The following is a 72,089-nucleotide window of genomic DNA, read 5'->3' on the forward strand; positions in this document are numbered from 1 at the left end:
TTGACAAATATTGTCTCACCATGAAAATAAATCATGTTTATTTTGGTCTTTGTAATATTTACATTTGGGTTTACGATTGTTGGGTCTATAGTATTAGGCCCTTTGGTTTAATATTGTTCCATTGGGTTCATAGTCCCTTGGGGTTTTAGTATTAATCCCTTGGTTTTATTGTCCATTGGGGTTTTAGTATTAATCCCTTGGGTTTATTGTTCATTTGGGTTTATAATATCAATCCCTTGGGTTTATTATTCCCTTTGGTTTATAATATCAATCATTGTAAACCATTGTCAATCATAGCCAAACATGGTCAATCATTGTCGAATGTCGCATTGTGACAAGAATTGTCTCACCATCAAAATAAACCATGTTTATTTTAGTGTTTGTAGTATTTATATTTGGGTTTATAATATTAGTCCTAATAAAACATGTTTAATTTAGTGTTTGTAATATTTATATTTGGGTTTACAAATATTGGGTTTATAATATTAGTCCCTTTGGCTTAATATTGCTCCCTTGGGTTCATATTCCCTTAGGGTTTTAGTATTATGCCATTGGGTTTATTATTCATTTGGCTTTATAATTAGTGTTTGTAGTATTGATATTTGCCTTTACTCAATGTGAAGTTTATAATATTAGTCCCATGGGTTTAATATTATTCACTTGGCTTCATACTCCTGTGGGTTTTAGTATTTATCCCTTTGGTTTATTATTCGCTTAGGTTTATAATATTGATCATGGTCAACCATTGTCAATCATAGGCAACCATGGCCAACCATGGTTGAATGTGACATTGTGACAAGGATTCTCTCACCATGAAAATAAACCATGTTTATTTTTGTCCTTATAATATTTATATTAGGGTTTACCAATGTTGGGTTTATAATATTAGTCCCTTGGATTTAACATTATTTTCCTTTGTTCATAATCCCTTGGGGTTTTGATGGCAGGGTTACCCCCGCTTACACCCACAGTATGCATGTAAAATGCATGGACACCTTTTTTTCCCAGGAATTTAACTCTCTAATGAGTCAAATCTTCAACCATGAATGGTTAAAGCCCTCTTCATAAGTTCCTTTATATCGGAACTCAATCACCCCACTTAAACCTCCTATTGGGACTTTAAACCTCCTCATAACCTTCATTATCTCTTTACCCGCATATATATAACCTTTCCTTTCTTTAGGCTTGGTTAATATATATTTATCGCATAAAATCTTCTATCGATACTATTTTCCTTATAAAACCTTTTATAAAGGAAATGCCACAAAACATGCATTTTTGTTTTATACGACCTCTGCACGACTTTCGAGGTTCCACCTTTATCACAATCAGGTATCGACTCCTCTGTGATTCATAATAATACACACCTCCTCCACACTCGATATGTGATTAACTGTCGAACTTCAAAAAAGCGCCCATATAACCCTGTCTGAGTATTTTACACTATCGGGAGCATTAATCTTTTGGTTTTCCTTTAAAAACCCTCTGGGACAACAAAATATCAAAAATACACAAAAATACAGGAAATTCAAAGGAAATCTCTGCCAGAACACAAAGCTGGATCTTAAATATCATGAACCCGAATCTATGAATCGTCGAGTCTGCAACCTTGTTACTTTTCCGCAGCGATCCCACCACCAAAACCTCTGATCCCCGATCAACAATCACTCCGATCGCTACCAAGGTATTGATATATCGCATATCGGCCATCGGCAATCGACACTTCCTTCAGCCAGACCCCTTCCACTTGAATGCGTCGATCCCCGATTACCTTACGGACCCAATAAGGTAATCGGTTACGTTTGATAAGGTTTTGGGTCTGGCTACCAAATCTCATATCACTCTTTCTTTTGGGCAAGGTTCATTCCTCTCTCTGGATGATTGCGATGCAACATTCGATAATAATATTGATTATATTATTATTATAATAATATTTATATTTGTATATTATTATAATAATATAATAATAATATAATATTATAATCAAATATTATTAATAACTATATAAATATTAACAACGAGATTATTTCTATATATTATTATATAAATATTATAATAATAATATAAACTCCTAATAATATTATAATAATATTGATTATACTATTATTATAATAATTATTATATTTGTATATTATAATAATAATAATAATAATAATAATAATAATAATAATAATAATAATAATACAGGTGCCCAGAAACAGAGGAATATGCCAGAACCACCTATGCATGCATTTGTGTGGAAATGGACTTCAGCGCCGAATTCCCAGTGGAAATAAACCTAACAAGTAAAGACTATGTGTGGAACCAGAAACTCGATTATGAAAGTGTCCTCTTCCGATGTTGATCCTACTTTAAGACATGTCATCTAGCGAAAAATTGCCCAAAAGCCTCCCAAAAAAATTCTACTAGAAAAAACCACCACAAATGTACTTGGTGGGAAGGAGCACAAAAAGAACACTACATTGTCATCAAAGAAGAATACTCTAGAGAAAACTTTGAATCACAATAAATTGGGCAAGAAAGAAACAACTCTCGAGACAAGCAGGGAGAAAGCCCTACCCAACAACAAAAAAGTGAACTCGACAACCCCTCAAGCATCAACAGTTATGAGGATTCAAATACCGCACAAAATAAATCTTCATTTAATAGCAAAGCATATCTCATAGACCAAACTTCTTCTCCGAATATCTTCAAAAGGACGAACATAATAGATCGCAAAGCTAAGACACCAATGTCCCAAGAACCAGAAGAGATGAAGGAGATGCAAGATAAAGGAAGTTGGAAAACCGTAGAGAAAAAAAAGAAAGCTACATCACCAATTAACTATATAAATATTAACAACCACATTATTTCTATATATTAGTATATAAATATTATACTAATATTATAATAATAATAAAAACTCTTAATAATACTATAATAAGATTGATTATATTATTATTATAATAATAATTATATTGATATATTATTTTTATAATATAATATTATTATAATATTATAATCAAATATTATAATAATAATAATAATAATAATAATAATTTTTATTATTTTTTATAATTTTATATTATTATTTTTTATAATTTTATATTATTAGATTATTTAAATAATATAATGATAATCTAATATTATTATGAGCTATTTTTATTATTAATTAATATGTATTAGGAGTTTATATAATTATTATAATATTAATATAATGTTTCTACAGTGATATATATAAATAATTTGGTTGTTAATATTTATATAATCAATCTTATGTCGACGCGTTTCGAACCAACCAGTGTGGTTCATCGTCAGGACAAGATGAAGAACTAATCTGGCTTAGCTTGATTAAATAGAGTGTGCAGAGACTCCAACGGCTATATTGCAACGGCTAATTTTGACCTGATGACCAAAGTCAAACTAATAATTTTATTGTTAATAGAGACATATTATTATTAGTTAATTGAATAATACAATAAATTTATTGTTTTAAATATAATGGTCATTAAATCTACATATTTATTAAAAACCTATATTTTTTATTATTCGTAAATTATTTAATTACAAATAAATAGTATTAAATTACTATCTGTGTATTTATTTAATAATAATTGTTTATATCTAGGGACCCAATGGTAAACTAGATATAATGGTCATTAATAAATTATGGTAAATTAATAATGGTAAACTAAATATAATGGTCATTAATCAATTATATCTTCATAAAACCTATATTTATTATTATTCAAATTATTTAAATACGATTAAATATTATTAAATTGTTCTTAGGATTTAGTTATCATAGGTAAAAGTTTAAATCCAAAAAATCATTTTAATTTAATATTTAAATGTAAAGGCCCATTCGAAATTAAAATAATAAGTTCTAATAATCTATATTTTCTTAATAATTTATAGTTCTAATATTATTAAAAACAATAAATAGTATTCTAGTTAAACCATTAATATTCCTAGAATATAGTTACATTAGGTAAAATAAAAGTACAAGTTTATTAAAAGTATATCCATTATCTCATGTTATCATATATTTTTATTAATTTCTTGTTTACCATTTAACCTAAGGGTCATTTGGTAAAACTAGATCACCTTTTATCATTAATTTAATAATTATATTCATTAATTATTTTTATTAACTATGTTATTAGTTAATTATCTTATTACTTATAAGGTTTAAAAAAGGGGGGGTCTTTATTAATTCGATATAAGGAAATCAGATAAAGGTAAAAATCAAATCTAATTCTGAAATACCCCCTGGAATAAGGTTAATACAATAAGCCGGAAATTATATTAATACCCCATGCACTCCATAATAATAAGATAAACCCGCCAAAACCAGAACTTGAGGAGAGGGAAGACAGAAACCCTAAGACTTAACAAAAGGGAAGGAGGAGGCTAGGAAGACAAGGCTGGGACCCAGCAACTGCTAATCTTCCAGCCATCATCCCTATTAAGATTGTTCGGCCTTTTCTCAATCTCCAGGGCCTCTCTAAATTTGCGATGGTGAAACTGCGCAACTTTGGCAATGACTTGAGCATCTTCTATACAAACATGATGCATAGTCTTACCCGCATGCTCAGCCAAGGCTGAGGACTTGGTCCTACCATGTCTTAAGTCAGCCGAATGCTCGCTAATCCGTTGATTGATAGAGCGACCAGTCTCACCAATGTAAGGGGTCCCACAGGAACAGGGAATGACATAGACGCCCTTCATGTCCTTAGGGTCAATAGGGTCTTTTACAGACCTGAGGGAGCTACGGATCAACTTCCTGTGGAAGACTGGACTCGGAGCCAAGATAAGAAAATGAAGAATGTTTCAGCTATCTGGAAGGCCACGGTGGAAGCTTTTTCTGTGATTGAACAAGGACTAGCTTGGAAAGTGGGAGATGGAAGACAGATCAGAATCGGCAGGGATCCCTGGGTAGGCTGCAATGAAGCTTTTGCCTTGTCACCTGGGTTTCTCAGACATCTTGACAGCAAAGGAATTACAACTCTAAATCAGGTGGAGAAAGTAGGCCAATCTACCTTATGGGGACAGGCTTGGCAGAATGATGAAGACCTAGGAATAAATGTCAGATGGAAGAACGAATGGGTTGCTTACATCAAAGAACTGCATCGCTCAAATGTCAGGCTTAAAGACGAACCAGATCGTTTGATTTGGGCTCAAGGCAAAACAGGGGTTTATTCCCCAAAAGATGGATATACTTTCTTAATGGAAAAGAAAGGCTGGGGAATACCAGACTGGTGGGCAAAAAACATATGGAAACTAAAATGCCCTGCCAAGGCCAGGCTTTTCCTATGGTGCATTCTAAAAAGGAAGGTCCCAACCTGGGACAACTTACAAGCCAGATTCTTAGTTGGGCCTGGGAGATGCCCCTTATGCAAGTCTGAAGAGGAATCTATCAGTCATCTTTTTACAGCCTGTGCAGTCTCAAAAAAAATTTGGGAGGAGGTAACCATTTTGCTCAAGGTGAAGGCTCAGTGGGGTCATGATCCTCTGGAAGAAGCTTGGAGGAAATGGTGGCAAAACTACCCGGAGGGAAACATGAGAAACTTGCCTCTTATATTCTTTTGGGGTGTATGGCTAGCTAGGAACAAAAGTTTGTTTCAAGACAAGGACACTCCCACATCCGCCATTGCTATCAACTGTGCTGCTATATACTCTGCCATTCCGATCCCTGAAGCCAAAAATCCAAATAAAAATCAAAAGCCTGTTAATATACTGGAGGGCATTCCTTGGGCATTTTTTGATGGGGCATCCCAGAATAATAAGGCTGGAGCGGGCCTGTGCATACACTTGAATCCTGATCATACTTTAAAAGCATCTGTAGGGCTAGGACCTGGTACAAATAACTACGCTGAGCTGTCTGCCTTGCGCCTTCTCCTATGCTGGTTACTTCAAAGAAATATCTTCACAATTCAAATCTTCGGAGACTCATTGAATGTCATAAAATGGGTTAATGGAAATGCATCTTGTCAAAACCAGATTCTGAAGACTCTTGTTGAAGAAATTATGTTTTTAAAGACATCTTTTAATAGTTTTACCATTTGCCACATCTACAGGGATAAAAATGAGGAAGCAGACCAGCTTTCTAAGGCTGGTATACAACAAGATTTGGGCAGCTGGACAGTAGAAGAAATCAGACAGGGGCATTCATCCTTTACTCATCAGCCCCCTTATGCTCCGCCTCAGTGATCAAAGCACATCTATTATTTTTGTCAGCAGTTCCACGGTCACTTTGATTTTTTGTTCACAGTTTTTTTTCATCATATCACTGCTTTTATCTTTTTCATGAGCTGTATAAACAGTAAACAAAAACTTTTATTATGCAGCTTTTCGTTTGTATCTCAGACATATTATAAATCCTGTATGGGGTTGTTTTCCTTCTCTGAAGGAGACCCCAGTGTATGCATGTTTCAGCTTGGTTATAAGCCTCCAGCCGGGAGGAAGACTTTACATGTTTTTTTATCAGCAGTATCAGTTCAAATGAAGAACAAAACAGCAACTAAATGAGCCATCAGATCGGCTCAAGATCTCAACAGAATGTAAACTTTTTATAGTTTCTCAATAAAAAGTTTTGGTTTTTTTCTTTGGAAAAAAAAATAATATTACCTTAGGATTATAATCCCTTGGGGTTTTAGTACTAATCCATTGGGTTTATAATATCAATTGCTTGGGTTTGTTATTCCCAAGTCAAACATGGTTTATTATAATGTCGACCATGTCCCAACATGGAATTGTGATAGGAATTGTCGCAATATGTAAATCAATGATGGTTGATCATGTTTATTTTAATGTTTATAATATTAGTCCCTTGGATTTAATATTATTCCCTTGGGTTCATAATCCCTTGGGGTATTAGTATTAATCCCTTCATTTTATTATTCCTTTGGGCTTCTCATATTAATCCCTTGGGTTTATTATTCCCTTAGGTTTATAATATCAATCATAGTAAACCATTCTCAATCATAGCCAACCATGCTTGAATGTCACATTGTGACAAGGATTGTCTCACCATGAAAATAAATAATAATCCCTTGGGTTTACTATTCCTTTGGGTTTATTATTTCCTTGGGTTTATATTATTACTCCCTTTTGTTTAGTAGTATACCCTTTGGTTCATAATCCCTTGGGGTTTCACGATTAATCCCTTGGGTTTATAATATCAATCACTTGGGTTTATTATTCCTGAGTCAAACATGGTTTATTATGATATCAACCATGGTCCAACATGGAATTGTCATAAGGATTGTCTCAACATGAAAATCAATGATGGTCCATCATGTTTATTTCAATGTTTATAATATTTGTCATAGGGTTTATATTCGTTGGGTTTATAATATTGATCCCTTGGGTTTAATATTATCCCCTTGGGTTCAGAAATCCCCTGGGGTTTTAGTACTAATCCCTTCATTTTATTATTCCTTTTGGTTTCTCATATCAATCCCTTGGGTTTATTATTCCATTAGTTTTATAATATTGATCATGGTAAACCATTGTCAATCATAAGCAACCATGGTCAACCATGCTTGAATGTCACATTGTCACAAGGATTTTCTAACCATGAAAATAAATGATGTTTATTTTAGTGTTTTTAATATTTATATTTGGGTTTACGAATGTTGGGTTTATAATATTAGTCCCTTGGGTTTAATATTATTCCCATCGGTTCATAATCTCTTGATTTTTTAGTGTTAATCCCTTGGGTTTATTATATCAATCCCTTGGGTTCATTATTCCCTTGGGTTTATATTATTAGTCCCTTTTGTTTAATAATATTTCTTTAGGTTCATAATCCCTTGGGGTTTTAGTATTAATCCCTTGGGTTTATAATATCAATCGCTTGGGTTTATTATTCACGATTCAAACATGGTTTATTATAATGTCGACCATGGCCCAACATGGAATTGTGATAGGAATTGTCTCAATATGCAAATCAATGATGGTCGATCATGTTCATTTCAATGTTTATAATATTAGTCCCTTTTATTTAATATTATTCCCTTGGGGTCTTAGTATTAATCCCTTCGTTTTATTATTCCTTTGGGTTTCTCATATTAATCCCTTGGGTTTATTATTCCCTTAGGTTTATAATATCGATCATGGTAAACCATTGGGAATCATAGCCAACCATGCTTAAATGTCACATTGTGACAAGGATTGTCTCACCATCAAAATAAATAATAATCCCTTGGGTTTGTATTATTAGTCCCTTTTGTTTAATAGTATTCCCTTTGGTTCATAATCCCTTGGGGTTTTACTATTAATCCCTTGGGTTTATAATATCAATCGCTTGGGTTTATTATTCCTGAGTCAAAAATGGTTTATTGTGATGTCGACCATGGTCCAACATGAAATTGTCATAAGGATTGTCTCAGTATGAAAATCAATGATGGTCCATCATGTTTATTTCAATGTTTATAATATTTGTCTTAGGGTTTATATACGTTGGGTTTATAATATTGGTCCCTTGGGTTTAATATTATTCCCTTGGGTTCATAACCCTTTGGGGTTTTTGTACTAATCCCTTCGTTTTATTATTCCTTTCAGTTTCTCATAGTAATCCCTTGGGTTTATTAGTCCCTTACGTTTACAATATCAATCATGGTAAAACATTGTCAATCATAGCCAACCATGGTCAACCATGCTTGAATGTCGCATTATCACAAGGATTTTCTAACCATGAAAATAAATGATGTTTATTTTAGTATTTGTAATATTTATATTTGTGTTTATGAATGTTGGGTTTATAATATTAGTCCCTTGGGTTTAATATTATTCCCTTGGGTTCATAATCCCTTGAGGTTTTAGTGTTAATCCCTTGGGTTTATTATTCCTTTGGGTTTATTATATCAATCCCTTCGGTTCATTATTCCCTTGGGTTTATATTATTAGTCCCTTTTGTTTAATAATATTTCTTTAGGTTCATAATCCCTTGGGGTTTTAGAGTATTAATCCCCTGGGTTTATAATATCAATCGCTTGGGTTTATTATTCACAAGTCAAACATGGTTTATTATAATGTCGACCATGGCCCAACACGGAATTGTGATAGGAATTGTCTCAATATGCAAATCAATGATGGTCGATCATGTTTATTTTAATGTTTATAATATTAGTCCCTTTTATTTAATATTATTCCCTTGGGGTCTTAGTATTAATCCCTTCGTTTTATTATTCCTTTGGGTTTCTCATATCAATCCCTTGGGTTTATTATTCCCTTAGGTTTATAATATCGATCATGGTAAACCATTGTGAATCATAGCCAACCATGCTTAAATGTCACATTGTGACAAGGATTATCTCACCATCAAAATAAATAATAATCCCTTGGGTTTGTATTATTAGTCCCTTTTGTTTAATAGTATTCCCTTTGGTTCATAATCCCTTGGGGTTTTACTATTAATCCCTTGGGTTTATAATATCAATCGCTTGGGTTTATTATTCCTCAATCAAACATGGTTTATTGTGATGTCGACCATGGTCCAACATGGAATTGTCATAAGGATTGTCTCAATATGAAAATCAATGATGGTCCATCATGTTTATTTCAATGTTTATAATATTTGTCTTAGGGTTTATATACGTTGGGTTTATAATGTTGGTCCCTTGGGTTTAATATTATTCCCTTGGGTTCATAACCCTTTGGGGTTTTTGTACTAATCCATTCGTTTTATTATTCCTTTCAGTTTCTCATATTAATCCCTTGGGTTTATTAGTCCCTTACGTTTATAATATCAATCATGGTAAAACATTGTCAATCATAGCCAACCATGGTCAACCATGCTTGAATGTCACATTGTCACAAGGATTTTCTAACCATGAAAATAAATGATGTTTATTTTAGTATTTGTAATATTGATATTTGGGTTTACGAATGTTGGGTTTATAATATTAGTCCCTTGGGTTTAATATTATTCCCTTGGGTTCATAATCCCTTGAGGTTTTAGTGTTAATCCCTTGGGTTTATTATTCCTTTAGGTTTATTGTATCAATCCCTTGGGTTCATTATTCCTTTAGGTTTATATTATTAGTCCCTTTGGTTTAATAATATTTCCTTAGGTTCATAATCCCTTGGGATTTTAGTATTAATCCCTTAGGTTTATAATATCAATCACTTGGGTTTATTATTCCTGAGTCAAACATGGTTTATTATAATGTCGACCATGCCCCAACATGGAATTGTGATAGTGTTGGGTCCCTATAATACTAGTGATTACCCCATTACTATTGTAGTTATACCCCTTATTTATATTGTTGTGCCCCTATTACCCCCATATTGTTATTTCTGTGCCCCATAGAATCCCTCTATTGTTATTTTTGTGGCTTTATATTATTATTGTTAGGTCGGCTGGATTATATTGTGACTCCTTAGACTCCTATATATAGAAAGGAGGTTTTGTCATTTGTATCATCCAAGAATTGTTCATTTATGTAATGTAAAGGAGGTTGCCCCCTCGAAGAGGCTGAATTCTAAGGCGTTGATCTATCTTTTCTATCTTTTCTTGAGCTGGTTTCATAACATTTGGTATCAGAGCTTTGGATTCTAGGGTTTCGCTGCTCCAAACAGGTCATCGTGGCATTTTCGCTATAACTTTTTTTTGTGACGTTTCAGAAGTCGCAAAAAAAACCCATTTGAGAATAATTGACGCTGAACCTTGGGTCCGAATTTCAGAGCTTTTCGCGTGATATTTTCGGAGATATGATCTGAGGAAGTTGGTCTTTTTGCAGACTCCTGAATTACATTCAAAACAGGTGACCTGGGGAAAATCGTCATAACTTTCTCTCTGAGGATCGGATTGAAATTTCGTAAAAAGGTACAGAAAGAGGACGGACTTTAGTTTCTTGTGGGTGTTTTTTAGATCCAAAGGTCGAAACAGTGACTCGCGGCACGTCGTACAAGTTAGCTCTACTGAACTAGTCTATAATCAAGTCACTGTGGGAGATTTCGCATAACTCTTCCTTGGAGAATCCAATTTGGGTCAGACTTGTGGCATTGGAAAGAGGACACAGAGAGCTACTACAGGTCACAATTTCAGAACTAGATGACTGGAAAGTACAGAGATACATCAGAGGCAATATCGAGCTCCTACAAAGTGAAAAAAGGTGTGTAGATTTTTTTAAATTTTTGCTTAAGCTTGGTTTGAAAATATATTTTGAAGGAATTCAAAGGGAATATGAGAGCATTATTATCGGTAACTAATGCCCCGAGGAAAGAAAATGCAAACACCTAGTAAGGAACCTGAAAGCTCTAGCATGACTCATGAAGAAGAGGAAGAAATGCTACATGATATATCAAAATTACAAGAACAAGTGCAACAAATGTCACGCTCACAAAAGTTAACAGATGCTAAGATAAATGGCGTGGAAGCTAAGATGAATGGCATGGAAGCTAAGATGGACAATTTGAAGATAGATTTGAACACAAATTTGAAGACAGGCATGATAGATTTGAAGACAGATTTGACTAATTTTCTACAAGAAATACTTACTAATGGTGAAAAGGTAGTAAAGGAAACTCATGATGAGAACAAAAGAAATGTTAATCATGATTCCATAGACTCTAATGTTGGATCGAAGAATCACCATATTCCAAAAATCGATATGAGGAAGTTTGATGGCAAGGATCCCGCCACATGGATATTACAGATGGAGCAATTCTTCGATCTCAATAATGTGCAAAACACACAAAAGGTACGTATGGCAACTTTATATTTGGAACCAAATCAGTTTGTATGGTATCAATGGCTTTGTTCTCGTAAAAAATTTATCACTTGGGCAATTTTTACGGAAGAATTGATAGCACATTATGAGGATACAAAAAGCAACACTTTTTTTAGCCAATTGATAAGTCTCAAACAAAAGGGTTCAATAATGGAGCACATTGAGGAGTTCCAAAAATTGAACATAAGGGTAAAAGATATTCCAGAGGAGCATAGGATTGATGTGTTCATAGGGTCTTTAAAGGATAATATCCAACATGATGTGCGCCTTTGGGAACCTGATTCATTAGAGAAGGCATTCAGGTTAGCAAGAAAAATGGAAAGCAAAATTATGGCAACTAGGAAGCATACCATTCACAACTATAAAGACGGAAGTGTTGTTGCCCATAGTCTTCCACAACCTACAAGGTTGACACCACAACAATTGGAAGAAAAAAGAGCAAAAGGGCTTTGTTACAATTGTGATAGCAAATACACAAAAGGTCATAAGTGTGCTGAGAAGAAATTATTCTACATAGATTGTGAAGAGGAAGAAGAAAAGGAGCAAGAAAGGTCAAAAGAAGAGGATATATTCCAGGAACAAAGCCTAGATGAAGAACAAATAAATCCGACCATATCTTGTAATGCATTGGCGGGAATTACCACTCCTCAAACCATCAAGATAGAAGGACAAATCAAGAAGAAAAAGGTAATAGTGTTGATTGATTCAGGAAGCACCCACAATTTTATTCATTGTAGGGTAGCAAAAGAATTGAATTGCTTCCTATATCCAGCACCAGAGTGTCAAGTGATGATTGCAAATGGAGGAACAATAAATTGTTCTGGAAAGTGCCATAATATCAAGCTATCCATGGGAGAATATGTATTGACTAGCCCAATGCTTTCCATTCCAATGGGAGGTGCTGATGTTGTACTAGGAGTCCAATGGCTACAATCCTTGGGTACAATAGCTTTTAATTTTCAAGAACTTTTCATGAAATTTTCTGTGGAAGGAAAGGAAGTTGAATTAAGGGGTATTGCAGGGAAACCAGAAAGATAATCAGCTCTAATGGCATGACAAAGCTTCTAAAAAAGGAGCAAAGAGGTGTAATTGCACAATTATGTTCGCTAGATGTTTCCACATTGGAATCATCTATTTCTCCAGATCTCCAAAAAGTCCTGGACAATCATTCCAAGGTATTTGAGACTCCCAAAGGTCTCCCACCTATGCGTGATCATGATCATGCTATTCATCTGATTCCAGGAAGTGTTCCTCCAAACATCAGGCCGTACAGATATCCCTATGTCCAAAAAAGTGAAATTGAACGTATGGTTGCAGAAATGCTAGAGGCTGGTATAATTCAACCGAGTCAAAGTTCTTTCTCAGCTCCAGTAGTATTGGTGCACAAGAAGGATGGATCATGGCGCATGTGTCCAGATTATAGGGAGCTCAACAAGCTCACTATTAAAGATAAGTTTCCCATTCCTGTCATTGATGAATTACTGGATGAATTGCATGGATCAATTTACTTCACCAAGTTGGATCTTCGTTCGGGATATCATCAAATCAGAATGAAGATTGAAGACATTCCGAAAACGGCATTTAGAACTCATGAGGGTCATTATGAATTTTTGGTCATGCCTTTTGGCCTTACCAATGCACCTTCAACATTTCAAGGTTTGATGAATTCAATTTTCAAACCATTCCTTAGAAAATTTGTGTTAGTATTTTTTGATGATATACTAATCTACAGCAAGTCTTGGAAGGATCATGTTGAACATGTTGACAAGGTGCTACAACTATTGGAGGAGAAACAATTATATGCAAAAAGATCCAAATGTTTCTTTGGAGTCCAGGAGGTGGAATATTTGGGTCATATTGTATCTCATGAAGGAGTTAAGGTAGACCCTAGCAAAATTAAAGCCATTAAGGAATGGAAAATCCCCACATCCATAAAGCATCTGCGAGGATTTCTTGGGTTGACAGGGTATTATCGCAAGTTTGTTAAGAATTATGGGAGAATAGCAGCACCTCTAACAACATTATTGAAGAAAGATTCATTTTCATGGACTCCGGAAGCAACAAAGGCCTTTGAACATCTTAAAGAGGCAATGTGCCAAGCACCGGTCTTAGCTACACCGGACTTCACAAAAACCTTTATTGTGGAATGTGATGCTTCAGGAAATGGAATTGGTGTTGTTCTAATGCAAGATGAAAGACCCATTGCTTTTGAAAGTCGTCCAATCAAGGGAAAGTTTTTAAGCAAAGCTATTTATGAGAAGGAAATGTTGGCAATACTCCATGCACTTAAGAAATGGCGACCCTACCTAATGGGAAGACACTTCAAGGTAAAAACGGATCATGATAGCCTTAAATACTTTTTAGAACAAAGATTATCCTCTGAAGAGCAACAAAAGTGGGTCACAAAGATGTTGGGTTATGACTTTGAAATCATCTACAAAAAAGGGAAGCAAAATGTGGTGGCAGATGCACTCTCAAGAAAGGATGAGGATGTGGAAGCATTGTTGTGTGCCATTTCTATTATCCAACCAGATTGGATAAACGAAGCAAAGGAGGAATGGAAGAATGACGAAGAAGTGTGGGCACTTATTCGAAAGCTACAACAAGATTCCAGTACTTCTGATACATTTAGCTGGCAAAATGATTCGTTATGGTACAAAGATCGCTTATACCTCTGTAAGAATTCCCAGCTAAAACAAAAGATTCTTATGGAATTGCACACTTCTCCCTTAGGAGGGCACTCAGGATTTTTAAAAACTTACCACAGGGTTAAGAAGGAATTTTTTTGGGATGGCCTTAAATCAGATATTCAAAAGTTTGTGGCGGAATGTTTGGTTTGCCAACAAAATAAAGTTGAAACAATTAAGACACCGGGTCTATTACAACCTTTATCCATTCCAAGCCAACGTTGGGAGGAGGTTTCAATGGATTTTATCACAGGTTTACCCAAGTCTGAGGGAAAGAGTGTCATCATGGTGGTAGTTGACAGACTTACCAAGTATGCACACTTTTGTGCATTATCACATCCATTTAAAGCCAGTACAGTTTCTACTGCATTTATGGAAACAGTTCAAAAGCTACATGGAAACCCAAAGATTATTGTAAGTGACAGAGATCCCATTTTCACTGGAAATTTTTGGACAGAATTATTTTCTTGTCTTGGTACTCAGTTAGCTCATAGCTCATCTTATCATCCTCAATCTGATGGGCAAACTGAGATAGTAAACAAATGTTTGGAAGGATATCTTCGTTGCTTTGTATCTGATAAACAGACACAATGGGTCAAATGGTTGCCTCTGGCTGAATGGTGGTATAACACTTCCTTCCATACAGCAACAAAAATGACCCCATTTATGGCACTTTATGGGTATCAACCACCATCCATCACATCATATTTAAGAGAAAATTCTAAGGTTCAAGCAGTGGAACATCACATCGAACATCAACAACAAGTCCTCCAACTCTTAAAGGATAACCTCGTGTTGGCACAAAATAGAATGAAACAACAGGCAGATCAACATCGCAGTGAAAGAAGTTTTGATGTAGGTGATTGGGTATTCCTACGGCTACAACCATATAAGCAAATGTCCCTAAAGCAAGCTAAGAAGGATAATAAATTATCACCAAAGTATTATGGTCCGTACAAGGTGTTGGAAAAGATTGGTACTATGGCATACAAATTGGAGCTTCCTGCAGCTTCTCGATTGCACCCAGTTTTCCATGTTTCATGTTTAAAGAAGGTTATAGGCGACAAGCTCCCAGTTCAAACAATATTGCCAGAACTTGACGAGGAAGGAAAAATTATATTGGAACCGGAAGCAGTCACAGAAACAAGAACTCGACAGCTACGAAATCGATCAATTTCAGAGTATCTTATCAAGTGGAAGAACTTATCCGCTGAAGATTCCACATGGGAGGATGAGAATTTTATGCAGAAGTATCCAAAACTACTCAAGCGTTGAGGACAACACTTTTTTGAAGGAGAGGGGCATGTTGGGTCCCTATAATACTAGTGATTACCCCATTACTATTGTAGTTATACCCCTTATTTATATTGTTGTGCCCCTATTACCCCCATATTATTATTTCTGTGCCCCATAGAATCCCTCTATTGTTATTTTTGTGGCTTTATATTATTATTGTTAGGTCGGCTGGATTATATTGTGACTCCTTAGACTCCTATATATAGAAAGGAGGTTTTGTCATTTGTATCATCCAAGAATTGTTCATTTATGTAATGTAAAGGAGGTTGCCCCCTCGAAGAGGCTGAATTCTAAGGCGTTGATCTATCTTTTCTATCTTTTCTTGAGCTGGTTTCATAACAGATAGGAATTGTCTCAATATGTAAATCAATGGTGGTCGACTATGCTTGTTTTAATGTTTATAATAATAGTCCCTTGGATTTAATATTATTCCCCTGGGCTCGTAATCCCTTGGGGCCTCAGTATTAATCCCTTCATTTTATTATTCCTTTGGGTTTCTCATATTAATCCCTTGGGTTTATTATTCCTTTGGGTTTATTATACCAATCCCTTGGGTTTATTATTCCCTTGGGTTTATTATTCCTTTGGGTTTATTATCTCAATCCCTTGGGTTTATTATTCCCTTGGCTGTATATTATTAGTCCCTTCTGTTTAATAGTATTCCCTTTGGTTCATAATCCCTTGGGGTTTTAGTATTAATCCCTAAGGTTTATAATATCAATCACTTGGGTTTATTATTTTCGAGTCAAACATGGTTTATTATGATGTCGACCATGGTCCAACATGGAATTGTCATAAGGATTGTCTCAATGTGAAAATTAATGATAGTCCATCATGTTTATTTCAATGTTTATAATATTTGTCTTAGGGTTTATATATGTTGGGTTTATAATATTGGTCCCTAGGGTTTAATATTATTCCCTTGGGTTCATAAGCCCTTGGGGTTTTAGTACTAATCCCTTCATTTTATTATTCCTTTCGGTTTCTCATATTAATCCCTTGGGTTTATTATTCCCTTAGGTTTATAATATCGATCGTGGTAAACATTTGTCAATCATAGCCAACCATGGTCAACCATGCTTGAATGTCACCTTGTAACAATTATTTTCTAACCATGAAAATAAATGATGTTTATTTTAGTGTTTGTAATATTTATAGTTGGGTTTACGTACGTTGGGTTTATAATATTAGTCCCTTGGGTTTAATATTATTCCCTTGGGTTCAAAATCCCTTGGGGTTTTAGTATTAATCCCTTGGGTTTATTATTCATTTGGGTTTATAATATCAATCCCTTGAGTTTATTATTACCTCATGTTTATAATATCAATCATGGTCAACCATGGTTGAATGTCACATTGTCACGAGGATTGTCTCATCATGAATAAATCATGTTTATTTTAGTCTTTGTAATATTTATATTTGGGTTTACAAATGTCGGGTTTATAATATTAGTCGCTTGGGCTTAATATTATTCCCTTGGGTTCATAATCCCTTGGGGTTTTAGTATTAATCCCTTGGGCTTAATATTATTCCCTTGGGTTCATAATCCCTTGGGATTTTAGAATTAGTCCCTTGGTTTTATTATTCATTTGGGTTTATAATGTAAATAAGTTGTGTTTACTATTCCCTTAGGTTTATAATATCAATCATGGTCAACCATCGTCAATCAGAGCCAGCCATGGTCAACCATTTTTGAATGTTTCATTATGACAAGGATTGTCTCACCATCAAAATAAACCATGTTTATTTTAGTGTTCGTAGTATTTATTTTTGGGTTTATCAGTATTGGGTTTATAATATTAATCCCATGGGTTTAATATTATTCCCTTCGGTTGATAATCCCTTGGGGTTTTAATATTAATCCCTTAGTTTTATTATTCCTTTGGGTTTATAATATCAATCCCTTGGGCTTATTATTCCCTTAGGTTTATAATATCAATCTTGGTCAACCATGGTTGATTCTCGCATTTTGGCAAGGATTGTCTCACCATCGAAATAAATCATGTTTATTTTGATGTTTGTAGTATTTATATTTGGGTTTACCAAATTTGGGTTATAATATTAGTCCCATGGTTGAATGTCACATTTTGACAAAGATTGTCTGACCATGAAATTAAACCATGCTTATTTTAGTATTTGTAATATTTATATTTGGGTTTACCATATTAGTCCCATGGTTGAATGTCCCATTTGGACAAATATTGTCTCACCATGAAAATAAATCATGATTGTTTTGGTCTTTGTAATATTTACCTTTGGGTTTATGACTGTTGGGTCTATAGTATTAGGCCCTTCGATTTAATATTATTCCATTGGGTTCATAATCCTTTGGGGTTTTAGTACTAATCCCTTGGTTTTATTGTTCATTGGGGTTTTAATATTAATCCCTTGGGTTTATTGTTCATTTGGGTTTATAATATCAATCCCTTGGGTTTATTATTCCCTTTGGTTTATAATATCAATCATTGTAAACCATTGTCAATCATAGCCAAACATGGTCAATCATGGTTGAATGTCGCATTATGATAAGAATTGTCCCACCATCAAAATAAACCATGTTTATTTTAGTGTCTGTAGTATTTATATTTGGGTTTATAATATTAGTCCCAATAAAACATGTTTAATTTAGTTTTTGTAATATTTATAATTGGGTTTACGAATATTGGGTTTATAATATTAATCCCATGGGTTCATATTCCCTTGGGGTTTTAGTATTACTCCCTTCGGTTTATTATTCATTTGAGTTTATAATTAGTGTTTATAGTATTGATATTTGCCTTTACTTGATGTGAAGTTTATAATATTAGTCCCATGGGTTTAATATTATTCAATTGGCTTCATACTCCCTTGGGTTTTAGTATTTATCCATTGGTTTTATTATTCATTTGGGTTTATAATATCAATCCCTTGGGATTATTATTCCCTTTGGTTGATAATATAAATCATGGTAAACCATTGTCAATCATAGCCAAACATCGTCAACCATGGTTGAATGTCGCATTGTGATAAGAATTGTCTCAGCGTCAAAATAAACCATGTTTATTTTAGTATTTGTAGTATTTATATTTGGGTTTACCAATGTTGGTTTTATAATATTAGTCCCTTGGTTGAATGTCGTATTTTGACAAAGATTGACTCACCATGAAAATAAACCATGTTTATTTTAGTGTTTGTAGTGTTTATATTTGGGTTTAACAATGTTGGGTTTATAATATTAGTCCCATGGGTTTAATATTATTCTCTTGGGTTCATAATCCCTTAGGGTTTTCATATTAATACCTTAGTTTTATTATTCCTTGGGGTTTATAATATCAATGTCTTGGTTTTATTATTCGCTTAGGTTTATAATATCGATCATGGTCAACCATTGTCAATCATAGGAAACCATGGCCAACCATGGTTGAATGTGACATTTTGACAAGGATTCTCTCACCATGAAAATAAACCATGTTTATTTTTGTCTTTATAATATTTATATTAGGGTTTACTAATGTTGGGTTTATAATATTAGTCCCTTGGGTTTAACATTATTTTCCTCGGTTCATAATCCCCTGGGGTTTTGATGGCAGGATTACCCCCGCTTACACCCACAGTATGCATGTAAAATGCATGGACACATTTTTTTCCTAGGAATTGAACTCTCTAATGATTCAAAACTTCAACCATGAATGGTTAAGGCCCTATTCATTAGTTCCTTTATATCAGAACTCAATCTCCCCACTTAAACCTCCTATCAGGACTTTAAACCTCCTCATAACCTTCATTATCTCTTTACCCGCATATATATAACCTTTCATTTCTTTAGGCTTGGTTAATATATATTTATTGCATAAAATCTTCTATTGAACAATGTAAACTTTGAAACGGGAACTATAAACTCAAAACGAGAACTTTGCCCAAAAAACCCAGAAAAAACATGAAAAACAGTGCTAAAAACGAAAAGTGTGTATACTAGAATGATGGTTTTTTTTTTAGGGTCAATTTCCAACATTTTAAAAAAATGCCAGTAAAACCGAATTTTTATGTGCAAAAGTTGTGCCAAAAACACCCTCAAAACGAAAAGTGTTGATGCTGGAATAACACCTTTTTTTTTGGGTAAATTTTCAACATTTTGAAATAATGGTGTAAAAGATTTTGTTATAACTCCAAAAGACATTAAAATTTCAAAAAAATAATGAAAACATAAAATTAAAAATAAAAGCAATGAAAAAACACACAAAAAAAAGTTTAAAAAAATACCAAAACGTAAATAAAAATATATATTAAAAACAAAACATAAAATTAAAAAAAAAATCAATCATAAAAATGTAAAAAAAAACAAAATTAACCTATAAAATATAAGAATTAAAAAATTTAAAGAAATAAATAATAAGAAAAACATATTTTCAAAAAAATAACATTTTTTTTTTTAATGTGGTAAACCATATTAAAAAAAAAAAAAAAAAGGAAAAAAAATACTATAAAAGTAAATAAAAATAGGAAATTTTAAAAAAACATTAAGAAAAACTAAAAAAACTAAATTAAATTAAAAACAAACTAGATTAAAAAAAATAGAAAAATAACAAAAAAAAACGAAAAAAAAATAATTTAAAACTACAAAAATTAAGATTAAAAACATTTTCAAAAAACCCTAAAAAACAAAAATATGTTGAAATTAAAAATAAAATAAAAACATGGAAAACAATTAAAATTTAAAAAAAAAATACATATTTTCAAATTTAAAAATAAACTCAAAAAACATTTAAAAAAAAGCAAACAAACAATATATTTTGATTTAAAAAAAAAAAAAAACAAAAAAAAAACCATTTCAAATTTTATATTAAAAAATTTTAAATTTAGATTTGACAATGATTTAAAATTTGGATTTAAAAATAAAGAATAAAAACAAAAAAACATTAAAATTAGAAAAAGCTAAATATATTTTTGATATTTTTTAAAATAACACACACACACACACACACACACACACACACACACATATATATATATATATATATATAATTAAAAAAAAATTATAATATATATATATATATATATATATATATATATATATATCAAAATTTATTTTTTATTTAAAAAAAAAAACAATTTTATCGGCCACCACCCCCACGAGTAGTCAAGCGGTGGCTATTTGATTCCGAGAATCAAATAGCCACCCCCACAGGTGGTTGGGTGGTGGCTATCCGATTCCAAGAATTGGATAACCACTACTCAGCCACTTGTGGGGGTGGCCGGGTGGTGGTTATCTGATTCTCAGAATTGGATAGCCACCGCTCAACTGCCCATGGGGGTGGCCAGGAAATGGCTATTCGATTCTTCGAATCAAATAGCCATCGCATAGCCGCTCGTGGGGGCGGCCACGAAGTGGCTTTCGATTCTTGGAATCAAATAGTCATTGCCCGGCCGCTCGTGGGGTGGTGGCCGATAAAATTGTTTTCTAAAATAAAAATAAAAAAATATTGTTAAATATGTTTATTGCATCTAAAAAAAATATTTAAAAAAAAAACAATTTTATCAGCCACCACCTGCACGAGCGGCCGAGCGGTGGCTATTTGATTCCAAGAATCGAATAGCCACTTCCCGGCCACCCCCACGGGCAGTTGGGCGGTGGCTATCCGATTCTCAGAATCGGATAGCCACCACTCAGCCGCCTGTGGGGGTGGCCGGGTGGTGGTTATCTGATTCTCAGAATCGGATAGCCACCACTCAGTCACACGGGTAGCCGGGCGATGGCTATCTCATTCTCAGAGTCAGATAACCACCACTCGGCCACCCCCACAGGTGGCTGAGTGGGGGTGGCCGGGAAGTGGCTATTCGATTCTCAACCGCCTGTGCAGGTGGCTGGGAAGTGGCTATTCGATTCTCGGAATCAAATAGCCACCACCAGCCGCTCACGGGAGCGGTGGCCAATAAAATTTTTTTTTTTAAATAAAAAATAAATTTTGTTAAATATGTTTATTGTATTTAAAAAAATAAAATTTATTTTTTATTTAAAAAAACAATTTTATCAGCCACCGCCCCCACGAGCGGCCGGGTGGTGGCTATTTGATTCCGAGAATCGAATAGCCACTTCCCGGCCACCCCCACGGGCGGTTGGGCCTCGGAATCAGATAGCCACCACTCAGCCGCTTGTGGGGGTGGGCAGGAAGCAGCTATTCGATTCTCGGAATCAAATAGCCACCGCCCAGCCGCTTGTGGGGTCAGTGGCCGATAAAATTGTTTTTTTAAAATAAAAAATAATTTTTTTTTTTTAAATACACTAAACATATTTAACAAAAATTATTTTTTATTTAAAAAAAACAATTTTATCGGCCACCACCCCCATGAGCAGTCGGGCGGTAACTATTTGATTCCGAGAATCGAATAGCCACCCCCACGGGCGGTTGGGTAGTGGCTATCCGATCGGATAGCCACCGCCCAGCCGCCTGTTGGGGTGGCCGGGAAGTGGCTATTCGATTCTCGGAATCAAATAGCCACCGCCCGGCTGCTCGTGGAGGCGGTGACCGATAAAATTGTTTTTTTAAATAAAAAATAAATGTTGTTGGCCGCTCGTGGGGGTGGTGGCCGATAAAATTGTTTTTTGTTAATAAAAAAGTAAATTTTGTTTTAACAAAATTTAATTTTTATTAAAAAAAACAATTTTATTGGCCACCGCCCGCATGAGCGGTCGAGAGGTGTCTATTTGATTCCGAGAATCAAATGGCCACTTCCTGGCCACCCCCATGGGTGGTTGGGCGGTGGCTATCCGATTCTCGGAATCAGATAGCCACCACTCAGCCGCTTGTGGGGGTGGTTAGATGGTGGTTATTTGATTCTCAGAATCGGATAGCCACTGCTCGGCTACCTCTGGGGGCGGCCGAGTGGCGGCTATCCAATTCTGAGAATCAAATATCCACCTCAAGGGCGGTCAGGGGGTGGTTATCCAATTCCAAGAATCGGATAGCCACTGCCTGACCGCCAATGGGGGTGGTTATCCAATTCTCGGAATCAAATAGCCATCACCTGACTGCCCATGGGGGTGTCTATCCGATTCTTAGAATCGAATAGCCATTGCTCGAATGCCCGTGGGGGTGTGTCACGCCCCCAAGCCGGCGGTAGTCTTTCAACCGCTCTTAGCGAGGTGCGACACCACCGAACACTTTCTTTTCACCAATACTTATGTTCGTGGACTACGCCTTAACATTCCATACTTAGTTTTATTTTTGTTTCCAAGTATTATTATGTGTTCCTTTATACCAATGAATACCCATACACATTCATTGTCAACACCATTAACAAGAGAAATGCACAATAGTATAAAGGGAGGGGCAACTCCCTGTAATATGAGTCTTCCCGAATATTAATATATGTATAATTTTCCACTTGTACAAAGTATAGACTAAGTCTTTGGGAAAGCCCAAATTATACTTAGCCAAATTTCCAACTTCAGCAAACTCGGTTGCCCAGCTCGTCGGCACCTCCGCACGGTTGCCGCACAACTCTCCAACCCTTCGTTCACCTCATCTCACGTCTTCGCCGGTTCGCTCTTCATTTTGTCACAAACGCCCAAACCGTTTACACCTGCCCACACGCAGGCCCACTTGCCAACTCTTGACAAATGCCCAAATCGTGCGAACAACACGTAATACCACCTGCCCAACTCTACGACCTTCGGTTCGAACCTTCATCTCACGGTTGTATCGTTTGCCCAACTTGGGCGCGCCTTCGAGTCACCACACACGGGCGCCCTTACCCGAGACACACTTCCGTTCACAACCGAACACACCAACAAGTCTTTGTGCACACTTGCACGCTGGGCGGGCACTCACCCGGGTCACCAAGACACCCGCGCCAAGTCGTCGCACAATGCGGGCGCCACACACCCATGCACGCCCTTTACTCAACCACCAGGCGACCCTACCCACGCCTTCACCCACAACCGAGTTAAACACATCTTCTTCGTGTAGCCCTGCCCAAGGATGGGCGCATCTCAACCTGCGCCTTCTTCTCCTTATAACTGCGCACTATAGACCTGCGCCTACTCCGTTACATGAGTGAAGAGCGAATGAGTTGATGATGAATGAGCTCCACGCTCATCGCATATATACCAAGTGCAGGGTGTAGTCTGGCTGCCCAGCGGACTTGCCCAACACCCCAAACGCCATCCCAAACTTGCCAAAACACCCTGTCGGCTTCATGCGATGTAGTTCGGCCTCCATATGAGTTTAATCGTGCCACCACGCCATATAAACAACTCGCCCCTTCTTTCATATGCGCATACGTATATCGCACACTTCAACGAAGAGCTTGCACATCGCACTGCAATCGCACTTCCTCCGTTTGTTCACTCCAACCGCGCGCACGCTGTCCACCCGTGGTCGCACTTCATCCAGCGGGTGTGCCAAGGACCGCAGGTCCTTACAAGGTGGCTATCCAATTCTCGAATCGAATAGCCATCACTCGATTGCCCATGGGGGTGGCTATCCGATTCTCAGAATCGGATAGCCACCACCCAGCCACCCGTGGTGGTGGCTAGGCGGTGCTATCTGATTCTTAAAATCAAATGGCCACTGCTTGGCTGCCCGTGGGGGTGGCTGGGTGGTGGTTATCCGATTCTGAGAATCGGATAGCCACTGCCCAACTGCCCATGGTGGTGGCTATCCGATTATGAGACTGCCCATGGTGGTGGCTATCCGATTCTCATAATCAGATAGCCACCGCCTGGCCGCGTGGCCCTCCGTGGCGGAGCTGCGTGTAGATATATTTTTTAAAGTTTTAATCGTAAATATATGTTTTTTAAAGTTTTAAATGTTTTTTATTTTTTAAAAATTGAAAATATATGTTTTTTTTTTTTTTTTTAAATGATTTTTTAAAATCATATATATATATATATATATTAAAAATTTAAAATGTTTTTAGTTTTTTTTTCTTTTTGTAAATATATATATATATATTAATTGTGTTTTGTTTTTTTTGTTTTTTAATTTGAGTATATTTTGTTTTTTTAGGTTTTTTTTTTAATGTTTTAATCTTGATTTTAATAGTTTTTTAGATTTTTCTATTTTTAATTTTGTATATTATTATAGGAATATAATAATAATAATATAATATTATAATCAAATATTATTAATAACTATATAAATATTAACAACGAGATTATTTCTATATATTATTATATAAATATTATAATAATAATATAAACTCCTAATAATATTATAATAATATTGATTATATTATTATTATAATAACTATTATATTTGTATATTATTGTAATAATATAATAATAATACTACTACTAGTATAATAATAATACTACTACTATAATAATATTTATATTTGGGTTTACGAATGTCGGGTTTAGAATATTAGTCCCTTTGGTTTGATATTATTCCCTTGGGTTCATAATCCCTTGGGTTTTTAGTATTAATCCTTTGGGTTTATTATTCATTTGGGTTTATAATATCAATCCCTTGGGTTTATTATTACCTCATATTTATAATATCAATCATGGTCAACCATGGTTGAATGTCACATTGTCACAAGGATTGTCTCACCATGAATAAATCATGTTTATTTTAGTCTTTGTAATATTTATATTTGGGTTTACAAATGTTGGGTTTATAATATTAGTCCCTTGGGCTTAATATTATTCCCTTGGGTTCATAATCCCTTGGGGTTTTAGTATTAATCCCTTGGTTTTATTATTCATTTGGGTTTATAATGTAAATAAGTTGGGTTTACTATTCCCTTAGGTTTATAATATCAATCATGGTCAACCATTATCAATCATAGCCAACCATGGTCAACCATATATGAATGCTGCATTATGACAAGGATTGTCTCAACATCAAAATAAACCATGCTTATTTATTGTTCGTAGTATTTATATATGGGTTTATCAATATTGGGTTTGTAATATTAGACCCATGGGTTTAATATTATTCCCTTCAGTTCATAATCCCTTGGGGTTTTAATATTAATCCCTCAGTTTTATTATTCCTTTAGGTTTATAATATCAATCCCTTGGGTTTATGATTCCCTTAGGTTTATAATATCAATCATGGTCAACCATGGTTGATTCTTGCATTCTGACAAGGACTGTCTCACAGCCAAAATAAATCATGTTTATTTTGATGTTTGTAGTATTTATATTTGTGTTTACCAAATTTGGGTTTATAATATTAGTCCCATGGTTGAATGTCAGATTTTGACAAAGATTGTCTAACCATGAAAATAAACCATGTTTATTTTAGTGTTTGTAATATTTGTATTTGGGTTTACCATCTTAGTCTCGTGGTTGAATGTCTCATTTTGACAAATATTGTCTCACCATGAAAATAAATCATGTTTATTTTGGTCTTTGTAATATTTACATTTGGGTTTACGATTGTTGGGTCTATAGTATTAGGCCCTTTGGTTTAATATTATTCCATTGGGTTCATAGTCCCTTGGGGTTTTAGTATTAATCCCTTGGTTTTATTGTCCATTGGGGTTTTAGTATTAATACCTTGGGTTTATTATTCATTTGGGTTTATAATATCAATCCCTTGGGTTTATTATTCCCTTTGGTTTATAATATCAATCATTGTAAACCATTGTCAATCATAGCCAAACATGGTCAATCATTGTTGAATGTCGCATTGTGACAAGAATTGTCTCGCCATCAAAATAAACCATGTTTATTTTAGTGTTTGTAGTATTTATATTTGGGTTTATAATATTAGTCCTAATAAAACATGTTTAATTTAGTGTTTGTAATATTTATATTTGGGTTTACAAATATTGGGTTTATAATATTAGTCCCTTTGGCTTAATATTGCTCCCTTGGGTTCATATTCCCTTAGGGTTTTAGTATTATGCCATTGGGTTTATTATTCATTTGGCTTTATAATTAGTGTTTGTAGTATTGATATTTGCCTTTACTCAATGTGAAGTTTATAATATTAGTCCCATGGGTTTAATATTATTCACTTGGCTTCATACTCCTGTGGGTTTTAGTATTTATCCCTTGGGTTTATTATTCATTTGGGTTTATAATATCAATCCCTTGGGTTTATTATTCACTTTGGTTGATAATATAAATCATGGTAAACCATTGTCAATCATAACCAAACATCGTCAACCATGGTTGAATGTCAGATTCTGACAAGAATTGTGTCAGCGTCAAAATACACCATGTTTAGTTTTAGTATTTGTAGTATTTATATTTGGGTTTACCAATGTTGGTTTTATAATATTAGTCCCTTCGTTGAATGTCGTATTTTGACAAAGATTGACTCACCATGAAAATAAACCATGTTTATTTTAGTGTTTGTAGTGTTTATATTTGGGTTTAACAATGTTGGGTTTATAATATTAGTCCCATGGGTTTAATATTATTCCCTTGGGTTCATAATCGCTTGGGGTTTTTATATTAATACCTTAGTTGTATTATTCCTTGGGGTTTATAATATCAATGCCTTGGGTTTATTATTCGCTTAGGTTTATAATATTGATCATGGTCAACCATTGTCAATCATAGGCAACCATGGCCAACCATGGTTGAATGTGACATTGTGACAAGGATTCTCTCACCATGAAAATAAACCATGTTTAATTTTGTCCTTATAATATTTATATTAGGGTTTACCAATGTTGGGTTTATAATATTAGTCCCTTGGATTTAACATTATTTTCCTTTGTTCATAATCCCTTGGGGTTTTGATGGCATGGTTACCCCCGCTTACACCCACAGAATGCATGTAAAATGCATGGGTCCACCTTTTTTTCCCAGGAATTTAACTCTCTAATGAGTCAAATCTTCAACCATGAATGGTTAAAGCCCTCTTCACAAGTTCCTTTATATCGGAACTCAATCACCCCACTTAAACCTCCTATCGGGACTTTAAACCTCCTCATAACCTTCATTATCTCTTTACCCGCATATATATAACCTTTCCTTTCTTTAGGCTTGGTTAATATATATTTATCGCATAAAATCTTCTATCGATACTATTTTCCTTATAAAACCTTTATAAAGGAAATGCCGCAAAACATGCATTTTTGTTTTATACGACCTCTGCATGACTTTCGAGGTTCCACCTTTATCACAATCAGGTATCGACTCCTCTGTGATTCATAATAATACACACCTCCTCCACACCCGATATGTGATTAACTGTCGAACTTCAAAAAAGCGCCCATATAACCCTGTCTGAGTATTTTACACTATCGGGAGCATTAATCTTTTGGTTTTCCTTTAAAAACCCTCTGGGACAACAAAATATCAAAAATACACAAAAATACAGGAAATTCAAAGGAAATCTCTGCCAGAACACAAAGCTGGATCTTAAATATCATGAACCCGAATCTATGAATCGTCGAGTCTGCAACCTTGTTACTTTTCCGCAACGATCCCACCACCAAAACCTCTGATCCCCGATCAGCAATCACTCTGATCGCTATCAAGGTATTGATATATCGCATATCGGCCATCGGCAATCGACACTTCCTTCAGCCAGACCCCTTCCACTTAAATGCGCCGATCCCCGATTTCCTTACGGACCCAATAAGGTAATCGGTTACGTTTGATAAGGTTTCGGGTCTGGCTACCAAATTTCATATCACTCTTCTTTTGGGCAAGGTTCATTCCTCTCTCTGGATGATTGCGATGCAACATTCGATAATAATATTGATTATATTATTATTATAATAATAATTATATTTGTATATTATTATAATAATAATATAATATTATAATCAAATATTATTAATAACTATATAAATATTAACAACGAGATTATTTCTATATATTATTATATAAATATTATAATAATAATATAAACTCCTAATAATATTATAATAATATTGATTATATTATTATTATTATAATAATTATTATATTTGTATATTATAATAATAATAATAATAATAATAATAATAATACAGGTGCCCAGAAACAGAGGCATATGCCAGAACCACCTATGCATGCATTTGTGTGGAAATGGACTTCAGCGCCGAATTCCCAGTGGAAATAAACCTAACAAGTAAAGACTATGTGTGGAACCAGAAACTCGATTATGAAAGTGTCCTCTTCCGATGTTGATTCTACTTTAAGACATGCCATCTAGCGAAAAATTGTCCAAAAGCCTCCCAAAAAAATTCTACTAGAAAAAACCACCACAAATGTACTTGGTGGGAAGGAGCACAAAAAGAACACTACATTGTCATCAAAGAAGAATACTCTAGAGAAAACTTTGAATCACAATAAATCGGGCAAGAAAGAAACAACTCTCAAGACAAGCAGGGAGAAAGCCCTGCCCAACAACAAAAAAGTGAACTCGACAACCCCTCAAGCATCAACAGTTATGAGGATTCAAATACCGCACAAAATAAATCTTCATTTAATAGCAAAGCATATCTCATAGACCAAACTTCTTCTCTGAATATCTTCAAAAGGACGAACATAATAGATCGCAAAGCTAAGACACCAATGTCCCAAGAACCAGAAGAGATGAAGGAGATGCAAGATAAAGGAAGTTGGAAAACCGTAGAGAAAAAAAAGAAAGCTACAACACCAATTAACTATATAAATATTAACAACCACATTATTTCTATATATTAGTATATAAATATTATACTAATATTATAATAATAATAAAAACTCTTAATAATACTATAATAAGATTGATTATATTATTATTATAATAATAATTATATTGATATATTATTTTTATAATATAATATTATTATAATATTATAATCAAATATTATTATTATTATTATTATTATTATTATTAATAATAATAATAATAATTATTGTTATTATTTTTTATAATTTTATATTATTATTTTTTATAATTTTATATTATTAGATTATTTAAATAATATAATGATAATCTAATATTATTATGAGCTATTTTTATTATTAATTAATATGTATTAGGAGTTTATATAATTATTATAATATTAATATAATGTTTCTACAGTGATATATATGAATAATTTGGTTGTTAATATTTATATAGTTATTAATAATCCTAAATACCCATAATAAATATTAATGTAGTTGATATAAGCCTATAGGTCTATATTAACCATATTGGAAAATGTGGTTGTATATATGTTCCATATACACTTATCGGTGTGTTTATCAATCACATTGGTAAATGTGATTGTGATAGTTTTAACTAGTTTTGAAATTGTATTCATCAGTTTTTACCTAACATTAAAAATAAATATTACAATCATCAAATTTTCTATTAAATCTTTCTAAAATAATTTTATTTTCAATTATTTCCTTATAAATTTTGTTAGTAGCTAGTAAATTGATAATGAATATATGCATCTATAACTTCTTCTTTTTTATGAAGATTCATTTTACCTCAGTTGCGTTTTAAATCTTTTAAAATTTCAGAGTTCTAAAAATGATTCAGATCTTTCCCATGTGACAGGAAACAATTCAATGTGAACTGATTATTTTGTGAAAAACGCACCTATGCCTCCAGCTCCAAACTCCTTGGATGACCATAAAAGAAGCGTTTCTGCTTATGGAAATAAGTTAATCCGAGAGATCCATCCCTCGTAACGTTTTATATTATGCAATCTCAATTATCTACAAATTGATAATTTATAAAATCACACTATTGTTATATTATCCAATGTCAATTATGTGCAAATTCATCATTTATGAAATAACATTATTCATTACCTTGTTATGATAATTTAATTATCGAGTACTATAAAATATTTTCTCTATTACATTCAGAAATTAAATGCTTCAGCAGGGATGCTTGTATCTATATTTTAAAGCCTTATTAGTCCCTGCCATCTGGCATCCGGCAGGGACTATAGTAATCGATATGACCCCTAGTTAGCATTACTTCACCCCTTTTAGGAATCGATTTTTAGTAATTCGGAGTGCTGTTTGGCGATTAGATCAAGGTTTCAAGGATGTCTGCCCTCCCCGCCAGGATGCCGAAGGACTGCCATCTTATTTGGCCTCTTCCCGAGGCGGGAGAGGCCAAAGCTTAGGTTATTTCGGAAATAGGCGTGTATGTTTCGCTGTGACCGTCAGTGGTCTGATTTTAATGCTAACATTAATTCATCAATTCATATGCTAAGGTTTCTGCAAACAGGCATATGCTAAGGTTTGGCATATTCTCCGGCGGCAAGTGTTCAGCATGCAGGCGGCGGCAAGTGTTCAGCATGCAGGCTGCATGCACTGCAGCGGTTGCATTAAAGCAACTTACCTGCTTGTTGGTGTTCGATTTGGTCAGAAGAGCCTCTCCGCCACTGGTTTCGGCTTGGTCCGTCAAGCTGCAGATTCCCCTCCCTCGCCTCCTCGCCCCCGAAAAGCCTCCTCGTCCCGGAAAATTGGGGGGTCCTGTAACTCCACGGCTTGTTTTACTGCCTTGATGTCTTGGGTTTATTTGCTTCCAATTGAGCTGTAGAATATGTTTCGGATGCTAATCTCCATTTTTCTTTGTGTTAACAGGAAAGAGGGACTGGTCAGGTGTGACGAGATGCAAGCTAAATTCCATGCTGCCTGAAAATTCGTGGTGACATAAAGGTAATGTTCTTAGACTAGTTACCTGGTCCCATTATTTAGATTGCGTGCAGACAGAGTCGGTTTCTTCAATTGCTGTTCCTGGAGTATCACTTATACCCTTGTGGCTTCCTGCAATCTCTTCCGTTACTGTATCCAGTGTTTGTTTAATCTCTACTTCTAAAATTTTCCTCTTTTTTCCATTGTATTCAATCACAATCTCACATTCCTGCGGCTTGCAGCTTTGTAATCTCATAATAAGCGGGAGTCTCGTACAAATCCCTTGCCCCGTTGGGAGGCTTATCCCTGCAAGAGATTCCAACACGCTTGACTTCCCGGAGGACTGATCCCCAATAACAACAATAGTAGGGAGCCGGATACCCTCTTTCACTACTCCAAGATTGCGTAGTGCGTCGACAGCATCGAGCAGTGGCCTAATGCGCTCATTGTAACTCTGGCTCGAGTTTAGTTCGTCGTGGCTCATCATCTGCAAGTTGCGTTTCCCTTCAAGAAGCTCTGCCCGCCTGAAGGAAACAAAACAAAAAAACTGAGGTTTACACAGGACCACTGGGAGCCCTCGGCCTAAAACCAGTAAACCCTACCTAGCACCATCCAAGCCTACCCTGTGATTTTAAACAACAATATTAAGCAAAGAGCTGTATCTCCTAAACGTAGAGCAAAATTCCCAGAAAACTGCAGGAATCCTCCATGTGCCTCGGCTCAAAACCTTTCGTTCACATAGAATGCTTACCCGGAAGAAAAGCGTCCAGCTCTAACTCATGAGAGGGTTGCCTAGGTGAAAACCTCTGGAACCGCAACTTCTTTCCTTTCCCCTGCAAACAGAAAAACAAAGATTAGCAACAGGATATGAAACCAACTCTGTAGAAACGAAAATGCAATACTCATGACAATCTGTGGCTGGTAGTGGAAATCTGCAAGGTTTAGTTTGAACCACAGAAACCCCCATCTTGGTGAATAATTGTTATGACAACGATGGGCATAACGATGATGATTGTTATTGGAAGTAGTAACAGAGCTCTGGAAACCATGAATTTAAATTTATAATATTTTCAAAGCGCGTGGTGGCTAAATCGTTAGGTGGTCGAGCTTTGGAATAAGCTTAAAATCGGTGTGGCAACTTCCATCGTCCGCTTCGCCACCTGTCAGACATGCATTAAGCCACTTTAAGGCATGCTCAAACATAGCATGGTCCAGAAAAGGCTTATTCTCGGCTTATTCTCCATTCATATTCTCGGCTTATTCTCCAGAGACCAAAGTCGACCATGCTCTGTTTGAGCATATTCACCCGGTCTTCTTCGGAAAATTTTATTCTTTTAACTCCTTATTTCAATGAATTCCTTCTTCGAATTATCTTGGTTTGGTATTGCTTTAAATCCACCTGGCATTACCTTAAAGAAAACGTGTAAAACAACTTGTAATGGCAGATTACAAATATATTTAAGTTATCATGTTACGTTTCATAGTGGTTAACATATTTAAGTTGTGTTACGTTTAGTGGTTAACATAGTGGTTAAACTAATTAGTTTATGATTTTCAGACTTACATTTATGAACGGACATAATAGCACAATTACAAAATGTGTCTTGATATGAAGGGGAACACCATGAACTATGACCATGACGAGTAAACATATGAAAGGAAAGCATTCGAATAAGTATCGTAAACAATTTCACAAATAAAACAAAGGTGAATGGAACATAAGTTCAAACGAAACATAGAATACCAATGTGAGAACCAATTCAAGCTAATTCCATGAGAACGATGATGAAAAAAAACAAAATTATCAAGGGATAAAACAAAATTTATTGAATTCAAACCTCAAACAAATATATACGTGTAACGCTCCTTCAATTTCACTAATCTCATGTACGTTGTACGAAGGTCTGGTAGTGTGATTTTTTTAATATTGCATAAACGCATATTACATAATCTTTGCTCAACATAATTTTTGCACCGTTGCGTCATCCTATAACTAACACCCTGTTGTGCATTTCCATGCATTTGAATGTGCACGAGTTTCAACCAAAAGTTTTGCAAATGCGGTACAAGTCAACTGGTTCTTGATGCATATATGTTGGTACCCATGATTATAGCTTCGAGATATATTTTAGAGTTCAGTTTTGCAGCGTTCCAATTTATTTGTTTCGCATTTGTTTCTCCTGTCTTAGCTTCAACTAAGAGCTTTCAACCTTGTGGCACTGTCTGCCAGGGTATGTAGTATCGTTGCACCTTCGGGATGTGGATAGAATTGAAACCGCAGCTTCAGCTCGATTCCGCTGCAGGGAGCTCAGGAGCAACCACTATTTGAACCAACAATGAGAGAGCCAACAGCTATGAAATCTGCAAGTGCAGTCCCCGGAATCTATGCAAGTTGTAGAATCCCCAGAATACAAAGAATGACCTGCTGCCCACCTCACTTATTAAGGACGTGCCAGGAAGTAATAGAGGGAGGGTATTATTAGGCATTCGACCGACCATTAACTGCAAGCACCCATTACCGCTTTCACCCCCCTGATTCCCCGAAAGCCGCCGGGAGACCTGCTATATCTTTACTAAGTATACTGACCACTATTACTATATCCTGCTACTGTTACTTCCTACCGGCCCGATACTACTGCTACTCGCATCACGAAAGGAACGATTACGAAAGGAATGAGCACCGGCTTGGTGCAGGGATACCGGCCCGATACTACTGCTACTCGCATCACGAAAGGAACGATTACGAAAGGAATGAGCCGGCTTGGCTTGGTGCAGGGACTCGCTGCATCGCAGCCTCCCTTGTTCTAGTTTTAGTTCTCACAGATAGTTTCGTCTAAGAGTATATCATGATCACTATCTAGCGTAGGCTATGTAAATTTGAATTTATGAATGTTTGGGTATTATGGCCATATTTCTCTAAATTGAGTAGAAATTATATATCGGATATAAAGAAATAAAATCATGGTTGTGTGACATTGCATTTTAATATATTATAAACAAAATGTTTACGTTGTGCTTTTAGTTTTACCTTTTTCTATAGAGATTATCGTTTCATGGGTATTAAAATATCATATTTACCGAGATTTGTATTTATGAAATTCCACAAAACGCTAAAATATGTTTTATGGAAACCAAAACAGTTTGCTGATAATATGATTCTTGTTAACACGAATAATAAAACAAGAGTGAGGAAATAGCAAAAAGACCTGACTAAATAATACAGATGACTATTAAGAGCACTGTCGCAGCTATGCACCAGTTGGGCTTTCATACGACAGATCATTATTTAAAAGACGGTTACTGGCATGGAAGATAGAAGTGGGAGTTGCAGATGAAACATAGAAAATGGACGAGGGAGGTATCAGAGAAGAAGGGCAAAGGAAACGTTATCAAGCACTTGTACAACTTTCCTGAGCAAATCCAACTCGAGAATTGGGGACATCAAAAACGACACGGAAATTCTGTTGTTGAACATTTCCTACGATAGAAAAAGGAAGGGAAAGAGAATTAGAAGTCGAGAAAGCCAAGCAAGATAACCCCGATCCTGGGCTGAATAGGATATTTTCCTTCGGCAAATCCAGGTCCACGCTACCATCGAAATGTAACGTTATGGTGGGAACGTCGACGGAAGAAGAAGACAAATCGTAACAAGTATCGAAATCTCCAGCTGATGTGGGCTGCGTATTAGGAATATGGCTGCGAAAAGCGTCTCTGAGAGCTGTGTAAGCAGAATCAACCAGATGGGTGATCGTTGTTCCCGAGTCGATGATCGTTCCTCCCCCGCCGCCAGTACTCGTTGCGGGGACAGGGACAGTCGTGTCACCAACGCTGATTCCATTCAAGTTGACGAAATAAAACGTCGGGTTTGAAGGATCTTTTATCAGTGTGGTGAATTTCAAACCTGGGGAGGAAAGAGCAGCTTCCTTCCCAAGCACAAGGGATCCCGAAGATGCTGACGATGCCTGCAAGCTGGGAAGACAGTAAGAAAACGTTCCGCCGAATAACTCTGCGGTGGGCTGATTCAGCAACGAAAGTGGTCCACCTCCCAATCCCATCAGCCCCGGTTGATTTTGACTTAATCCGCTTACGGACTCCGCACAAGCGAATGAGAAATTAGGAAGAGATTGAGCGCCAAGAGTGATCGCGTCGGAAGAAAGTGGACCCTCCACAACAGAGCGATCTCCATACGACAGTTGCACATCACATTCGTTATTTTCCCCGCAATTCGCGTTAGGAGCTTCCTGACATGCCTGTGAATTGCAGTCTAAGGAATTATAGGACGAAGACAATGTGGAGTCGAAAGGTGAAGCGGCACTCGAGTCGCAGCCTTGGCACTGTGCGCACGGAATCCAAGCAACATTACTACCCGTATCTATAAGCGTATACATGCTTTGCTTGGGCGTGCCAAAACCCACATTTATTATGTACTCTCCCGACCCTGGCATAACAGGGACGTTAGCGTCGTCTTCTTGGTCGATATTGGAGGAACGAGAATTCGACATGGAGCGCTTCAAAAACCGGAGGCGATTGGCGTCGGCTTTAATTCTTTCAGATATCAAGCTTTCCCACGTCCTGTTTGGAGGTCGGAAAGGTGAACACTCTGAATAAAGATGCATAAGGGGAAAGCTCACGCTACGTTTCCAGTTCCCCACTTTTCTATTCAAAGGTTTGACACTACTCCGACAGTTCGCAGCAGAGGCCTCGACCACTCCAGACATTATTACAGCAACCGACATGAGACAGAAGAAAATCGCTACAAACTTGATCATTGTGAAGAAGTTCATAGTATTCTATTAATTAGAGCAACAGGGACGAAAACTCCACGCTACTCAGCAGACTTCTGTGTTTGAAGAGGCGGGGCGATCTTTGTTATATAGTGCACACTCGATGCATGTCTTGCCTTGTTACATACGTCGGGGCTGGTATGGTTACTTACGTCACTATAGAACGCTAATTGCGGAGATGTTTATACGGTCTCCTCGGGCCTTGACTAATCTGCCAATAGTTTCTCTAACATGCAAATTACAATTAAAATATATGTGGAATCCAATCATATTCCATATATGTTTGAAGAGGCGGGGCCATCTATGTTTTGCCTTGTTACATACGTCGAGACTCGTATGTTTACTGACATGACTATCGAACGCTAATTTCGGCTATATTTATACGGTCTCTTCGGCCTTGACTAATCTGCGGATAATTTCTCTAACATAAAATATTATAATGAAATTACAATTAAAATATATGTGAAATCCAATCATATCCACCTCTTACTTCATCTTCTAGTAGCCAACCATGTCGACAGTTCTTTCAAAGTCGACGTGTGACTTGTGACAGACGTGGGATTTCCGATTTCACCTAACACAAACTGTATTTTCAAACGCGGTTTTTTAATCAAAGCATAATGCAAATATATTGTTCCCATCTTCCTTCATCATCAAGTAACAATCGATAGCGACAGGTCTTTCCAAGTCGACGGGCGACTTGTTAGATACGTCGGATTGCCCCTATGCTCGGCAGAAACAACCTTTTCAAACGTGATTTTCGGTATCGTTTAATCTGCTGCAATATTTGGAATTTTCAATAATCCGTTAATCTTAATCTTACTTTCCAGTGAATTTGTAATGGAAATAAGCGTTCCGGACCTTCATCTTGCACCGTTAACAAAAGATATCGACAGGTCTTTTCAAGGTCGACTCCAAGGGCATTTTGTTTCTGCAGTATATTCTCAATTCTGCGTGCATAGTAGTTCGAATTTGACGGCAGCTAATTTCACAGCGTGAAGAGATGCAAAACCCCAGAGTGAAGCTCATTTGTTTAGGTAACTGCTCGGCTATGTTCCCAGAAACGGGACGACGACCACCGTTTCTACAGAAAAACGCATTAGAAACGAGACGGTACGGATAACGCCGTTCAGTCTTTGTTAGTGCTAAATTTGTTTTTTCCGACCTGGATCATTTTTTCTTACAACAGTTTTATGCCACAAGGTTTAGTTATCACCGGTTTCTGCTCGGTTACATCTTAGAAACTACGGTTAACTCTCGTGCCAAAAAAGCATTGCGCAAAGCGCACTGCATGTGTCACGCCCCTACACCTGCAGTAGTCTTCCAATCGCTTGTAGCAAGGTGCGGCACCACCGAACGCTTTCCTTTCACCAATACTAACATTCGTGGACTACGCCTACTTTCACATTAACATAGTTAGCTTGTGTTTCGCAGCTAAGTAAAAGCAATTATCCTTTATACTTAATGAAGCCCATACTCATTCATTATCATCATGCAATTAAACCGAGAAAATGAAGCCCATACTCATTCATTATCATCATGCAATTAAACCGAGAACAACAATTGCAACGAGTATAAAGGGGAGGGGCAACTCCCCGTAATGTGAGTCTGCCCGACAATTTTATTAAGAATATCAGATTACAATACAAGTGTGTCTTGGGCGAACCAAGTCTCACACTTAACCAAATTTTACAATAGATAGGCAACCTGCCTTTTACAACATCTTGTGCATCTCTTGCACGAAGGACGGTGCTCACCCTAGCCACCAAGAATCTTTGCCAAGTCTTACACCAAGAACCGCACCATAGAAATTCACCTGGGCACACCTTGCCCAATCCACAACCGGTTACGAGAGATATTCCAAACGCTCCTTTAAGACCTGCGCATGAGGTACGCGCATTACCTCTTAAACCTGCGCACTTTACCTCTCTCCTTTGTGCGTACTTCCTCAAGTGCGAAGTTCATATCTCCAAATGACTCAATGCAATTGTATATGTATGCAAGTTAACATGTTTTACATATGTGGTCCCTCATGTGGGTGTTAGCCACTTGGCTGACCCCCAAACTGCACTCACACGCCCATAAAACGTTCTTCTTCAAGTCGGCCTTGCCTCATGCAAGCCTCCTTCCAAGTCGCTATAAAAATTCCCAACACTTAGTCGCATTCATAAGTGTTGCTGGTTTCGTCGCTTTTCTGTTCACGGTATCGTCGCATATTTCGTTCAGCGCGCCCGTGCGCCCTCGTGCACGACTCGCTGGTGCCCGTCGCGTTCATCTCCCGAAGGCCTTACATCCTCCTCCACCTGAAATCGTTGTCATCCTCGACAACATACCATCTCAGTAGCCATCCACCAAGATCATCACTCAACTGCGATGTGAACTCCTCTTCGCAAGGCAAACATCCTTGCAACATATGTAGAGACTCCTCTCCACTATGTCCCGGCTTAATGACCACTGCCACCAAGCTCATCATCATCCACGATGTTGACTCCTCCACACAAAGCAAACATCATTGTAACATGTGTAGAGCTTCATCTCCTTCATGCTTCGACTTCGTGACCAACTGCCACCAAGCTCACCATACCAAGGTATGCACCTCCATGGTATGATCTCCATGAGATGTCATCTCGATCCATGATTGCTGACCTCCTGTCCTCATCATGTGTCCTCATGTGAACTGCTGCCATGATACTCCAACATAATGCCAACACATATTTGCCCACTGCTAGCCCTCATGCCTGAACTAGTCGGATGGCCAGTCCAACTGCCACGCTCAATCCATGAGAGTGAACATCCTCATGCCACCATCAGTCGTTTCTCAAAACATCCTGCCACATCCTTGACTCATCAAGAATCTATCTCCACAATCCATGCTCCGGTCCATGGAACTCCATCCACCTCATCTGCAACATGATGTCCATGATGTTTGGGGTCAATGTGCTACAAGAAATTAGCCACATCTATCCCAACATCATCATGTGTGTGTGTCCTCCATGTGAAGAGATCATCTCCTCAAACCGACTCTCGATGTGCCACATCCAGGTCCATGAAGCACCCCTTCATCATATCTACAATGTGCCATCCCTCAAGCCTGCCATCGAAACAAGTATGCACTTGTCTCATCTGTCCATGTGCTGCTCAATCAGCTCCCATGTGCCAAAAGTAGTTGAGTCTCGGCTCAACCCATGCCCAAGTGCAGCCACCAAGGCATCATCATCATCGTTGTAACTCCATCACTTCAAAGTGTCTCATATCGATCCTCTACATCAAGTCACTCTTCCAAGCCATGCCCATACATGTACTTTGAAAGTATGCATCCCATACTGCATCAAAGTCTCCTGACCTCAGCTCCTCAATGCATCAGATCCTCTAAGTCCACCATATATGAAGTCCCTAAAAGTCACAACAATCTCATGTCATCATGAGCTCCTTGAGTCATCTCCAACCAACATCTCCATGTAGTAGGAATGCTCCATAATCTGCTCACAACTCCATCCAAGTCCATGGCCTTGTTGCACAAGAGTGTACAACCTCTCCATAGGCTCATAAGTAATAAGTCTCCAACCTGATGTCCATGACTATGTTGCCCATGTAGTCCAACCATGTAGACCTACCACAACAATCAGTCATCCTCATCCAAGCTGCAATCTTCGGTCTAGTGAACTCGGTCACCCAACCATATCATCATGTCATGAGTCCCTTCATCATAGCTCCTCCATCAAAGTGTCCACCACGACTATCTCTTGGTCTCGGCCATGAGAAGTCCACCCAAGCATCACAAGTGTGTGCCCTCTTCAACTGTCCATGAGTCATGCCGGGCACTTAGCCAGTTCTCCATGTGGCTAAAGCATGACCCAATCCTCCACAACAATCATCAAGTTCCTCCCTTGTCAAGGGCCTTTGTACCTTCTACCATAAGGTCACAAATACCCCTAACAAGTCCAGCAACCATCAACAATCCTTGCTTCTCCATACAAGGTCTCATCCTAGTCATCCATGGTAAGATCCTCCATAGCATAGGCAAACTGGCTTTGCCCTTCCCTGCATATGGTCCATCTACCAAATGCTCAAATGAAACACAAGTATCAATACTTACTTCGTCATCATCATGAGGCTCTTCCTCATTCATCCATGTCTGCAAACTGCACGATCTCGTCCAACTTGATCATCCTCAAGTTCATCCTCTATCGTGGTCATGTCTGCAACCAAGTCGAAGAAGTTCGTCTTCAACATTCTTCTCCAAGGCTTCAAGTTCCTTACGAATCCAGGGCTTCTCTTCCTTCAACTTTTTCAACCTGTCCAAGGTAAGCAAGAGCTTCCTTCCACCTTCTCCCAAACTTGCCATGCCTTGTCGTTCAGCTTGGTCCAAGCACTAGGCTTCACCTCTGCTAAACCTGCTTCCACTGTCACGAGCAACCCTGCTCAAAATCGAGTCTTGAAACTACCTTCAAATGCTTCAACACCTGAACCTTGTTCAAGCCTCAATGTCACCTATCATCAACTTCACGAGCAAACCTTTCTCTAACACCCGCTCCAACCGAGCTCTGATACCACCTATCACGCCCCTACACCTGCGGTAGTCTTCCAACTGCTTGTAGCAAGGTGCGGCACCACCGAACGCTTTCTTTTCACCAATACTAACATTCGTGGACTACGCCTACTTTCACATTAAGATACTTAGCTTGTGTTTCACAATTAAGTAAAAGCAATTATCCTTTATACTTAATGAAGCCCATACTTATTCATTATCATCATGCAATTAAACCGAGAACAACAATTGCAACAAGTATAAAGGGGAGGGCCAACTCCTCGTAATGTGAGTCTGCCCGACAATTTTATTAAGAATATTAGATTACAATACAAGTGTGTCTTGGGCGAACCAAGTCTCACACTTAACCAAATTTTACAATAGATAGGCAACCTGCCTTTTGCAACATCTTGTGCATCTCTTGCGCAAAGGACGGTGCTCACCCAAGCCACCAAGAATCCTTGCCAAGTCTTACACCAAGAACCGCACCATAGAAATTCACCTGGGCACACCTTGCCCAATCCACAACCGGTTACGAAAGATATTCCAAACGCTCCTTTAAGACCTGCGCAGGAGGTATGCGCATTACCTCTTAAACCTGCGCACTTTACCTCTCTCCTTTGTGTGTAGTTCCTCAAGTGCGAAGTTCATATCTCCAAATGACTCAACGCAATTGTATATATATGCAAGTTAACATGTTTTACATATGTGGTCCCTCATGTGGGTGTTAGCCCCTTAGCCGACCCCCAAACTGCACTCACACGCCCATAAAACGTTCTTCTTCAAGTCGGCCTTGCCTCACGCAAGCCTCCTTCCAAGTCGCTATAAAAACACCCAACACTTAGTCGCATTCATAAGTGTTGCTGGTTTCGTCTCTTTTCTGTTCACGGTATCGTCGCATATTTCGTTCAGCATGCCCGTGCACCCGCCCGCGCGCCCTCATGCACGACCTGCCGGCGCCCGTCGCGTTCATCTCCCAAAGGCCTTACAGCATGCATGCAGACAGACAACTTTCATTTTCCAGTTGCGCAGCTTAAGGAACAATTTAGGATGAATAGATTTTCAATGATTGAACTAATGACTTGGTATTTTATTTTAATGTCAAGAGTTTAATATCTTTAGTTTCGTTTTGTACATATCATGGATTGAAACCGGTAAACCTGTGACAAATCTGGAATTTCTATCTAATGACAAAAATTCAGTTGGGCGCAATTAATGTTGTGTTGATAATTATTGAATAAAATCATTAACAGTCCAGTAGATATGTCTCTGAAGGAAAGAAGACGAAGAATTTAACCCCAACAACTTTCTCGAATGAATCAAATGGTCATTCTATAAACGAGAATTTTACATCTTATTATAACCAGCAATCCTCTGTACAAGCTAAATGCACAAATCTATGATTCGTAACAGAGAGCAATCCCCTCTCAACATATACTTAAAAGGAAAGATGACATTTCTAGGTATTTATGTACTTTCATTAAATTGTTAATTTGTAGTTGGTGTTTTGTTTTGTTGCATGCTAAAGCCAATAGTTCATTAATATATTGTTGAATTTTCGTTAACATAATAAAACGGCTAGGAAGAAGAATGGGTTTGGAATACTTTGTATTCTAGTAAATGAGTTTTTTAAAGCAATTTTATTGTGTTTTTTCCTCTCCTCGTTTTTGAATGCGAAACCTCAAAATTCGGTTTCTCGTCTAGTTGTAGTTTCTCGTTTCTAGTAACATAGCTGCTCGGTTCGTTGGTTAATTCAATGTCCGGTCACTACAGTGGTAGAAGAATGACAGACTAATCACTAACGGGTTGTTGATGTTTTGCTTTTAACCAAGCTTGTGTTGTATGTTGTGTGAAGCTTTTCATTGAAGAGGTCGCCCGATCAAGCTTGGAATTTGTAAAAGGATGTTATTTGTCCATTTGTTTTCAGTGTATTCTTCTTTGGCCTATATCTATGTATATGGTTGATGAGAGGATAAAAGCTTCAATTTTCTGAACGTGAGAGGGTAGCGGAATAACAGCTGCAAGTGCCAATTGACAAACATTTATTTAACACGTTGGCAAAAATCACAAAGTACTAGGAAAATTGTAACATATAAATAGAAAGATTTCATCAATTGAATTAACCTCTGTAACAAATATAATATAATAATTGTGTTCACAACAAGTTACAACAAAATTGCAGCAACAGTAACGGCAAACATAATCGTAGCAACAAAGGAACGGAGCTACAACAAAAATATCTTATTGCCAATGCAACTTAGCCAATGGAGTTGTAGCGACAATAAATTGAAGCAACAAGCAAATGGAATTGCAACAGAACTAACAGCCAACATTCAATACTAGAGGAAGGGTACTTACATTTTTGTAAGACAAAAAAAAAAAATTCTCATAAAAATTCACTTTTTATTTTTATTTTAGTTATTTTATATTAAAAAAAATTTACATTAAAAATTAACATTAATTAAATGGTTAACACAAAAATGATTTGAGACAAAATAATTTAAGACAAACAATTTAACACAAAAATATTTTAAGACTTCAGACAGAAATATTTTAAGACAAAATTTTATATTTAAGACAAAAACAATTTAAGGCAAAAATATTTTGACACAAAATTTATATTTAAGACAATGACAATTCAACTTGTCCTGGCCATGAACAAAACTCGTTGGTTTGAAATGCGTCGACAAATGAACTATGATGTGATTTTCGCTGAACACTCTTCTCAATAAACTTGATATGGATCACATAAGCCTAAATTCAACAATGACCACTTATTTAAGAAAATTAACAATTAAGACAAAACCATATCAGTTTAAAACAATATTATCTAACAACTCCAAAATTGACTCTCAAAGTGTGCCCTAATTCCGCCAACTTGTAGGCTACTACTTTCTCACGCCCATACCAAGGCTCCTATTTCACTTACCATTCAGGTTATCTTATATAAAGACAACGATTTTTTGGGCTCTTCGTTTTGTGGGGGTAACTGACTCTAAAAAACACGAAAACTTTTCCTCGCAAGATTTTTTGAACATTAATTCCTCTTTTGTCCCTTCAATCCCTGCTCATACAATTAGAGACAAATTGTTTGTCATTGCATTCAACAATACTACAGAGAGGGAAATTTTAAGACAATTTTTTAAGGCAAAATAAATCGTTTGTCTTAAAATTCAATTTTGTCTTAAAATTTTCAAAACCAAGCACTCGTAAAAAAGGTAAAAGTAAAGGATGAGGGGTCCATCTTTTCGCTATTGATGGGTTCTTTAGGAAACAAAGTGATAGAGGCCAATAATAACTAATGGGATTTAGGGATCGAGGCCACAACAAAGGTGTGATTAGTGAGAGGAGCAATGGAGGCACTTTCATTGAACGTGAATATCCAGTAACATAGTTGGACTACTTTTCAGGGTCCCCATCGATTGTGTTTTAATCTGTGTTTTTTTTTTTCTGTTTCATTTATTTTGAATGCTACTTCTATCCACTAGTTGTTGTTATCAGCACATTTTTGTGTTGGAACTCCTGACTGTCATCGATAACATGTATTAGATTCACCTGAAGGATTGTTGAAAAATGCAATAAGAAATTCTCAGTTTGATTTTGCTTCGATTAAAATGAGAAAATTTGAATTTCCCCTTCAACAGCCAAGTTGGATGCAATTAACTTGTGTGACATGGCTTGGGTCGCCCAATTTACTCAATAAATTTGAGTTGGAGGAGTTATAGTTGATTTAAGCATGTGTGATTGCTAATTTGTAACAATAAAAGTCGGTTATCTCAAGTTGTTTTCAATTAAACTAGTTCCAACTACTGGAGGAACTAGTAGAAGGCCAGTTATGCAATGGGACTTCAGTGAAACTCAATCATCATTCAGTTAGCTGATCAATCAACCCAAAATAACTAGTGCGCGTATAGAATTCGAGTTCCCTAAATGTGGTGGAGATTCCAAGGAAGTATGTCATCAGTTGTAGACTAGCCTTGAGTGTACAGGTCTTGCATGTAATCAGATGATCAACCTTGGGAATTGCACAATCCATTTTGGAAAAATTCCTAAATAATAGGGGTTAATTCCTTAAGGAATTATGCAAGGAAATAGGGGTTCAAGCAGAGGTAGAAAATGACTAAGTCTAGGTCAGAGTTTCTGAGCGAGCATAGAGATGGGTTATGCCCTTGGAGGTTGTGCTAAATTGAGCAAAGAAATTGTAATACATCTTTATTCATCAAATTATTGCTTTCCTCTAGAGAAATATTGTGTGCATGTGTGTTATTTCTTATTGTATATCTAAATTTTTTGTTCTAAATTGTGAATTAACTTCCATACAACAGTAGAGTATGTTTGTGTCTTGTGATTTTCATTAAAACTTCATGAGCAGTTGCAAATATTCACCATAATTTCTACATGGATGATGGAGGAAAATTATAGAATATCCATTGGTAGACAATATGCCTACTTCAAAATCTCTATGATAACTCTTGCGAGAAATAGATGCTAAGGATAAAAGATTGGATTGTGGAAGCATTAGTCACAAAATTCACAAGGGCAGTAATTTTGGTTGCAGGTGTGGAGGTAGATGGATTAAATGTAGCCTTTGTTGGTGCAGTTGTTGTGTTTTTAGGTGTAATACATCTAAGCATGATTATCTAAGCTAGATTAAGGTTTTATCCTAATTCTATATGATATCGAGGATCTCTACTTGATTTTTTTTCAAGGTACAATAATAACAATTGTTTTCCAACTCTATTTATTGTTCTACTATGTGGTTTATCAAAGACGCACTAGTTTGTCATTTGCGTGGTCTTTCTTCTAAACCTTTGCTCTTGTGGATCTTCCTTCTCCTTCTTTGGTTTGGGATTGGTCGATCATGGAATTTTTTAGGATCTTAGCTACTACCTATTGGTCTTCTCTATTGTCTATCTAAGACACATTACCTAGTTTTTTTGTCTGGTATTTCTTATAAAACTTTTCTCTTGTAAATTTTCCTACACCTCTTTGATTTGGGATTGGTCAATCGGGAGATTTCCGAGGATCTTTGGGACTTTTTCCTAACCCTACTCTCATTCAGTTTGGGACCTTTTCTAGAGGCTTTTCTCCTACTAATTTAGTGCCAAGTGATATTGAGTTTCTCTGCCTTCACCCTGATATCCATATGGAGACCCTACTAATTCATTCATCCTCCTCTCCTAATATCTCTGTTGGTGCCAATTCTCAATGTAATGTGACGATTAGGAAGGAATCGTGTTCGAAACCTTCAAATTGTTCATATGGGCATGATAGTGATCTTCACAATCTTTCTGCAACATTATATCTTGGTCTATCATCTTCTCATACATCATCTTATGTTTCCTATTTCTCTCTTGTTCAGGCCCTTAGAGATTATTTATCAGATTATGAGGGATTAGCATGATAATCATGTCCTTAAACATCAAGGGCTTAGGGAGTGTCTAAAAAGTCCTCATACTCTGGCACTTGATTAGGGTTAATCACCCCTCTATTATCCTTTTAAAAGAGAAACTGATGATTGGAGACAAAATTTCTCCCATTCTCCTCCGCATTTGTCCTAGGTGGCGGGGATGTGTTGTCCTCATAGTCTGGCACTTGATTGGGGTTAATCACTCCTCTATTATCCTTTTACAAGAGAAGATGATGATTGGAGACAAAAATTTTCCCATTCTCCTCTGCAGTTGTCCTCGGTGGCGGGAATGTGCTGTGGATGCTTTGAGTTTATCTAGTGATCTTGTGGATTTTTAGGATCTTAAGGTCATGAATTTTCTTGCCTATAAATCCTTTGCACGTATCCTTCTATCTACTTTCATCAAGGGATTGAAATAAATATCTGATATTCTTCATACATATGCTCCTCTACAAAACTAATAGCCAACGTTCAATACTAGAGGAAGGGCACTTACACTTCTGTAAGACAAAAAAAAAAAATATTTTCGCATAAAAATTCACTTTTTATTTTAATTTTAGTTATTTTACATTAAAAATTAACATTAATTAAATGGTTAACACAAAAATGACTTGAGACAAAAATAATTTAAGATAAACAATTTAACACAAAAATATTTTAAGACTTGAGACAGAAATATTTTAAGATAAAATTTTATATTTAAGATAAAAGCAATTTAAGACAAAAATATTTTGACACAAAATTCTATATTTAAGACAATGACAATTCAACTTGTCCTGACCACGAACCACACTAGTTGGTTCGAAATGTGTCGACAAATGAACTATTATGTGATTTTCGCTGAAGACTCTTCTCAATAAACTTGATATGGATCACATAAGCGTAAATTCAACAATGACCACTTGTTTAAGAAAATTAACAATTAAGATAAAACCATATCAGTTTAAAACAATATTATCTAACAACTCCAAAATTGACTCTCAAAGTGTGCCCTAAGTCCGCCAACTTGCAAGCTACTACTTTCTCACGCCCATACCAAGGCTGCTATTTCACTTACCATTCAGGTTATCTTGTATAAAGACAATGATTTTTTTGGCTCTTCATTTTGTGGGGGTAACTGACTCTGAAAAGCACGAAAACCTTTCCTTGCAAGTTTTTTTGAACATTAATTCCTCTTTTTTCCCTTCAATCCCTGTTGATACAATTAGAGACAAATTGTTTGTCATTGCATTCAACAATACTATAGAGAGTGAAATTTTAAGACAATTTTTTAAGGCAGAATAGATCATTTGTCTTAAAATTTAATTTTGTCTTAAAATTTTCAAAACAAAGCACTCGTAAAAAAGGTAAAGGGAAAGGATGAGGGGTCCATCTTTTTGCTATTGATGGGTTCTTCAGGAATCAAAGTGATGGAGGCCAATAACAACTAATGGGATTTAGGGTTTCAGGCCACAACAAAGGTGTGATTAGTGAGAGGAGCAATGGAGGCACTTTCGTTGAATGTGGATATGCAGTAACATAGTTGGACTACTTTTCAGGGTCCCCATTGATTGTGCTTTAATCTGTTTTTTTTTTTCTGTTTCATTTATTTTGAACGCTACTTCTATCCACTAGTTGTTGTTATCAGCACATTGTTGTGTTGGAACTCCTGACTGTCATCGATAACATGTATTAGATTCACCTGAAGGATTGTTGAAAAATGCAACAAGAAATTCTCCGTTTGATTTTGCTTTGATTAAAATGAGAAAATTTGAATTTCCACTTTAGCAGCCAAGTTGGATGCAATTAACTTGTGTGAGATGTCTTGTGTCACCCAATTTAGTCAGTAAATTTGAGTTGGAGGAGTTAGAGTTGAGTTAATCATGTTGCTAATTTGTAACAATCAAAGTCAGTTATCTCAAGTTGTTTTCAATTAAACTAGTTCCAACTATTGGAGGAACTAGTATAAGGTCAGTTATGCAATGGGACTTCAGTGAAACACAATCATCATTCAGTTAGCTGATCAATCAATGCAAAATAATAGTGCGTGCAGAGAATTTGAGTTCCCTAGATGTGGTGGAGATTCCAAGGAATTATGACATCAGTTGTAGACTAGCCTTCAGTGTACAGGTCTTGCATGTAATCAAATGATCAACCTTGGGAATTGCACAATCCATTTTGGAAAAATTCATAAATAATAGGGTCTAATTTCTCAACTAACTTGTAGGCTACTACTTTCTCACGCCCATACCAACGCTGCTATTTCATTTACCATTCAGGTTATCTTATATAAAGACAACGATTTTTTGGGCTCTTCGTTTTATGGGGGTAACTGACTTTGAAAAACACAAAAACTTTTCCTCGCAAGATTTTTTGAACATTAATTCATCTTTTGTCCCTTCAATTCCTCTTTTGTCCCTTCAATCCCTGCTGATACAATTAGGGACAAATTGTTTGTCATTACATTCAACAATACTACAGAGAGGGAAGTTTTAAGACAATTTTTTAAGGCAAAATAAATCATTTCTCTTAAAAGTTAATTTCGTCTTAAAATTTTGAAAACAAAGCACTTGTGAAAAAGGTAAAGGTAAAGGATGAGGGGTCCATCTTTTCACTATTGATGGGTTCTTCACGAAACAAAGTGATGGAGGCCAATAACAACTAATGGGATTTAGGGATCGAGGCCACAGCAAAGGTGTGATTAGTGAGAGGAGTGATGGAGGCACTTTCATTGAACGTGGATATGGAGTAACATAGTTGGACTACTTTTCAGGGTCCCCATCGATTGTGTTTTAATCTGTGTTTTTTCCTATTTCATTTATTTTGAACGCTACTTCTATCGACTAGTTGTTGTTATCAGCACGTTGTTGTGTTGGAACTCTTGACTGTCATCGATAACATGCATTAGATTCACCTGAAGGATTGTTGAAAAATGCAACAAGAAATTCTCAGTTTGATTTTTCTTTGATTAAAATGAGAAAATTTGAATTTCCACTTCAGCAACCAAGTTGGATGCAATTAACTTGTGTGACATGGCTTGTGTTACCCAATTTAGTCAGTAGATTCAAGCTGGAGGAGTTAGAGTTGAGTTAATAATGTGTGATTGCTAATTTGTAACAATCAAAGTCAGTTATCTCAAGTTGTTTTCAATTAAACTAGTTCCAACTATTGGAGGAGCTAGTAGAAGGTCAGTTATGCAATGGGACTTCAGTGAAACTCAATCATCATTCAGTTAGCTGATCAATCAACCCAAAGTAACTAGTGCATGCATAGAATTCGAGTTCCCTAGATGTGGTGGAGATTCCAAGGAAGTATGACATCAGTTATAGACTAGCCTTGAGTGTACAGGTCTTGCATGTAATCAGATGATCAACCTTGGGAATTGCACAATCCATTTTGGAAAAATTCCTAAATAATAGGGCCTAATTTCTCAACTAACTTGCACGCTACTACTTTCTCACGCCCATACCAAGGCTGCTATTTCACTTACCATTCAGGTTATCTTATATAAAGACAACGATTTTTTGGGCTCTTCGTTTTGTGGGGGTAACTGACTCTGAAAGACATGAAAACTTTTCCTTGTAAGATTTTTTGAACATTAATTCCTCTTTTGTCCCTTCAATCCCTGTTGATACAATTAGAGACAAATTGTTTGTCATTGCATTCAACAATACTACAGAGAGGGAAATTTTAAGACAATTTTTTAAGGCAAAATAAATCATTTGTCTTAAAATTTAATTTCGTATTAAAATTTTCAAAACAAAGAACTCGTAAAAAAGGTAAAGGTAAAGGATGAGGGGTCCATCTTTTCACTATTGATGAGTTCTTCAAGAAAAAAAGTGATGGAGGCCAATAAAAACTAATGGGATTTAGGGATCGAAGCCACAACAAAGGTATGATTAGTGAGACGAGCAATGGAGGAACTTTTTTTGAACGTGGATATGCAGTATCATAGTTGGACTACTTTTCAGGGTCCCCATCGATTGTGTTTTAATCTGTGTTTTTTTTCTGTTTCATTTATTTTGAACACTACTTCTATCCACTAGTTGTTGTTATCAACACATTGTTGTGTTAGAACTCCTGACTGTCATCGATAACATGTATTAGATTCACCTGAAGGATTGTTGAAAAATGCAATAAGAAATTATCAGTTTGATTTTTCTTTGATTAAAATGAGAAATTTGAATTTCCACTTCAGCAGCCAAGTTGGATGCAATTAACATGTGTGATATGGCTTGTGTCACCCAATTTACTCAGTAAATTCGAGTTGGAGGAGTTAGAGTTGAGTTAAGCATGTGTGATTGCTAATTTGTAACAATAAAAGTCAGTTATCTCAAGTTGTTTTCAATTAAACTAGTTCCAACTATTGGAGGAACTAGTAGAAGGTCAGTTATGCAATGGGACTTCAGTGAAACTCAATCATCATTCAGTTAGTTGATCAATCAACCCAAAATAACTAGTGCGTGCAGAGAATTCAAGTTCCCTAGATGTGGTGGAGATTCCAAGGAAGTATGACATCAGTTGTAGACTAGCCTTGAGTGTACAGGTCTTGCATGTAATCAGATGATCAATCTTGGGAATTGCACAATCCATTTTGGAAAAATTCCTAAATAATAGGGGCTAAGTTCTCAAGGAATTATGCAAGGAAATAGGGGTTCAAGTAGAGGTAGAAATTGACTAAGTCTGGGTTAGAGCTTCTGAGTGAGCATAGAGATCGGTTATGCACTTGGAGGTTGTGTTAAATTGAGCAAAGAAATTGTAATAAATCTTTATTCATGAGATTAATTTCTTTCCCCTAGAGAAATATTGTGTGCATGTGCGTTATTTCTTATTGTATATCTAAATTTTTTGTTCTAAATTGTGAATTAACTTCCATAGAATAGTACAGTATGTTTGTGTCTTGTGATTTTCATTAAAACTTCATGAGAAGTTGCAAATATTCACCATAATTTCTACATGGATAATGGAAAATTACAGAATATCCATTGGTAGACAATATGCCTACTTCAAAATCCCTATGATAACTCTTGCGAGAAATAGGTGCTAAGGATAAAATATTGGATTGTGGAAGCATTAGTCACAAAATTCATAAGGGCAGTAATTTTGGTTGTAGGTGTGGAGGTAGATGGATTAAATGTAGCCTTTGTTGGTGCAATTGTTGTGTTGTTAGGTGCAATACATCTAAGCATGATTATCTAAGCTAGATTAAGGTTTTATCCTAATTCTAGATGATATCGAGGATCTCTACTTGATTTTTTTTTCAAGGTACACTAATAACAATTTTTTTTCCACTCTATTTGTTGGTCTACTATGTGGTTTATCAAAGACACACTAGTTTGTCATTTACGTGGTCTTTATTCTGAACCTTTTATCTTGTGGATCTTCCTTGACCTTCTCTGGTTTGGGATTGGTCGATCATGGGATTTTTTAGCATCTTAGCTTCTACCTATTGGTCTTCTCTGTTGTCTATCTAAGACACACTACCTAGTTTTCTCATCTGGTATTTCTTATAAACCTTTGCTCCTGTAAATATTCCTACACCTCTTTGGTTTGGGATTGGTCAATCGGGAGATTTTTGAGGATCTTTGGGACTTTTTCCTAACCCTACTCCCATTTAGTTTAGGACTTTTCCTAGAGGCTTTTCTCCTACTAATTTAGTGGGGAGTGATATCGAGTTTCTTTGCCTTCACCCTGATATCCATCTGGAGACCCTACTAATTCATTCATCCTCCTATACTAATATCTCTGTTAGTGCCAATTCTCATTGTAATGTGACGATTAGGAAGGGATGGTGTTCAAAACCTTCAAATTGTTCATATGGGCATGATAGTGATCTTCACAATCTTTCTGCAACATTATATCTTGGTCTATCATCTTCTCACACATCATCTTATGTTTCCTATTTCTCTCTTGTTCAGGCCCTTAGAGATTATTTATCAGATTATGAGGGATTAGCATGATAATCATGTACTTAAACATTAAGGGCTTAGGGAGTGTCTGAAAAATCCTCATACTCTGGCACTTGATTAGGGTTAATCACCCCTCTATTATCCTTTTACAAGAGAAGATGATGATTGGAGACAAAATTTCTCCCATTCTCCTCCGCATTTGTCCTAGGTGGCGGGGATGTGTTGTCCCAATACTCTGGCTCTTGATTGGGGTTAATCACTCCTCTATTATCCTTTTACAAGAGAAGATGATGATTGGAGACAAAAATTTTCCCATTCTCCTCTGCAGTTGTCCTAGGTGGCGGGAATGTGTTGTGGATGCTTTGAGTTTATCTAGTGATCTTGTGGATTTTTAGGATCTTAAGGTTGTGAATTTTATTGCCTATAAATCCTTTGCATGTATCCTTCTATCTACTTTTATCAAGGGATTGAAAGAAATATCTGATATTCTTCATACATATGCTCCATATTATTCTAAAAGATACCTTTGGGATAAATTGGAATTATGTGACCTGTTAAAGATTGGATCCCTTATTTTTGCGGGGGATTGGAACCTCACCATTGAATATAATGAGGTATGGGGGGATCACTGCAGACTGGACCATTGGCGGGGTACTTCAGTGATCTTTTTAGTAGGAATTAGTTCGTGGTATTTTGTCGATTCCCCTTATTCTAACCTAGAGAAATGTATGGGTTGGGTCCATAGGCATCACTAAGGGACTTGACCGTTTCATGCTTCACGAAAATTTTGTGAAGTGCCTAGGGTTTGTGAAATCTTGGGTTATTCCATCCCAAATTTCAAATCATTACCTTATCATACTCCAGTGGTAGGCAGATGGGGATTGTGGTGGTCTCCTATTCAAATTTAATCACCACTAGTTAAAGTTCCTCAAATTTATTGCATTAGTTCCTACTTTTTGGGCACTAGTATCGAATCCCTTGATCACATCTTCTTTTGAAATCATTTGGATTAAGTTGAGTGCTCTTAAAAGAGTTTGTCGGTAATTGGATTCAGACTAAAAAGAGGAAGCATATTGATGAAATTTTTGCTATTGATAAAAAACTCGCTATATTGGTAGATCCTACACATGCAGATTATTTCTTGGTGGCATATCAATTGTTAGTTATGGATTTAGAAAAGAGGAAGAATGAGATTTTGACATTATAGGAGGAGCGATGGTGACTAAAAATTCATGCTGTTTGGGTATTGGGAGGAGACAAGAATACAAAATTGTTTCATAATTATGCAACGAAGCACCACAAGGAGGACTCCATTTGGGATTCAGTGAAATCCATTTTCACTTAAGGCAAGCAAATAAACCAGTAGAGAAACTAGAACGATACTCTAACTAGGTTGCCTCGGATCAATATTGGTCTTACTTTCTCATGCTCGACCTTATTCCTTCGCAAAACAAAACAAGGAACGAATTTGATCGATATGTACCTTCCTTGATCCCTTATAAAAGTAAGTGAACAAATATTTGTACTCTATGGTTAGTAACAATCTTTTATTTTTGTTAGAACAAATCCTTATAATTTCTAAGAGGTTGAGCTGTTGCAAAGAATGATTTATATTGAACTTTCTATACTTGTAGGGCCTGGGAAACGTTATTGATCCTACTAGCCATTTACTTAGTGTGGGTTTCGTTGAAAATAACAAGAAGAAAATCCTAATTTAAATTTTGTCATTGAATTAAATTGTAATTCTAATTCTCATAGCAACTTGTAATAGTTAACTAAGTTAATTTGACTTAATTAGCTCATTAAATTTGAGTTCGAAGTCTATCTAGAGTCATGTAGAGTGGTTCCTAAATTTTAGGGGCCTAGGTTGTGTTCTTTTAGTTGTAATTATTTAATTTAGTTTAACTGAGTCCAATTCAGTTAAACTAATTCCAACTGATGGAGGAATTAGTGGGAGATCCAGTGGTGAGGCGTAACCTGCAGTAGTGGGGTGTAACCAACACTAATCAACCAGTAAACTGAAGATTCACTCATAATCAACTCATGCATGTATAATCATAGAAAGACCCAGTTGAGATTGGAGTTCAGAAACAATGTACTATCAGTTGTATAATTGTCTAAATTGTACAAGTGGTGCATGCAATCATAGGAAGGCCTATGATGGATTGCGTCGTTATGGATGAGGAATTTCCCAATTAAGTATGGGATAATTCCCTAGGAAATTGCGCAAGGAAATAGGAGCTTGGAAGGCAACAGATTTGCATAAAAATTGGTTGGATCTTGTTTGTGAAGCAGTGGGATAGATTTTGATAGTGCAGAGTTTGCTCGGGCTTGAGAAAATCAATGTAATCTTCTCAAATTTTGTGATTAATTCAATATACAGATAGCTGGGGTTTTTAGCTGTGGATTTTCCTAGAAAATTATCGTGTTATCTATTATTGAAGTACTCATTTTTCTGCTTCATGATTTCATCGATTAATTATTGTTTCCACTAATGAGTAGAGTAGATTCAAGTCAATTTTTTTAGCATATTACAATATGCAGTTTGAATCTACAAGGAATTTTCTATAGGTTTTTCCATTGGAGGTTAGTTTTATCGAGGAGAAGAAAGGAGGGTTTCACCATTTGAGTTTGGGTTTATTGAGGAGCATAAAGGAGGCATATTTGTTGTAGACTTGATTGTAGACTTTTTCTTTGCATTTGACAATATTATGACCTTGTTCGTACCTTACCTTGATAAAAGAAAATAATTTCTAGTAGATAGATTCTAGAGAATTACTAAAGGGATAATTTATTTTACAGTTTTGAATTCCATGAAGAAAATTAACAGTGCTTATTTTCATAGGTAAAGTTTAAAACCTGCAATTAATAGAATTCCACTCATCAGAAAAAATTATCTCATCATCTTCCTTGGATAACACTGGTAATATTTGTAGATGATTCATATTTGATGTCTTCTCATCAGTGACCTTTGAGGCAGCTAAATGAATGGTCATAGGAAGGTTTTTCTTATAATTCTCTTAGTATGTTCTGCCTTTGGTATTTAAGGCAAGACAATTCTATGTTCGCAAGACTAGAGAAGGATACCTGATTCAACTATTTTTATACATGTTGTGCAAAGCTAATTTGTGTAAGTTGACAACAAGAATCCTATTTTGATCATTTCAATTTCATGGCCTTTCTTTTGAATGGGTACACTTCTTTGAGTTGGGTATGATAAAAATTTACTATTATGTTTTGTTTTTCCACCAACACATTGCAACAACAAATGGTTTTGAATATTTTTTCAAACTCATACTATAATATGGAGCATATATAATTAGCAAGAGTATATTATATCATCGAATGTACTTATTGATTTTCCAATCAAACAATTTATTATAAATATAAACATTATTTTTGAAAAACGTTTGTAGCAGCCCAGTAGTATAGACTATAAAATGGACAAACAATTTGGCTTTGGCAACCTCTTTCGTTGTTATTTATACTAGCATCCCAGTCGAGGCTCTTCCATGTATTTTCATGATTTCTCTGCATGTTCTTTAATCCCTAGTGTGCCCATGGGCCATTACAAGTTGTCTTATTTGATCATCTTCCATTTTTCTCATCAACACTTGTCCCTTGCTAGTATATGGGACTAATTAACTTGGAGATGCATAATTTGATGTTATGCCTAGTCTCCTTTGTTTCCTGGCATTGTCATGAACCACCTTCTCCAAAATTCTTCTCATATTTTCAATGGGAAAAACTAATTTTATTCCTAGGGATCAAAAACCTAGTTGCTATTGTTATTGTGGTGTCTTCTAAGGGAGGACTTGTTGGTTGGTGACAGAGCTCTCTAAGTTGCTATGGCCATCAACCTATTGCTTCTCCCTCATTAGATTTCCTCGAAGCTTCGATTTGTTGTTTTTGAATGGAGGTCCTTCTTAAATAACAAGTTCTAGGGTGAGAGTGGGATGCTCCTCCGTATACTATTGTTTGTCCAAAATATAATAGTTGTTAAAATTTTCAAGTTTGGTACTTTATTTTATGATATTGGAAAAAATTTGTGAATGCTTAAACCTTATTTGAAGTATCTAGGCAAACTATGATCCTTCTTCAATGTATTCCTTTTTGGTTTATGCAAGGGATGGCAAATGCAGTTGGGGATCCAATCAATAGATCTTGTAAATATTTTCTAAGGGGCCCAAGAAGGAGAAGACAATAGACACAAGAAATCAAATGATACTCATGAGATCTACCCACCTACCAATCTTGCTTGTATGTCTTCCTTTTCTTTGTTTTATGTTGAGATGTAGCGAAGAAATAAGATATTAAGCCACCAATTTATTAATAATTGATGTTTCAATCCTCAACATCATTAAATCTTTCCTTTTATTCAAGAGAGAGCATTGAAGTGCCACATTAATTTTGTTCAAATCCTTTACCCAAATGGTTTACATTAATTCTTGTATGTTGCATTATTATAATACAAAGCTTTTACCAATACACGAGAAAGGAAAAAATGTTACCCATCTTATCAATTCACCATTAATTTTGATAAAACATATGAACTTAATTCCATTGTGTGGTCATACATTAAAACAAATACAAATATTTTTAACTTCAATTTTGACTAAAATGTATGTTAAATTCATTATCAAGATTGAGTTTGACAGAAAAGCACATCCTAACACCGATTTTTGAACTTGTTAAAAATTATGCATGGTTGATTAAATTGGCTGCTACTTGAGATTCTATGAAAGCTATTTGCTTTATTGGTTATACATGGTGTCTAAGATTTGGAGAGAGATCAAGCAGTCTTATCTGAATCTCTTGAAAGGATCTTGCCAATTCCATGACCATGTTGTTTTAAAATTAATGAATGAGTGTGTAATTGTAAGTTGTGCACTATATACAGTATTGGATCAACACTTCATCTCCTCTTATATATATATATATATATATATATTATTTTTATTTTATTTTTCTGTTGTGTAACATGTTATTTATGTACAAAAAACCTAGCTTGTGAGTCTTAATATGCCACGGGGCATCCCCTTTGAAAATAACTCCCTCCCATGCGACATGTGTCATTGTGGGACATTGATTTTGGTGTTGGACGATTGAAATAACTTCTGCCATTGGATTGAAGATCGATATTATCAATTACAATTCAATGCAATGAGAACTAATGTTACAAGCCACCTTTAAACATAAGAAAATACTGAAAGATATATGTATATATATATATATAACTATAGACAAAAACGAAGTCTTGGCATAGAGGCTCTTGCTCAGAGGCTATGAACCTCTTCCTCCATATTGGTTTCCTCAAGAGTAATAATTGAATATGTTGACTGGAGACGAATGAATGCCCCTTGAAATGATCTGGAAGTCATGAAAAAAAGTGGCATAAACCTACAAAACTAGAACAACGATGATCTGAACAGCAGTCAGTTAAATATTTTAAGGTCAAACTTGTGGTTTCCAAATTTATATTAGAAGGCTCGAAATTTAACTTCTTGTTTTATTTATATGAAATGATGGCCATCTCTGCTAACTCATTAAAACATCAATATCCTAGGAAGGCACTTTTCCTGTGAAGCTTATTATTATTAAGTTATAATAAATAATTCCCATGGTAATCTGATTTAGAATATTATAATGTTTTTCTAAGCTCCTCCTAAAATTAGAAACAAAATTTTTTCATTGTGCTTATGGATTCATGAACCTTTGCAAGTGGAAAATGAGTTTTTATGTTAATTTTATGAGAAATTTAACATAAAAAAGAGACTGAACAGAAGTATAAACATGTACATAACATCATAAAAACAACATTGCAACAAGAACATGACAAAGGAGTTTACCCCTCCTGGGATATGTCTCCTTGGTCTAGCTTTCAATGGATTGGGCCTCTCTATTATGCTCAAAAGTGTAAAAATATGTGTTTACAATGCTCAAATGCTTTTGACAACTGCTCCAATGAGTCGAAAATGTCCAAAAATGGCTACCTAGCCTCTTTTTGCATACAATTTGGTCGAAAACTGAAGAATTTATGACCTCTCCTAGTTTCTTCATTATTCGCTGCACAGATTGCACCAAATCTAGCATGATCCTACAATTTTGCCCCAAAACGTGCTAACTAGGAAAAAATTTCACTGTATGGCGAGAAAATTTGTAGGATGGTTAATTTAGCACTAAGGCCTTAGAACAAAAAATTGGGTCATATGGGGGCCATGCGCCGAGGGGCTAGCCCTCGGTGTTAACCCCCCTCCCTCCGGCAATCATGGTGAGTGCTAATAGTTTGACGTAGTGTTCACATGGGCCACGACGATCATGGTTAGGTTGCCAGTTATCACAAATGTTACGGTCTATGGATGAGGTGGCCACATGGGGGGTGGTTAAGTCCACTTGCTCCCCCCAAGCTGGTGGTCAATAGACATTAATACAAAGCCGCTTTCATTATATGTTAAGAACTAATGCGTAGGCAGAGTGGTAAGCAATTGCAGTTTCTTGTGGGAGGTCACGGGGTTGAGCCCAGCCTCTGAGTTGTCTTGCCAAAAAATTTTGGTCGACCATTAGGAGGACACGTGGCGGCCTCCAGCTTAGCCACATGTCACCTCTTCATTGGCCAAAACTATAACACATGAGCTGATCAAAGAATGCCACCACAATGGAATATTCCAATAATATTCCACTTTCCACCTAGGCGGTATGGATTCCCAGTCAACATCCCTGTCATCCATCTGCAATTTTTGTACATGATTGACAAATTAAATAGATCGCATTTTTGGGAGCATACGATGTTTGTTTCACGCGGAATGAGTTGTGTTGGATTTAGGATTACGACCACTACGCGATCATTCAGGTTCAACACCATTTTGATAACTTTTATTTTTTTAGCATAATTTTGAGCACGTGATCATTCCTCCCCACTGGAAGCCTTTTGGACCCCAAAAGATCACTTTCAGTTGTCCAGCAGGTAGGGGTATAGTTCCCTCACCTTTCCAATCTGAATCCATTTATCACTGACTTGGAACTTGTGATCTACATGATGCTTATTGTTCCTTGCTATGTACTTTCTTTTTCCCTTTTCAAGTTGTTCTTGCACTATTTGATGTCCCAGGAGTCATTCAATGAACTCTTTTGCTTTGTCCATGTTACTATTAGTAGCAACATCATTCTTACCAAGATGATACAACACATTATGATGAAAGTTATAAACAAATTCCTCCACTTGATTCCTTTCACTCAAGCTTGAATGTACATCTTGAAAGCATGTATTTTTCTAAACATAACTTTCAAGTAAAACAAAATGATGCTTGAGGAAAGTAGTCATACAAACTATAGGCCTAGAAATTACATCAACAAACTTGTCACTTATACCTTTCTTATACCATTTTACCTAGTGGAATAGTAGAAGAAAACACATCCAATGGGAGTGCCTTTGTCGTTGCAACTTATATATTGCACCATTGAAAATTTCTGAATGAAATGAAATGGCCTGAACATGTTGCATAAGGACTACACGCATGGCATGGTCACATACATCAACCTGAAAATTAAATGACTTTTTCAAGTTTAGAATTGATCTTCTATTTTAAAGCATCAAATTCCTCTTGTTATTTGCCTCCCCACTGAAATACCTTTTGCACAAGTACCAAAGAATGAAAGTGAGCTACAATAGAAGAAAATTTAACAAAATATTTCCTCCAACATTGGGCTTCTCCCAAAAAACCTCTTATCCAAATGACTATCTTGAGCTTTGGCCAATCCATAATGGAAATCTATCAGCTTGGTAATACAAGAATAAATGGTACAAAAATGAGGAATACATAAACACTCTTTCATTTTCTAATCTCATGAATTGATCATGCATTTTGTCAGCAATAAACTTGGCATAGTCAAACATGATGGCTGGAGGTTTACCAAGATAATAGATTGACATAAAAGATAATATGATTTCATCAATAAATTCACTTGTGGTGTAGCTTAGCACACTGGATATCATGTCTATGATGCCTCAGCCAAGGCTGGAGAATATTGTCCATAGATAAGGAGGAGAGTCTTTTGGGGTATACCTTTCTTCTCTGACAAAGGCTTGGAAAAACTGAGCCATTCTGATTGATGTAAGGGTACAGTATCTATTCAACATATCTCCAATGGAAAGGGGAATCAGACTTTGGCTTGGTTGTAATTGTATCATTTCATTAATAGATTCAATAGTGATGGTAAATAGAACAACATGGTTAGGGGTTCTCATTACCTTTTGGATGGGATCATAGTTCATGTGACAGTAATGTATAATCTCTGGGAATATATGCACTCTGGGGAACTGGTACTTTGGTAAACCTAATTCCCAAAGTCCAATGGAGTCTGCTTGGTTCAAATATTGGTCTCTGTACTTGTACAAAAGTTTCAAGGGGGAGGTTGAGATAGAGGTGTCTTTAATCTAGAAATCTTTGTCTGCAAGAGGGATATGGTCTAAATCTCTGTGAGGAGTCGTAATGGGCATGATATTCAAGGCAATTGTGGCTTCCATCCTTGGTTCTCGTGGATTGAAGGACGAGGGTAGAGGGTTTACAACAAATTGTGAAAAATTGGTCTATTATAGCGTATTTCAGGACTACTAGGTAGATTAATTTAATAAATTACTTAGTATTTAAAGCAATTTAGCTTAGGTTTGAGAAGAAAACATGGTTTCTCAGTGGACATGGGGTAAATACTTGGTTTTTAACTGTTTGAATGGAGTAATGATGATGTGCATTGTTCAAAGGAAGCACACGGGTTGGCAAGGTGGTCTGGAGTTGAGCGGCTGTGGAAGGTTGACGGTTGGTAGCAGGTTGACAATTGAACATACTCGGTGCTTTGCATGGGATTCATAATGTTCTTTTCATGATACAAAATGGAAAAACAATGACTTTTTTGGTTTTATGTGTAAAGTCAATGATATTGGTGGGTACATTGGAAAATGATAGTTGGCGCCAATCGGGGGATGTGACATTTCGGTGTTTAGCAGAGGTGGTAAGAGGAGGTGGTAGAGAAATCCATCACACCACTTTTCGGGATAAGTGGTTTAGGAGGGAGGTCGCCTGATGCCATTCATCAGGTGCCACGTAGCGGCAAGGTGAACAGTAAAATTGCTCACATCGGGCGGGTAAAGGTTGGCCTTCGAAGTCCGCCTGATATGAGTATAAACCGATGGATCTAAAGGGGTCAAATCGCACGGTGGCCGGGGGTGTGATTTCATCGGGGAGTTAATGGAGGGGCCCAACGGGATATTACTTGCGGTTTAGGGAGGCTTAATGATGTTGGGGATGATTTTATTAGTGGAATAGGTTATTAATTAATCACTGTTTGATTAATTAACCCCTTTTTTTTGGTGGAGGGTTATGGCTCTTAATTAGTCGTTGATCAGCTAATTAATCCATTTACTTAATTTACTAAGTAAGGTTTATATTTCAAACCATCGAGGTGGGATATTAACCTATGGGATTTTCATAAAACATACAGGAAAGGGGTTTCATTTTCGGGAGTTAAATAAATATAATGAATATTAAAGTTAATATGAAATGAAAGGGGAAAAATGGGTTTTTGCGCTAAGTATAATGTGTTGAACATTTATTTACACAATTCGTACCTACACATTATAACTTAGGCTAAATGCCTTTTTGTGGGTTTTTTGTGGAAAAAAGGTGTTTTATGCAGGATTAATTAATTTCCCTAGGCAAATGGTGATTTCACCTTAGGAAAAGGGATTTTTATATGAAATGAATGTATTAGGGAGGGAGTGAATGTTGGTAAGGGGGTTTTAGTACTTAGACCCTATAAGTTATTGGGCTGAGCGTCCGGTCCCTCCAGAAGTCAGAGAAATGCATTGAGCCCCTTTAACTTAAGTTTTTGGGTACTTTTGTCATTTCTTATGGGAAATTAGTAAAATTGAATGTAAAATGAATGGGGGGAAATTAACCAACTGACTTTTTGTAACTTCTCAATTATCATCCATGCTTTAGTAACTTGATGATGAAAGAAAATGATATGATCTTAACTAATCATTCATCATATTTTTGCAACCATTCAACTACTTACCCATCTACTCATCCTACCATTTTTCTACTCTTTATTAGGGTGCACTTAAGTTGGCAAACCCTTATCAAAACTTTTATTTTCTTTTACAATGGAAATCTATCTAAGTCTATCCTTATTACATCCAAGGGCTCAAATTAAACTGTTGAGCTCCTTTTATTTATTATACCTATCCACTTATCTTCCAAGATTAGTTTGTTTGGTCAAATTTTATTCTATATCTCTAAATATGAAATTCAAAACATGGAATAACCAAGATTAAACTGTTTGATTACCATGGATTGTGGCATGAATAACAAGTTTCACACAATCATTATTATGCATAAAAAGTAAATGGTAGTGGCATTTGGAGTTGCACACTTTCATGGTCTTTTCGTTTTTCCTTGGGGTTCATTTTTCATCTTTTTTGACCTTTTTCATTCTTTCCATCCTTTGATATTTCTTTTAGGACATACCCTCTTTACATTTTTTAATTCTTTCTTTTTTTTAATTTCTGAATATGGAAAACATTTGTAAAAAGCAAAGGTACGTACATATTACAAGTTTAAATCTCATCCATTCATAAGTTATGAATCCTATTGGTATATGAACCTAACAGTATCAGAGCAAAGGTGATCAAAGAGTAGAACAATATACAAAGAAGGGGGAAGTTCAAAGTTTGAAGCTCCTCATTATAGAATTTGAATTCTTATCACATCTCAAATTTCACCAATGGCGTTCAATGGTTTAAGACTCAAGTATACCCTTGATGGCAGCTTGAATTATATAGCTTGGAAGGATCACATGGAAGCAATATTAGAGGATAGTGGTTTGAAGGACTTCATTGATCAAGAAGTCCCTAAGCTAGCAGTAGCTAATGCTACAGAATTGGCGGAATGGAAGAATGTGTGGCTAGAGCAAGAAGAATACTTCTGGAGGGAGTTCGAGACCACATAGTCTCGAGTCTCCATGGGAAGGAGACACCATTTTCAATGTGGAAAACATTGAAAGATCTATATCAGAACAACAGCGATAAGAGGAAATTGGCGCTGAAAGACAAGCTTCAGAAAATCAAGTGTGAAAAGGGTGACATGATCTCTACATATCTGAACAAGCTCACCACTTATAGGGATGAGCTTGGAAGTGTAGGGATCATAATAGCCGATGATGACATGGTGAGTCTTGCTCTCCTCGATCTTCCTAAGAGCTAGCATATCTACCAAGACTCGGTCAATGGAAGAGAGAAACTACCAGTCTGGGAACAAATTTGGTTGGATCTGATGCAGGAGGAGATAAGAAGAAGCACCAGAGATGGATCTTCATCAAAGCAAGATGATGAAGAAAATCTAGCCTTAGCAGGTAAGATGAGGAAAGGGAAAGGGAAGGCATCCCATTCCAAATTCAATTCTTCCCATGGTGGGAAGAAGATTGAAAAATCTAAAGTGTGATGCTTTAATTGTCATGAGGTGGGCCATTATTCAACTAATTGTCCATTGAAGATATCCAAGAAGGGATCTAAGGAAGGATCTGAAGGTGAGGCATTGGACTCTCAGTTCAAATTGGATTTTACCCTCATCACAGGCATGGTTTCATCGATGATGAGTTGTGGTTGGTTTCTTGACAGTGGAGCCTCATTCCACATGACCAACGATAAGAGTCTGTTCAGTACCTTGGAGGCGAAATGCCTCAAGATACTCATAGCGATGGGTAATGATGAAAAGTATAGTGTTTCAGGGGTGGGCAAAGTTTCTTTTTGGAGGGAGCATGGAGCTTGCATTACCTTAATAAATGTGAAGTATGTGCCAGGATTGAAGAAGAACTTGGTATCGATCGTGATGCTGGAAGATATAGGCTATCATGTACTCTTTATTAAGGGAAAGGCTTTCCTTAGACACATCACCATGAGACAGGTGAAGTAGATCAGTTCATGAGTCAATAACCTGTACGCTCTTGAGGTTCAAGATGCATGCAAAGCCTAGAAGAGCAAGGCAACTATTGGAGACTTGGTGGTTGAGAGGGAGAGTACATTACCTCTCAACATGCAACGCCAGAAGAAGTCTCAGACAATTGTGGAGGAACCACAATTGGTGAAGCAACTTTAGGAGGTTGTGGAGCAGCCACAACTAGATAAGTAGAGAAGAGACTGAGTGGAGGCATCCACTCATGTAGAGACCTCCAGTAGGGGGAAATTTTTAGCCAAGTGGGAAGAGGGATCACATGCATCCATACCTCTAGGTGTGAGGTGGGGCAATGTGAAGTGATTGTCCCAAGAAGGCTGAAATAAGGGTCATATCCTTGAGATACCTAGCCTCTTTGATTAGACCTTTCTATGGGAGCCCTGATGAGGAGTAGCAGGACTAGCTGAGTCGATAGAGAAGAATGTGGATGGAGTGGAAGAGAGAGCTACAATGCAGGAGTCCCAAGACAGCGTAAAGCTAATAAGCTGCAACAATGCGAGAGGCACAGGAGTGTTGCACCAGTGCAGGATGGCATAGAGAGGTGTGCAACGGTGCGAGATGCAAGGAGTTGTAGCATAGAGGTCAGAGAGGGAGCACTTGTTAGCAGCAGAAGGAGCTTCATCATTAGAGGGTGTTTCTAGCCCATTAGGGAGGTCAGTTGGGAGATCAGTTACTTACTTCTCAGTAACTAAGTTGTAGTGCAATGGTGTGCAGCATGATGCAACATGATGAGAGGAGGTGCAGTGCAAATGCAGTGCTGGGAGATAGGACCAACAACAGCACGGATGCAGCAAGAGGAATCGGTGTGATTGATGCAGTCAGAGATCAAAGTGAGAGAGGCTAGAGCAGTTAGATACTAAAGAGCATAGAGGTGCAGAGTTTTTAGTCAATAGAGGCAATATCAGTTAGAGACTTTGATGAGAGAGGTATCATTCTGATTCAGGTTGTATATTTTTTGTTTCTAGAGTTGCTGGAGCAACAACACTTGAGAGAAGTGTTGCATGCAGAACCTTCCAAAGGTTCAGGATTGGGTTCGAGTTGAATGCCTTTCTTCTTGAGAGGTAGTGTTGAAAATAACAACAAGAAATGATAAAAATAACATTGCTATAAATAACATTTCAGGATATACTCCAACTCTGTTGGAAATAACAAAAAATAGAAATGCTAAAAATAGCATTGTTATAAATAGCAGTTTGGGATAGATTCCAATTTTAATTAGTCCTTGAATTAAAATTAATAATTAAAATTCGAATTTAGTCTCAACAGTTGTTTGAAAAATAATTAATTAATTAATCTTGAGTTAATTAGTTGGAGAAATTCAGACATGAAGTCTATGTGAAGACATGCAATAGTTATCCCTTTGATTGAGGAAGTTATCCCTTAATTAAGGAGATAAGGATGAGTTGTATTTGAGTTGTAATTAGTTAGCTTAGTTAACTAAGTTAAATCTAGTTAAATTAGTTCCAAACAGTTGGAGGAACTAATTGTGAGTTCAGTCAGTTATTGCATGCATGCATGCAACTAATGTTCTCTAGATAACTGAATTTTTCTCATAAATAACTCAAGCATGTCAGTTCAGATAGAGACCAGTTGATATTAAAGGAAGGGACTGTGTACTATGAGTTGGAGGAATTTTCCTATAAAGAAAACTCATCCATGTAGAAGGAATTATCTCCTTTAGTATTGCGTAATTATTTTAGAGGTCAGTGTTGTGTGTGAGGTGAGAATCACACAGGTTGCAGCTAGAGGACACAGGAGAAGCTACGCAAGGAAATAGGAGGCTTGGAGGACTCAAGGAAGGCATATGTGTTGTCTATTATGTCTATGAGCAACATTGAGGGATTGTACTGAGAGCTAGATAGCTTGTGAGCTAAAGTTTTGTGTAATCTAGAGATATTTCCACTTGTATGATAATACAGATAACATGGTGTTTAGCTCAGGCTTTCCCCAGAGTATTCTTCTATGTTCATGTGTGATTGATTTCTCATTCTTTGTTATATGTGTTCTATTTTATCTTGCTCAAAATCAATTAAGCTTCCGCAAGTTTGTTGTAGAAGTAGATCTAGTATTTTTCTTTAGTATATTGCATAATCTGTTGATCTATAGTGAGAAATTCTACACTCAGCGGTGCTGCAAATAAAAATTCATCTCATCATTTGTGGGGTATAGAATTTCCCACATTGTGGTTCGCTGCTACACCCTATAACTACACATTTTCCCATAGTCACACCCCATCCTTTCTGATTACCTAAATTTCTTGCCCATGTCACAGATGTAGGATAACTACGACCATTTTGTACCTCATGTTTGTCTCTCACTAATTGTAAGTGTAATTTTTTAACATTTAGCACCTTTTTTTATTGTTTCATGGTTGAATGAATTCAAGGTCATCAAGCATAATCACCACAACATTAAGTGACTTATCATTGTAGTTTGGATAAAAAACAAACCATGGTAAACTTAGATCTCTCGATGATTATACTTCAAGGCCTTCAAGCAACAACATCATAATATAAAGTGACTTTTCGTTCTAAGTTGGAAAAAAAATAAACTATGATAAATTGAGCTCTCTCAATGATTGATAACCAGTTTTCCCATATTGATATGTAATCTCCCCTCATTTTCATGAGTTATGTATTCAAATTAGTGTCTTTGTTAAATCCATGTGTTATCTATGTTCTAATGGAATTATTTATATAAGTGTTATCTCAAGTATGACAAGTATTTCAATGGAATTTCCCACTCCTTTAACCACCAACCAATGGTATTCTTGAACCCAAGAAGATAAATGAAACACTTCAAAGAATAAAAATGAAATTGAGGGTTTCAGTAGGAAGAAATTCAATATGGAGATTGCAATGTTGACTTGCAAAGTCTCAGTATAATGAAAGGAGTTTGAGTAAACATGCAACTCACCCTAATAAATATCAACCATTTGGATATCACCCATGTCAGTTGAGATAAGATTCAATAATAATGGAAATCATAGTAGGTCATAAATAGAATAATTATTATGTCATTAAGAAAACGTCAAGTTATTTAAATTTTAAGAATATTTCCTCATTGACAGCTGATATGATATGATTGTGCTTGATAGTGTAGAAATTAGTCATCCAATGCAAGTAAATCTTCATCCAAAGTCTGGGTACAAGCATGTAACCTTTCATCTAATCAAATCCTTAGTGAATATGATTTGTTATGTACTAAGTTAAATTTTATCCATGAGCAAGGCTTTAAGGAACCTCCTTTTGCCCAAAAGTTATAACTTGATATAGAATATTTTAAAACGAATACACCACTGAAGTGTAGCAAGTTAGCAACACTCATTGTGATAGTTTGTTGGGTCCCTATAATACAAGTGATTACCCCATTACTATTGTAATTATACCCCTTATTTATATTGTTGTGCCCCAATTACCCCCATATTGTTATTTTTGTGCCCCATAGAATCCCTCTATTGTTATTTTTGTGGCTTTATATTATTATTGTTAGGTCGACTGGATTACATTGTGACTGCTTTGACTCCTATATATAGAAAGGAGGTTTTGTCATTTGTATCATCCAAGAATTGTTCATTTATGTAATTTAAAGGAGGTTTCCCCCTCAAAGAGGCTGAATTCTAAGGCGTTGATCTATCTTTTCTATCTTTTCTTGAGCTGGTTTCATAACATTTGGTATCAGAGCTTTGGATTCTAGGGTTTCGCTGCTCCAAACAGGTCATCGTGGAATTTTCGCTATAAATTTTTTTCTGTGACGTTTCAGAAGTTGCAAAAAAAACCCATTTGAGAAGAAATCACACTGAACCTTGGGACCAAATTTCAGAGCTTTTCGCTCGATATTTGCGGAGATATGATCTGAGGAAGTTGGTCTTTTTGCAGACTCCTGAATTACATTCAAAACAGGTGACCTGGGGAAAATCGTCATAACTTTCTCTCTGGGGATCGGATTGAAATTTCGTAAAAAGGTGCAGAAAGAGGATGGACTGTAGATTCTTGGATGTGTGTTTTAGATTCAAAGGTTGAAGCAGTGACTCGTGGTACGTCGTACAAGTTCGCTCTACTGAACCAGTCTAAAAGCAAGTCACTGTGGCAGATTTCACATAACTCTTCCTTGGAGAATCCAATTTGGCTCAGACTTGTGGCATTGGAAAGAGAATGCAGAGGGCTACTACAGATAGAAATTTCAGAACTGGATGATCCGAAATCACGAAGATACATCAGATTCAATATCAGGCTTCTATAAAGTGAAAAAAGGTGTGTAGTTTTTTTTTAAATTTTTGTGTAAGCTTGGTTTAACGGAATTCAAAGGGCATAGTAAAGCATTATTATCGGTAACTGATGCCCCGAGGAAAGAAAATGCAAACACCTAGTAAGGAACCTGAAAGCTCTAGCATGACTCATGAAGAAGAGGAAGAAATGCTACATGATATATCAAAATTACAAGAACAAGTGCAACAAATGTCACGCTCACAAAAGCTAACAGAAGCTAAGATAAGTGGCGTGGAATCTAAGATAAATGGTGTGGAATCTAAGATAAAGGGCATGGAAGCTAAGATGGATGATTCGAAGACAGATTTGAAGAGAGACATGGCAGATTTGAAGATAGATTTGAAGACAGACATGGAAGAATTGAAGAAGTTGCTACAAGAAAGCGTCACTAATGGTGAAAAGGTAGTAAAGGAAACTCATGATGAGAACAAAAGAAATGTTAATCATGATTCCATAGACGCTAATGTTGGATCGAAGAATCACCATATTCCAAAAATCGATATGAGGAAGTTTGATGGCAAGGATCCCGCCACATGGATATTACAGATGGAGCAATTCTTCGATCTCAATAATGTGCAAAACGCACAAAAGGTACGTATGGAAACTGTATATTTGGAACCAAATCAGTTTGTATGGTATCAATGGCTTTGCTCTCGTAAACAATTTATCACTTGGGCAATTTTTACGGAAGAATTGATAGCACATTATGAAGATACAAAAAGCAACACTTTTTTTAGCCAATTGATAAGTCTCAAACAAAAGGGTTCAGTAATGGAGCACATTGAGGAGTTCCAAAAATTGAACATAAGGGTAAAAGATATTCCAGAGGAGCATAGGATTGATGTGTTCATAGGGTCTTTAAAGGATAATATCCAACATGATGTTCGCCTTTGGGAACCTGATTCATTAGAGAAGGCATTCAGGTTAGCAAGAAAAATGGAAAGCAAAATTATGGCAACCAGGAAGCATACCACTCACAACTATAAAGATGGAAGTGTTGTTCCCCCTAGTCTTCCACAACCTATAAGGTTGACACCACAACAATTGGAAGAAAAAAGAGCAAAAGGGCTTTGTTACAGTTGTGATAGCAAATACACAAAAGGTCATAAGTGTGCTGAGAAGAAATTATTCTACATAGATTGTGAAGAGGAAGAAGAAAAGGAGCAAGAAAGGTCAAAAGAAGAGATATACTCCAGGAACAAAGCCTAGATGAAGAACAAATAAATCTGACCATATCTTGTAATGCATTGGTGGGAATTACCACTCCTCAAACCATCAAGATAGAAGGACAAATCAAGAAGAAAAAGGTAATAGTGTTGATTGATTCAGGAAGCACCCACAATTTTATTCATTGTAGGGTAGCAAAAGAATTGAATTGCTTCCTATATCCAGCACCAGAGTGTCAAGTGATGATTGCAAATGGAGGAACAATAAATTGCTCTGGAAAGTGCCATAATATCAAGCTATCCATGGGAGAATATGTATTGACTAGCCCAATGCTTTCCATTCCAATGGGAGGTGCTGATGTTGTACTAGGAGTCCAATGGCTACAATCCTTGGGTACAATAGCTTTTAATTTTCAAGAACTTTTCATCAAATTTTCTACAAAGGAAAGGAAGTTGAATTAAGGGGTATTGCAGGGAAACCAGGAAAGATAATCAGCTCTAATGGCATGACAAAGCTTCTAAAAAAGGAGCAAAGAGGTGTAATTGCACAATTATGTTCGCTAGATGTTTCCACATTGGAATCATCTATTTCTCCAGATCTCCAAAAAGTCCTGGACAATCATTCCAAGGTATTTGAGACTCCAAAGTTCTCCCACCTATGCGTGATCATGATCATGCTATTCATCTGATTCCAGGAAGTGTTCCTCCAAACATCAGGCCGTACAGATATCCCTATGTCCAAAAAAGTGAAATTGAACGTATGGTTGCAGAAATGCTAGAGGCTGGTATAATTCAACCGAGTCAAAGTTCTTTCTTAGCTCCAGTAGTATTGGTGCACAAGAAGGATGGATCATGGCGCATGTGTCTGGATTATAGGGAGCTCAACAAGCTCACTATTAAAGATAAGTTCCCCATTCCTGTTATTGATGAATTACTGGATGAATTGCATGGATCAATTTACTTCACCAAGTTGGATCTTCGTTCGGGATATCATCAAATCAGAATGAAGATTGAAGACATTCCGAAAATGGCATTTAGAACTCATGAGGGTCATTATGAATTTTTGGTCATGCCTTTTGGCCTTACCAATGCACCTTCAACATTTCAAGGTTTGATGAATTCAATTTTCAAACCATTCCTTAGAAAATTTGTGTTAGTATTTTTTGATGATATACTAATCTACAGCAAGTCTTGGAAGGATCATGTTGAACATGTTGACAGGGTGCTACAACTATTGGAGGAGAAACAATTATATGCAAAAAGATCCAAATGTTTCTTTGGAGTCCAGGAGGTGGAATATTTGGGTCATATTGTATCTCATGAAGGAGTTAAGGTAGACCCTAGCAAAATTAAAGCCATTAAGGAATGGAAAATCCCACATCCATAAAGCATCTGCGAGGATTTCTTGGGTTGACAGGGTATTATCGCAAGTTTGTTAAGAATTATGGGAGAATAGCAGCACCTCTAACAACATTATTGAAGAAAGATTCATTTTCATGGACTCCGAAAGAAACAAAGGCCTTTGAACATCTTAAAGAGGCAATGTGCCAAGCACCGGTCTTAGCTACACCGAACTTCACAAAAACCTTTATTATGGAATGTGATGCTTCAGGAAATGGAATTGGTGCTGTTCTAATGCAAGATGAAAGACCCATTGCTTTTGAAATTCGTCCAATCAAGGGAAAGTTTTTAAGCAAAGCTATTTATGAGAAGGAAATGTTGGCAATACTCCATGCACTTAAGAAATGGTGACCCTACCTAATGGGAAGACACTTCAAGGTAAAAACGGATCATGATAGCCTTAAATACTTTTAAGAACAAAGATTATCCTCTGAAGAGCAACAAAAGTGGGTCACAAAGATGTTGGGTTATGACTTTGAAATCATCTACAAAAAAGGGAAGCAAAATGTTATGAAACCAGCTCAAGAAAAGATAGAAAAGAGAGATCAGCGCCTTAGAATTCAGCCTCTTCGAGGGGGCAACCTCCTTTACATTACATAAATGAACAATTCTTGGATGATTCAAATGACAAAACTCCTTTCTATATATAGGAGTCTAAGGAGTCACAATATAATCCAGCCGACCTAACAATAATAATATAAAGCCACAAAAATAACAATAGAGGGATTCTATGGGCACATTAATAACAATATGGGGGGAAATGGGGGCACAAAAATATAAATAAGGGGTATAACTACAATAGTAATGGGGTAATCACTAGTATTATAGGGACCCAACATGCCCCTCTCCTTCAAAAAAGTGTTGTCCTCAACGCTTGAGTAGTTCTGGATACTTCTGCATAAAATTTTCATCCTCCCATGTGGAATCTTCAGCGGATAAGTTCTTCCACTTGATAAGATACTCTGAAATTGATCGATTTCGTAGCTGTCGAGTTCTTGTTTCTGTGACTGCTTCCGGTTCCAATATAATTTTTCCTTCCTCGTCAAGTTCTGGCAATATTGTTTGAACTGGGAGCTTGTCGCCTATAACCTTCTTTAAACATGAAACATGGAAAACTGGGTGCAATCGAGAAGCTGCAGGAAGCTCCAATTTGTATGCCATAGTACCAATCTTTTGCAACACCTTGTACGGACCATAATACTTTGGTGATAATTTATTATCCTTCTTAGCTTGCTTGAGGGACATTTGCTTATATGGTTGTAGCCGTAGGAATACCCAATCACCTACATCAAAACTTCTTTCACTGCGATGTTGATCTGCCTGTTGTTTCATTCTATTCTGTGCCAACACGAGGTTATCCTTTAAGAGTTGGAGGACTTGTTGTTGATGTTCGATGTGATGTTCCACTGCCTGAACCTTAGAATTTTCTCT

General features: G+C 36.4%; 1 protein-coding gene across 1 annotated transcript; it reads right to left on the reverse strand.

The window, feature by feature from the left end:
* Positions 1-34,387: 34,387 nt before the first annotated feature.
* Positions 34,388-36,106, reverse strand: LOC149191178 (aspartyl protease AED3-like). The gene has a single exon (XM_089413527.1). It carries the CDS (start codon positions 35,990-35,992, stop codon positions 34,598-34,600), a length of 1,395 nt encoding a protein of 464 aa, XP_089269653.1. The 5' UTR covers positions 35,993-36,106; the 3' UTR covers positions 34,388-34,597.
* Positions 36,107-72,089: the final 35,983 nt, after the last annotated feature.

The sequence above is a fragment of the Pinus tabuliformis genome, chromosome 3_1 (assembly GCF_031772625.1).
Source record: "Pinus tabuliformis cultivar Carrire ecotype Pingquan chromosome 3_1, CPIR1, whole genome shotgun sequence".
Classification (NCBI taxonomy): Eukaryota; Viridiplantae; Streptophyta; class Pinopsida; order Pinales; family Pinaceae; genus Pinus; species Pinus tabuliformis.

Excerpts from the sequence above, each read along its gene's own strand:
- LOC149191178 (XM_089413527.1), bottom strand. The coding sequence starts at position 35,992 with ATGAACTTCTTCACAATGATCAAGTTTGTAGCGATTTTCTTCTGTCTC.